The following is a 72,089-nucleotide window of genomic DNA, read 5'->3' on the forward strand; positions in this document are numbered from 1 at the left end:
CTTTTTACTCAAGCTAATTTGAACATGCGTCAAAGGCGATGGCTGGAACTGATCAAGGATTATGAACTTGAAGTGCAATATCATCCTGGTAAAGCGAATGTAGTTGCAGATGTGCTAAGTCGCAAAGCTCACTGTCATTGCATCTCAGCTATACCATTAAGCGAGTCTCTTTGCTTTGAAATGGAAAAGCTGAACTTGAGCATTGTACCACATTGGCCCATCTAGAACTCACTCCTACTCTTCGTGATCTAATCATCGCAGCACAAAAGGAAGATAAAGGAATAAAGGAAATTCAGAGAAGATTATCAGAAGGAGATTCGAAAGTAAATTGTTTCCACCAAGATAGTGAGAATGTGTTATGGTTTAAGAATCGATTAGTGGTGCCTAAGGATTTTGAGCTCAGAAAGCAAATTCTTGATGAAGCTCATACCTCCCGACTATCAATCCATCCTGGTAGCAACAAAATGTACCAAGACTTGAAACAACAATTTTGGTGGACTCGGATGACGAGAGAAATAGCCAAATATGTGTCCGAATGTGATATATGTTGAAGGGTTAAAGCTAGTCATCTCAGGCCGGCTGGAACTGTACAACCTTTGAGTATTCTTGAATGGAAGTGGGAAGATATTAGTATGGATTTTATAGTAGGGTTGCCTCGAACTCAAAAGGGTTATGATTCTATCTGGGTTATAGTAGATCGCCTCACCAAGGCGGCACATTTTCTCCCAGTAATGACAACCTACTTGACCAAGTAATATGCGGAGCTGTACATGAACCGCATACTCTCTTTGCATGGGGTGCCAAAGACCATCATATCGGATCGTGGGACTCAATTCATTGCTCGTTTTTGGGAGCAACTACATGCTAGCTTGGGAACCCGTCTTATTCGCAGCTCAGCCTATCACCCCCAAACAGATGGCCAAACAGAGAGAATCAATAAGATTTTAGAAGATATGCTCCGTGCTTGTGTCTTAGCCTATCCACAGAAATGGGATCAATGTTTGCCATTAGCTGAATTTTCTTATAATAATAGCTATCAAGAGAGCATCAAAATAGCAGCGTTCGAAGCACTATATAGTCGTTGCTGTCGAACAACCCTGAATTGGTCTGAAGTGGGAGAAAGAACTATCTTTAGACCCGACATGGTTCAAGAAGCCGAAGAACAAGTCCGTCTTATTCAAGAAAATTTGAAAATTGCACAGTCTCGGCAGAAGAGCTACGCTGATAAAAGGAGTAGTCCACTTGTATTTGAAGTCGATGACCACGTATATATGAAAGTCTCACCTTGGAAAGGCATGCAAAGATTTGGAGTAAAAGGAAAGTTAGCTCCCCGCTACATTGGTCCATATCCAATTGTCGAAAGATGCGGTCCTGTGGCTTACCGATTGGATCTTCCAGCAAATCTTTCTGCAATTCATAACATTTTCCATGTATCACAACTCAAAAATTGCCTTAGAGTTCCGACTGAAGCCATTGAAAGTGGCTCAATTCAGCTAGAATCTAATCTTACTTATCCTGAACGTCCAATCAAGATACTTGATCGCAAGGACCGTATTACTCGTCACACTACTATCAGGTTCTATAAGGTTCAATGGAGCAACCACTTGGAAGATGAGGCCACTTGGGAGCAAGAGGAATTTCTTAAGGCCAAATACCCTGATTTCCTAAGCACTCATCAAGGTACTTCGCACTTGAACCTTCTCGTCTTATATTTTCCATTATGCCTGAATCTCGGGACAAGATTACTTTAAGGGGGGAAAGCTGTAACACCCCGGTGTTAATTTTTTATGCTAATCATGTGTTTAGTTGCTAATCAGGGTTAATCACAGTCATTAGCGCTAATCGAGTTGCATAGTAACTCTCAACTTAGCTGAGTTCGAGCACGTTTTTCTCCTTAATCCAAGCTCCGAATCAACTTTCGCCCAAAACCAAAGTTGTAGATCTTTTTGTCCTCTACAACTTATATTTTGGCCAAATTTCAAGTGCCAATATGAAATTTGGAGATTTAGATGGTCAAAATTCACTCAAAATCATTGACTGTGTGTCACTGTGCTCGTACCACCGCCCATACCGCGACCGGCGACGCGCCGGCGACTCCACGCGTCGGCCGTCGACGAACCTCGCCCTCCGAGCTGCGTCGTCCTTATCCCCTCACGGGGCCTCATCCGTTTTCCCCTCCCGTTTCTTCTCCTCGAGCTCGGGACGAGCCAAGCCGAGCAAAGCCTCGCCGCCGGCGTTCGCTCCGGCCAAACCTCGCTGCCCCTTTTCCATTCCCCGCACCCCAACCCTCCTCGCCTCACCCCGCACCTCCTCCGCCTTTCCCCGAGCCCAGTCGACCCCTTTCCTCGGCCTTATCGGCCATCTGTGCCGCTGGCCGCCATTGCCGCTCCACCGAAGGTCCACCCCCTCCGTCGAGCCCCCTCTTCTGGCCTTCTTCCATCTAATCCGAGAGCACGGTGAGCATCCCGGTGACTCACTCATGCTCCCCGACCCTTTTCCTCTTCGATCCGGGCCGCCCGCGCCGCCGCCCCTGCCTTACACCGCCATCGCGGCCGCCCCCTGCATGGGACCGCGTGGCACCACCGCGCGCATCGGCGCCAGCTGGCTTCTCTGGCCGCGTGTCTGCCTCGCCCTGCCGGCGACAATGGCGCCGCCGCTCGCCTGGCTGCGCGCCGGCCGTGGCGCGCGCGAGCAGAGGAGGGGTTGGCCTGGGCCTCCCACTAGCGGGTGGGGCCTAGTTGTCAGCCCCTGTTTAGGGTTTAGAGTTTATCTAATTAGTGTTTAAAATAACTGAGAACTTTGAAAATTCCTAGATAATTCTAGAAAAATGCTAAAAAGGCAAAACCAGTTGCATTAGCTTTGTAATTTCACGTTCTATCTGATAGAACCATGAAAAGGGGAGTTTTGTTAATTTTGCTAGATTATTTTGCTGGTTCCTGTTTGAAATGATCGATGGACCAAGAGGGGGGGTGAATTGGGCCTTTTTCAATTTCTAAAACACAATAAAGCGACCTTAACCTATGCAATGCTAGTAAGGCACCAATTCACTAACCGAATAACTAAGCTACCTACACAAGCTATGAGAGATATAACGAGAAATAAAGCCTAGCGAGGTAGAGCTAAGTTATGATCTCTAAGTCAAGCACATGAATAAATTGCATGAAAGAAAATGCTTGAATAAAGAGAGTGGACAAGAGACGACCGGATTTTTTCCCGTGATATCGATGTGTTGGCACACACCCCTAATCCACGTTGTGACACTCACAAAGAGTTTTGTCACCTCCCATGTCACCGAGACGTGGGTGCTCACTAAGAGTCTCCGTTCACCATCCCGGCATGGTGGAGATCAAGCCACGTACAATCTTCTTCTCCGGGCTCCCACAATCCTTGGCAAGCTCCGCGAGAAAACACCTCGATCACCAAGATCGCCTAGGTGATGCCAATCACCAAGAGTAACAAGCTAGGGCCTTCACTTGAGCAAGAACCGATCACCAAGAACGGATGCACTCAAGCTTCTCTCTACTCAAGTCCTTAGCCTTGCTTCTTGAATGATTGAATGATCAATTTAATGGAAGATGAAGCTCAAGGTGGCTCTTGACTATAGTATGAGTGTATGGATGTTGCCTGTTGTCAAGAGTGGCAAAATGACCCATTGGAGGGGTATATATAGGCAGCTCACACGGATAGAGCCGTTGGAGAAAAAACTGCCAGAAAAGTCCGTAGCGCCGGTTAATCCGACGTCCCTCCAAAAGTCATCGTCGGTTCAACCGGTGAATGTAACTTGCCCATTTGAAAAACTAGCCGTTATTGTGAGGGCCTGATTGACCGACGACTCATCGGTTTAACCGGTGAGTGTGATTGTTCTGCTGATCAACTGAAATTTCACCTCACTGGACAACTGCACCGACGTTAACTCAAATCAAATCGTCGGTTTAACCGGTGAGTATAATCTTGAAATACCCTGGAAAAACCAACTCTCTGGACAACTACACCGACGTTAATTTTGAACATCATCGGTTAATCCGGTGTTAATACTGTCCAGACACTGATCACAGCGTTTAACCGATGTATAGAAAATGGTCAGCGTCGGTTAAACCGGTGTATTGAACTCTTTCTGTTTTTGCCTTTTTCTAATTTGAGTCTTGAATGAAAACCAAATATTCTTGAGATATGAGTTGAAAACCACTTATTTGAACTTCTAAGAACCTGAGTGACCATAGTGTGCATCCATTTTTGAAAGATCATGTCCATGCTCAAGTTACCTGGCCTTAACCCCTCTTAATAGTGCGACCTCTACAAAACTATAAAACCTATACTAATCTAAGTGTCCTTCTCAACCTTGTGACACTTAGTACTAGAAAGATCCTTAGTCTTGTTATAATCTTGAGTTGAATACCGAGATCGCCTTTTTGAATAATGAAATTGAGGGGCCTCTTTTGACATATGACCAAATGAGCGATAATGGTCTATTAAGCTGCACAAACTCATTAGTCACAATAATGGTTGTCATTAATCACCAAAACAAACCTTGAGGGCCTAGATGCTTACACTGTTTAAGAGCAATTAAAGACTGGAACTACATTTTTCTAGTTGGAATTGAGCTTGTTTTTGCTCAAATGCACCCCAGTCTTTCTTGTTGGAGACACTTCAGGCTAAAGATAAATTGGAGCTAAGATCCCATCTCAGTACTACACCATTCCTTTGGGCCGTAGTTTTGAGAGTGTTGTTTATCGGTTTTGTCTATACTTCTAGTTGCGAGTACTGCATTGCATTGCATCATTTCCTGAGTTTCATGCATAGCATATTTTTTTTATTTTTTATTCGTATAGACGCTGAAACCGAAGTCCCTACGAGCTGATTGCCGAGCCGGTCCAAGAACCTTCTGCAGGAGAACCGCAGCCAGGAGAAGTTGTTGATCAAGCTCCCGAAGAAGTCACTAACCCTGCTGACCTACAAGGCAAGCCCCGGAGCAAAACCTATATTTTCAGTATTCAATGTTATTATTTAAATATTGCGCATTAAGTTTTCTAGGAGTTGAATGAAACCTTAGTATACATGTTTCCCCCTATGTACCTATAAGTCTCTGCTAGTATACAGGCCCCGTTAGAAATGCTTTGCTAATTTGGAACCCGGTAGAAGCCGAGTGATTCCTGTCACTCGCGAGAGATAGGTCTTGTTACTTATGGAAAAGTTACTGGAGAATGAATAGTTGAGAAAAGAAAGGAATAATGGAGACCAGGCGGAAATGGATTGGGTTATGGATATGAAATGGATGGAAAGTAAGCCTCCGCCTGTGTCGATTGAGGACCGTACCGTTGTTGGCAGTGTTGATCAAGTTTAAACAGTACTAACCACATGCCGGAAGTAGGAGGTAGTCAAAACCGGTAAGCTCAGTACCATATGTGCATCGGTAGGCGGACTTGATACTGTCTTCACCAGTGGAGCTAGTATACAAACTCATGGCTGACCCTTCATTGGTATCGGTGGGGCTAGTAGTCTCGGGTTGCAAGGCAGTTCGGCTATTCGGTGTGCATATGTGAAGGGTTGCCACGTAGGGTCCGACGGGGCCTATATGTGACGTGTGTGTTAGGTCCACCTTGCAAGGTTAAATCGGATCGATTCACCGTGACTCGCGGATATGAGAATCTTGGTCACTTTGTCACATCGTAGTAAAGGATCAAATGAGAATAGAATTATGCGCATATGATTTACGACTGTGGTTTCCTGAAAAGATAAGATGATCAACCATGTGTGTATTAGCTGTTCAGGCAAATCTAGTGTTTTTTTTATCAAACTAATTGGAGCTAAAATATTGAAAGTAAGGATCCAGTACTAGTGTCTTTTCAGCAAAAGAACTCCAGAGCCAAAAGCCTTGCATATTTAGGAGTCGGCTAAGTATATACCAATAGTCGGGTAAGCCTTGCTGAGCATTAGAGTACTCAGGGTTTTGGTTGCAACCCTTCTGAGCAGGCTGTGTTCCGGAAGACTTTGAGGAGATTTGCGCATCTTGGATTGGTCAACCTCTACCTCCGGGTTGGTCGGTCGAGTGGGTTCCGTCTTCTCCGTGAAGTGCAGGCAGATGAGCCTCACATCAGAGGGCAAGATGTGAAGCTCGTCTTTTGTCATCGACGTTATCTACCGTATTGAATTTTCGAAGCTTGTTTCAAACTTGTTGTACTTTTCGCTGTGTTTGAACTCTGATGTTTGAAATGTAACCCTGGATTGTAAAACTTTATTGTGAATTATTTCGAAAGCCTGTGTTAACCTCTGTTGGTAAATTATTTTGAACTCTGATTTTGCTTGTAATCACCTGTGCTCGTCTTTTGGCGAGAGTTCCCGTGTAGTCGATCCTAGTTACAGCAGGCAGTCTGGGTGTACTGGTTGAGTGCAATAACTGAGGAATAAGCTTAAATGGTTGATTGGTGCACTTGATCGGTATTATTTGGACTGTTCTGTGACACCCCCCCCCCCCCCCGCCTCTCCCTCCCTCCCTCTATCTCCAATCACTCCCGCACCCTTGCTAGTGCAGCTCAGGGCCACCCGCCCGTGCGGCCGCGGGCGAGCTGTTAGCATCAGAGATAGCAGGGAATTGGGAGAAGGAAGAATCAGAGTAGAATCAGGGAAAAAGCAAAGGGGAACAAAGGAATTGGCGACGGGAGGATAGATTAACTTCAAGAAGGAGTAAGAGTTCATACAACTTGTTTCCCGATGCTCTCTCCTCCTCACACACGGTATTTAACCATTGCCTACAGGCTATTACATGGGCCAAACCCGATACGTGCACGCTGGCACCTTTCAACAAGTCCATTCGCTGCCGCTGAGTCTGACATTGGGCTTCCTCGTGCGACGGCCCATCACAGGCGCTACTGGTGCCGGAATGCTCACTACTACAGAATAGGCCTTTGTTCCAGGCCATTTGTCCCAGCAGCCTTTGGGCCCGGGATAATAGGTGGCTTTTGTCCCGGGTCCAACGGCTAGCCGGGCCAGCGGGGGGGACAGGGGCCTTTTGTCCCGGTTGGAGGCACCAACCGGGACAAAAGGCCCCCCTTTTGTCCCAGTTGGTGGCTCCAACCGGGACAAAACTCCTTGGCCCTCTTATCCCCTTCCCTCTGCCCCCGCCCGAGCCATTCAGCTCACTTGTTCTTGCTGTTCTTGGCTCGGGAGAGAGGAGTTCTTGCTCATTTCTTCACCACATTTATGAAGATCTTTGATTCCCCGTCCATCCATCGGCGCTAAAGGTTTGGGGCTTGTTTTTCTCTTCTTCCTTGGCTTGTATAGCTCATCTTATGCTTTAGAAATAGAGAAAATGTGTAGCTAGCTCATTTCTTGGACATTTAGATTGCATATGTAGGTGTGATTTTCTTTTAGATTTAGATGAGTATGTGGATAGTAGAAATTTTTAGAATGAGTGTAGACACTTCATGTGATGTACTTGTATATATGACCATATTGTGGATAGTTGATTTTTGTATTCATGAATTAATTAATGAAATGAGTATATTAGAATTTTTTGTATTATGAATGGATTATTTTGACACTCTAGTGATGTATTTATTCAGGCTCACATTGAAACCATCTAGAAGCTAAAAAAATCTTTATTTCGAAACAAGTATATGCCGTTAATCTCCATCCAATGGTGATGGCACTACCTTTCGGGGATACACGATGCGCTATAAGGATGTCGCGAATCAGCTGGTCGCATCACCAGCACTTCCGATTGATAAGAAGACAGCATTTGACGCAGTCAGCATGGCCGTTGTTGTACTGAGAGCATATCAACGAGCACACTACCTGTGCCAAGTGTTGTGCCTATTAATCGTAAATGTTGGTGCTGCGACTGGCCGATTGGTGACATCCTTGTACCGCACCGTGTCCCCCCGAAAGGCAGTGTCATCACCGCAGGGTTGAGGTTACTGACATATACATTTTTAGAAATAAAGGTTTTTTCTTCTTCTAGAGGGTTTCTGGATATTGAAAAGAGTGTACTCCTGGAACTGAAGGGTGTCAAAGTAAATTAGAAGTTATAGAGATTTCTTTCAATTAATTAGAGATTTCTTTCAATTAATGATACATTTCATCTTTTTTATATGATTTCATTGTTATTTGCAAGAGTTATTAATCTGATCATTGTAATTGTAATAGAAAATAATATTTGCATTATAATGCTAAGAATTTATAATTTTGTGGAAAATAAAGGTATTTTTCAGTAAAATATGGCTTCAGCAGCTGGAGGGAGTGGCGCCGGTGGGGGTGATCGTTGTCCTTCTGGAGAGAAGGGCACAACTCGAGTAGGTCATCGGTCCAAAAAACCTAGTGCTTTTCATAGGGCAGCGCTCCGTTATTTGGAAAAAGAATATAGAGAATGCATGGCAAGGGGCGAGGAACCTCCGTTTGATCTTGAGGATTTATTGCGGCGTTATGGTTCGTCACCACCAAACTCGTAGGTCTCTGCTCCGCCATCTTCTTCTACGCCAGCAAGAAATCCGTTAGAGCATTCTGCGTTCCAACGCAAGGATGGTTGAAAACCTATGTGTTGTTGTCCGAATTTTGATGTTTCATGTATAGTACTCCTTTGTTAAGTTCTGTAATGGATTAAGTACTCCTTTTAATTAATCAAGATGTATGATGGATATTGCAGATCTTTTAATTATTCATGTTATGTTACATTTAGTTTAATTTAGGTTTGATATATTTTATTTATTCGATACGTGTAAAGAATTCAAATTGATTTATTTAAAATGCAGATGGACCGGCAATGGATGTACAATGTTGACCGACGTTCGAAAGAATTTATTGATGGCCTGCATTATTTTTTGTCTGTGGCTGAGGCAAACAAGCAGAATGGTTTTATGTGCTGCACGTGTGTTCATTGCAACAATAACAAGGATTACTCATCTCCAAGAATCCTACACAGCCACATTTTCGCAAATGGTTTCATGGAGAAGTATGTTTGTTGGACGAAGCACGGAGAACAGGGGGTTACCATGGAAGACAATGAAGAAGAAGATTTTGACGACCACTTTCCAGGGAATGCTGGAATCGGTGCATTCGATGATGATATTCCCATGGAAGAGCCCGAAGTAGATGTAGCAGAAAATGATCCCCGCAACGATCTGGGGCAGGCATTGCACAATGTGCAGGCAGACTGTGAGAGTGAAACGGAGAGGTTGAAGTTCCAAAAATTGTTAGAGGGCCACCGTAAGTTGTTGTACCCAGATTGTCAAAATGGATTGAAGAAACTTGGCACCACCTTGGAGTTGCTGCAATGGAAGGCGACAAATGGTGTATCCGACAAGAGATTTGGTGAATTACTCAAACTTGTTAAAAAAAATGCTTCCTAAGGACAACGAATTGCCTACCACATCGTATGAAGCCAAACAACTTGTTTGCCCTTTAGGGTTGGAAGTGCAAAAGATACATGCATGCCCCAACGACTGCATCCTCTACCGAGGCGAGTACGAGAATTTGGATGTTTGTCCCGTATGCAGTGCATTGCGTTACAAGATTAGAAAAGATGATCCTGGAGATGTCGAGGGGGAGCCTCCCCGGAAGAGAGTTCTTGCGAAGGTCATGTGGTATTCGCCTATAATACCACGTTTGAAGCGTCTGTTTAGAAATAAAGATAATGCTAAGTTGATGCGATGGCACAAAGAGGAACGCAAGAAAGACTCGATGTTAAGACACCCCGCTGATGGGTCGCAGTGGAGAAAAATAGATAGAACGTACCCTGAATTTGATTTGGATGCGAGAAACATAAGGTTCGGTTTGAGTACGGATGGCATGAATCCTTTTGGTGAGATGAGCAGTGGTCATAGCACTTGGCCTGTGACTCTTTGTATGGACAATCTTCCACCATGACTCTGCATGAAACGAAAGTTCATCATGATGCCAGTGCTTATCCCGGGTCCAAAGCAGCCCGGAAATGACATTGATGTGTACCTCAGACCATTGGTCGAAGAACTCTTATTGCTCTAGGGCGATGAAGGTGTACGGATGTGGGATGAATACAAACAGAAAAACTTCAACCTACGAGCATTGTTGTTCATAACGATCAGTGACTGGCATGCTCTTAGTAACTTGTCAGGACATTCGAACAAGGGATACAAAGCATGCAGACACTGTTTAGATGATACCGATAATATATGGTTGACTCACTGTAAGAAGGTTGTATACATGGGTCATCGTCGGTTTCTTCCCATTAGGCATGCGGTACGAAAGAAGGGCAAGCATTTCAAATCATGTATATTTCTTGAACTACTTTGAGAATATTTCTCGATCTCGTCCATCTATAGGCAGTTAGTGATTTTTGTTATATGTTTTAGTCAAGATGGACCCGCGAATTCCGATCAAGTGCTCACAAATATGTGGATTATTTAGAGAATTTTTTTAAGGGTTTTATTTGTATTCAAATTTTATTTACGATGGACCCGCGACACACAGACGCGGAAGACGAACAGTTCCTGTTGAATATGATTGTCGAAGGTCAAGGAGATGTCCCTGAACAAGCTGATGATGGCAGCAATACCGACATATATTTGAATATGTCCGGTGATGGAATTGAGCCACTATCTATTCAGGATGATGCTGTTGGTGAACAAAGTGCTAATGTACATATCACGACTATACTTATTTGTAGTGAAAATCATATTTTCATCTGAATCTATATGAATACTATGAATGTTTTTTATAGCCATCTGGATCATCGTCGCAGCAGAAAAAGACGAAGCGAGGCCCGACAAAAAAACTGGAAGGGCGGTTCATTATAACGGAGATTGGTCCAGATGGCGAATCGATCGCTCCAGAAGCTGCCGCCAAAAAATTCATAAGACAATCCGAATGTATTGTCAGGGACCACATCCCGATCAGCTTCAGGCTCTAGAAAGCTTCCAATCCAAGCGAGGAACGAGATGCGGTACCCGAAAGAGAAAAAGAATGGTGCTGGCGGGAGCTTAAGAAAAACTTCACGGTTCCAGCTGAATCCGAAGAGATATGCAAGCGCTGGACCTTGAGTAAGATGGCCGAACAGCTGCAATCATTCAAGAAAATTTTGACGAAGAAATATATCAAGACCGGGACCACACTCGTATTTACCGGCGAGCTCGAAAAGCTCAGGGGTGATGAGGACATCGCTGCATCGGATGCGTACACGTTGAAGTCCGACTCGTCTTCAACTTGGACTTCATTTCCTTCTCGGATTCCAGAAACAGTCTGCACCAAAAACGACGCCACGGCCACATACGGAGTCCGTTTGAGGAGATCTTTATATGGTTGGAAAGATAATTTCATAACCTTTCTAACGCCACCAGATTCAGGTCCATATCTATTCGGAGTCGACGGGAATTCATGAAACAATTCGACATCCAGAATCTGGAAAGGTGCTGCGCCACCTATTTTGGGCCAATGGCCCGTGTATCGTGTCGGGCCTTCAGCCCAAGTTGTGGGCGCCCCTTCCCTGGTCGCCCCAACCCTAGGACGCCCTAGCTCTTCTATAAACTCAGTAGCCGCCGCCGCTTAGACTTGGGTTTTGTTTAGTCTTGAGTTTTCCTTTGAGGAACAGACATTGCATCGTTGTATCTGTGGCGACAAGTCCTTATACATTGATCCAGGGCCCCCGTTCTTGATCTCCTCCACTGTGTTGATTAGTCCTTTGGAATCGAGTTCTTGAACCCCACTTTGATTTTCGCTTCATTCACATCTGCAATTTCAGATTGCGTGTTTATCCTTTCTTGCTAGTGTTCTTCGATTCGCTTGCAGGAAAAGCCTTCTCGGCGAGGTCAATCAAGTTGTGCTTAGTTGATAACCAGCGGAGCGGTGGTGTAATGGTTGCAGGCTTCGAATTCGTGTCTGATTAGAAGTCGGATCGCCAACGTCACGTACTCCATCAATCGAATCTACCCTACCTCTCGGAAGATCGGGCCGCGTCTACATCAAGGGGTCACTGGGATGCATTTGTGGAATACAAGTCTTCAGAGCTTGGGCTTCAGAAGGTGCAGAAGGCCAAAGACAATGCCTCGAAGAAAGTGTACCATCACACTCTAGGCCAAGGAGGCTACAAGCTTGCAATACCCAAATGGGAGAAGATGGAGCATGATCTGCTTGACAGAGGCATCCAACCTGCGACCATGAACTGGCCTGACAGGTCAAGGACCTGGTTTTATGGTCACGGGGGAAGCTTGGACCCATTGACATGGGACTGCATCTATGGGCCAAAGATCCAGCTAGCAACCCAGAGACTATAGGAGGCCATACAAGCAGCGGATGAGGGAACATTCCAGCCGGATAGAGAGAGGGACGAGCTGACTTACGCCCTTGGGAATCCAGAGCATCCGGGCCGCACAAGAGGCAAAGGCATGGTTCCGTGGAAGTATGGGTTCAGGGATTACATTGAATCATATAGAAGCCGGCAAAGAAGAAAGAATGATGAGCGGGAGCACTTGCGAAGGCTAGAGGAACGGCTCATGTCACACGATCAAAGACTGGAGGAAGAGGTTCAACGCCAAGTGGCCATAGCAATGAGCCAGCAACAGCAAGCGCAAACGGTGCCTCCAGAGCCTAATGTCGCAGCCGATCATATGTCTCAGCGGAAAAGCAGCTGCGCTTCCACAGACGTCGCCGTCGAGCCAACGGGGATCCAGGCCGCAGTTGAAGCGATGGCCCCGCAGTGATTTCCAGTGGATGAGATCACCCAGCGGACACCTTGTGACCTGTAGACTGCCATTAAGAACTTAATGTTCACTGTTGCGTACGGTACCGCCATGCCAACCCAACCAGTAGACGTGTACCACGGGCAGCAAATTCCGACAAGATATACAAGAGTTGGCGTGGAGCAGGTGTGCCAGGGTTGGGAGACGCTCGAGCTTGATATTCCTGGAGGCGATGGGGAGAGGACACTAACAGAAGCCATTCATGCCTACATCATATGGGATAAGCGCTACATTGTCCTAAAGTCAGATGATCGAACAACAAGACCGGCATCTCAGCATGCCTCTCCAAGGCCATCATCTCCGCAAAACCCCCCAAGGGCGGAAGTGTCTCAGCAAGGTTCACCGGCACATTCTCCATCACCATCATCTCATGCGCCGATGAACACTCAAGCGTCACCGTCGCCTCCATGGTCACCCCCTCCGCCGCCGGCAAAGAAGCAGAAACAGCCGCCGGCAAAGAAGGTAGCTGCACCGGCTAAGGAGCCTCCAAAGAAGAAGGAAAATCAGAAGAAAAACAAGGAGGCTCCTATTAAACCCTGGGACATGAGCCTTGAAGAATGCGATCGGATAACTCAAGAAAGAGTTAAAGAGCACTTCAAGCCGAAGCCGGAGCCCGAGAAAGTGATAAATCCGGTAGATTTGAAATTTTTTAAGGGAATGTGCGAAGCAAATAAGAGAAAATTCATTCCGAGAGATCCCCCTTCAGACTACTAATGCACAATTATCAAAACTACTGAGAAAAAGAAGAGATAATCAAAGTCATCGTCGTCCGACGTTCCACAGCTCGGAGCCCAAAAGAAACAATCAATAGAGCCTCTCGTAGTGGGACAGACGACGCAACAACAAGACTTTGTTACATTTTTGAAAGAATCAAACCTGACGGCGGCTCAGATTGCAGGGGGAGAGATATTCCAAAGGCCGATGTGGTCGTCAAATGGACGTATGAGCTGGGCAAATCTCTTGTACCCCCCGAAGTAGTGTCCGTGCTTCCAACGCAAATGTATAAGCTGCACCAGCACTACATGCGTGTGATGGCCGATTGCATCTTCATGCAGGGCGCAAAGATTAAAGATGACGATTTCTTACAGGGGGAGGCCATTATATGAATAAACTGGGAAGAAATTTACCAACTATTCCATTAGGAGGACCTCGACATCTCTATGGTCGGCTTGTGGGTTCTGTAAGTATTTTACTCTCCTTACGTATTGTTTTGCATGATCTCAACATACTGATCCCTTGATTTATTCGGTATCATGTAGAATGGAGATACAAACTTGCAGGAGAAAGGGATACTCTCACCTCGGCTTCATCGACCCAATTACTTGTAATTGGAGGATTCTACGCGACACTTCCGATGAGCTATTCCAAAACTTGTTCAAGTACATAAGCGTTCATCACAACAAGCAAATGATATTGTTTCCTTACAACTTTACGTGAGTGATTCCTTCCGTCTAACTCTTTCTATTCTGTAATCGAATTGTTTAAACCTTAACTACCAAGAACTGCCTCCGTATAATCTTGCAGTGAACACTGGGTCCTAATTGTCATAATTCCCGAGAAGAGCCTACTCGTGGTTATGGACTCATTGAGGAGAAATCCAGAACAATACGAAAATCTTCTTAACATGATGAAAAAGTAATTCTACCACTACTCCGTCGATGACCGATAATTTGAATCACTTTGTTACTTGACTATAATTGTTCTAATCATGCACAGGATTTGGAAACAATTCGATAAAAATCATTCAGGCAAATTTGACAAGGAATTGAAGATCAAGACAGATTTTGCGGTACGCACTTGTATGATTCGTTGCACGATTCATTAATTTTATTATATATTCATGTAAATACATGATAATTTCTTCTCTCTTAAAGTGTATGAGGCAGAAACAAGGCACTAATTTATGCGCATACTATGTATGCGAGAACATCTATGGTCTGGTAGGTCCTCCAAGGGCCTGGATAGATTGGGAGGAGGAAGTAAGTAAACATTTTGTTAATATTTGAACTCATATTTTAATTAGTCGAAATTAATTATCCCCTTTTTCCATAGGTCGAGGAGATGCGCGATAAACTCATACCGGAGGAAAAGATTATGGCGATTCAAGAACAATTGTCCGGATTTATTGTTGAGCAAGTCCTCGATCCAAAAGACGAATTCTACTATGATGGACTATCTAATATTGACAATCGCAGCAAATATGATAATATATGCGTATATATGTAATTAAAAACAAATATACCTATGTAAATATATATGTGTGTGTATGTATTAAATTTCTATTTATGAGTATGTATGTATTATATATATAAGCACTCCAATAATATATATGTGTGTGTATATATATATGTATTAAATTTCTATTTATAAGTATGTATGTAGTGGCTGGTCCTGACATTCCCCCTCCGTTGAAATACCGCTTGACCCCAAGCAGGCGCGAAAGGAAAAGCTTGCTTCAAAGCCACCAGATCCTCCCAAGTGGCCATGTCCTCCGGCCAGTCAGACCACTTAATCAGGGCCTGCTGCACTGGCTGCACACCTCGAGTAACAAGTCGCCGCTGCAAAATAGACTCTGGCACTCGTGGATAATCAAGATTAGATGGGACAGAAGGGATGACCTTATCAGTTGAAGAAACTGCTTGTTTAAGCTGCGAGACATGAAACACTGGGTGGATGCTAGATGAACTTGGCAGCTCCAACTTGTAAGCGACCTGACCAACCTTGGCCAATACCTTGAATGGACCAAAATACTTGAACGCCAGTTTTTGGTTAGCACAGGGGGCTAGGGACGATTGCACATAGGGTTGCAGCTTGAGAAACACCATATCGCCCACCAAGAATTGTCGTTCAGATTGACCTTTATCTGCTTGTCTTTTCATGCGAAGCCTGGAATGGGTGAGATGCTGCTTAATAAGGGAATGCATAGTCTGTCTCTCCTGGAGCCAAGTACTGAGGTCGACAGAGCTGACTAAATCAACAGCAGATACACCAAAGTGGCGAGGAACATAACCATAGAGTGCCTCGAATGGAGAGCGACCGATGGCGGAATGTTGACTCGTGTTGTACCAAAACTCGGCTTGGGGAAGCCATTGGAGCCACTTAGTGGGACAAGCATTGACGAAACATATGAGAAATGTCTCCATAGTTTGATTTAGGCGCTCTATCTGGCCATCCGACTGTGGGTGGTAAGCTGATGACATTTGCAACTGTACATCGGCAAGAGAAAATAATTCCTTCCAAAACAAGCTGGTGAATACTCTGTCCTGGTCAGTAACAATAGCTGAAGGCAACCCATGCAACTTATACACCTGAGTCAGGAACACTTTAGCCACGCCTGCAGCAGTAAAGGGGTGGCGTGACGGAAGGAAGTGCCAATACTTGGTGAAATAGTCGATGACCACCAACACACAGTTCGCATTACCAGATTGTGGCAAGCCCTCCACGAAGTCCATGGACAACACTTGCCAGGCTGCAGATGGTACTGGAAGAGGCTGCAATAGACCCGGCAGCTTGGCCCTGTCCGGCTTGGCCTGCTGGCAAATGGTGCAAGATTTCACATAATTGGTGACAGCACTCTTAAGACCTTTCCAAGCAAAGAGTTTTTTGATCCTCAAATAAGTGACAGGAATTCCAGAATGCCCCCCAATGGCACTAGAGTGACAAGCAGATAGTAATTTCTGTTGCAAAGACAGATTTTGCCTAATCCAAATCCTGCCCTTAAACCGAAGAAGGCCATTGTGCAGGGAAAAATCTAGTACTGCCTTGTCATCCAACATCAACCTGGCAATAACTGAGGATGCATGATTGTCTTCCTGATAACCAGTAACCACCTCCTGAATCCATTGAGGGGTACAAGAGGTTAATGCCGCACACTCAGAGTCATGGGAGGATTTTCTAGACAATGCATCAGCAACTCTATTTTCTGTGCTTTTTTTGTAAATCACCTTGTACTGCAGCCCAAGCAATTTAGAGAATACCTTCTGTTGCCAGTGTGTGTGTAATCTATGCTCAGTTAATTGGGTGAGGCTCTTTTGATTAGTGTATATGATAAACTCATTGTGTTGCAAGTAAGACTGCCATTGCTGAATTGCCAACAAAATAGCCAAATACTCTTTCTCATAAGTGGACAACCCTTGGGATTTGGGGCCAAGTGCTTTGCTGATAAATGCCAATGGGTGACCGTCTTGCATGAGCACGGCACCAACCCCCAGCCCACTAGCATCTGTCTCAATAGAAAATGGCTTGGCAAAATTGGGAAGGGCCAACACAGGTGCCTGGCACAATGCCTGTTTAAGAGCATTAAAAGATTCCTCATGTATAGCAGTCCAAACAAACACTGTGTGTTTCTTAAGGAGATCAGTGAGAGGCTTGCATATAATACCAAAGTGCTTGACAAATTTCCTGTAATACCCTGCCGGCCCCAAGAATCCTCTGAGCTCTTTAACAGTAGCAGGAGGAGGCCAATTAGCTACTGCAGCAACTTTAGAAGGATCAGTACTGACACCTTTGACACTGATCACATGCCCCAAGTAACTGATTTCTTGTTGGGCAAAGGTACATTTGGACAGCTTGATCTTCCACTGGTCCTTGGCAAGCTTCAAACACCAATATGATATGCTTCTGGTGCTCCTCCCAAGATTTGCTATATATGAGAATATCATCAAAAAATACTAGGACAAATTTCCTCAAATATGGGGCCAAGGTAGAGTTCATTGCCTCTTGAAAGGTACCAGGGGCTCTAGTCAATCCAAAAGCCATGACCCGAAACTCAAACTGCCCACAATGTGTTTGAAAAACAGTTTTGAATTCCTCTCCAGGCTTGAGACGAATCTGATGAAAACCAGCTCGCAAATCCAGGGAAGAAAACCAACTTGCTTGTGAAAGCTCATCCAAAAACTCATCTATAATGGGCACAGGATATTTGCACTTGATAGTAATGGCATTGAGATGCCGATAATCCACACAAAATCTCCATGTGTTGTCCTTTTTCTTGACAAGAATTACCGAGGATGAAAATGGGTTGTTGCTCTTTTGTATAATGCCATTCTGCAGCATCTCTGTAATTTGTGCCTCAATTTCATTTTTCAGAGCCGGTGCATATCTGTAAGGTCACACTTGAACTGGTGCAGCCCTGGGAAGCAAGGGAATATAGCATGATCACAAGCCCTTATGGGGGGAAGGTCCACTGGTACCTCAAACAGTTCACCAAACTCCTCTAGAAGCTGTTGAATCTCAGGCGGCCAGGACACAAGAAATGCATTATCCAGCACTTGCAACTCCACTGAACAAACCTGAACAATGGTGCCTCAGGAGCAGCACCATGCAGCAAAATAGTGGAACCTCCATAAGGTAGAACCAGCCACTTAAGTTTCCAATCCACCTTCATTGGGCTAAACTGCTCGAGCCAGTCGATGCCCAAGATGATATCATAACTGGACAAAGGCAACACTCACAGGTCTGAAGAAAAACCATAGCCAGCCACTTCCCATCTAGCTTGAGGAAGATAGGTGCTGCAAGACAGCCGCTCACCATTAGCCACTTGTATAGACAAAATAGATGGCAAGGCTTGAACACCAGTTAACTGAGAAGCTAGAGATGCACTGAGAAAAGAATGTGAACTGCCCGAATCCACAAGAATATTCACAGGATGCTGCTGAAGAACACCATGCAAACATAAGGTCCTAGGAGCAGGAACCTCAGACACAGCAGCCACCGATAAAGTCATGAACAACTGATCTTGGGGTTGAAGTTCACCATCAGTGTGAGAGAGTACATCATCACCATTGAATATGTCTAATATTTCCTGGATCACATGAAGCTGAACTGAGTTGGAACAAGTATGATCCTTGGACCACTTGGCTGCGCATTTCTCACAGAGGCCCTTAGCCCATCTGAATCGGCGTAATACCTGCCATTTCTCCTCAACAGAGCTGCTATGAGGGGAATCAGAACCTTTCTTCCCTTCAGCTCCCAATGGAAACTTGTCCCCTTTGGATGGAGGTGCTGGCAGCGGGAATGCTTGCTTATAGCTTGGTTTTGAAGAATATCCAAGGTCAGCCTTCTTGAACTCCTTCCGCTTGCCAGGATCATACACTTCCTCCTGCAATTGCGCAAGAACAAAAGCAGTATCGAGGGAATTTGGGCACTGAAGCAAAATAGCAGAACAAAATTCCTCCCGTAACCCATCGACAAATTTCATGGTATAATAAAGAGGATCAGGATGACTCTCATAGGCTGCTAACTGATCTACTATGGCAGAAAATTTCTCAATGTAATCTAGCACTGGACCTGTCTGCTTAATATGAAGCAACTGCCGGATCAACAACTCATGCTGATCACGACCGAAACGGTCAAGTATGAGTTCAGAAAATTTTGACCAAGAACAGGTTCTAGTTTGTTTTTCAACAGATGGTAGCCAACGCTCTGCAGCATCAGTAAAGCCCATCACGCCCACACACGCCCACATGCTAGACTCTATGTCGAACATATCAAAATAATCTTTAGCTCGACGGATCCACAACTTAGGTTGCTGGCCGTCGAAGGCAGGGAAATTCATCTTAGGCAGTTTTCCAATAGAATAACCTCGAGACCCCATAGCAGTACCCCTCAAATCAAAGCGACTGGGCTGATGCGAATGGAAGGGAGCATGAGGCTCGGAGAACGTACCCTTGCCCGGGGGATGCACCACGGTCGTAACGACCCCATGGTCACCCTCCCGGAGGAACTGATCGACGCGGTGCCCGTTGGGCAATTCGGCGGCGCTGCTCGCAGCGGCCGGAAGTGGTAGGGCGATGAGCGGGGGCTCAGCACTTCTTGCCATCGCGGAGCGTGCGCTCCCAATGCTTGGTCAGCTTGCCGACTTCGAGGCGGATGTCGTTGACTGTGCCCTCGATGTCGGGCCACCACGCATCAAGCGATGCTGCTGTCTTCTCGATCGCGAGGATGCGCGCCTCCTGCGCCGACTCCACCTTCAGGAGCTGCTGCTCCCACTTGGTGTCGAGGTCGGTGAAGCGCTGGCCCAAACGCTCCTCGTGCTCGGAGAAGCGCTTCGCCAACTCGTCAAGGATCAGCTTGGTGTCGGGATTCATGGCGCCGTGGCGGCGCTGGAGCCGGGTGAAGTGGTCGTGGGTGGACTGGTGATCCAGATCGAGCGAATCCGCTCCAACCGGATCTGAGAGGTGGACAAGCAGGGGCTGCGATTCAGGGGATTCAGGAGAGAATAAGGAAGAGGAAATCCGAGGATCGGAGGAAGCTGATACCAGATGTTAGCATCAGAGATAGCAGATAATTGGGAGAAGGAAGAATCAGAGTAGAATCAGGGAAAAAGCAGAGGGGAACAAAGGAATTGGCGACGGGAGGACAGATTAACTTGGAGAAGGAGTAAGAGTTCATACAACTTGTTTCCTGATGCTCTCTCCTCCTCACACACGGTATTTAACCATGAGTAAAATACACCGTGGGTACATGAACTTGCAGTGCTGTGTCAAATAGGTCCATAAACTTAGAAACCGGACATCTAGCCCCTCGAACTTGCGAACCCGTTCACCCCAGGTCCAGTCCGGTTTTGCATGGCTTGCATGGCACTGTGCGCCCGCGATTTGCTACAGTAAACACGGATTTGCTACAATTACCGCGGTTTTGTTTTTTATTTTCTAATTTATTTCGGTTGAATCTTTGAAAAATCATAACTCTTCGATACGACATCGGATGAAGATGATTTTTATATGAAAATTGTAGCCCTCGACGAGATCTACAACTTTCTAGTTTTGAGTTTTTTCATTTGATGAAGTTAAGTTGCCCAAAAAAATTATACAAAAGTACAGCACCATAATAATCACGTACTTCTGCTTATCGCACTAGAAAATTAATATATTTTTCTATTTGTTGTCAAATGAAGACACTTGTATACTAAAATTTTAATATAAAAGATCTAGATTCTTAGAATTTTAAGTTTTTATATTTGAAGTTGTTAAAATGTCGATAAAATGTCGGCCACTTCCACCACCCCGTCGCACAACCGCTTCGACCACGGTTTCCTCAGCCGCGCGGTGGCGTGGGCGCCGGCAGTTGCCTGCCACGGGGAAGGGCAGGAAGTGGGCCTCGCAGCATCCGCAGCAGTGGAAGAACGTCAAGGCCACGGAGAGCAGCAGCTGCTCTTGCCTCCCTAGCTCCTGCAGGTCCAATCCACCGAGCGAACAACAGGTCAAGCCTTCCTCTCCACTCTAATCGAGATGCAAGCTACCAGCAGCTCCCTCAAGCCTCATCTCCAAATCAGAGCAGAGCAGGCGCGTCAGAGAGATTGGAGAGGGAGAGACAGAGACAGAGAGATGCAAGATACCAGCAGCTCCTTCAGTCCTCATCTCCAAATCAGAGCAGGCGCAGGGGAGAGAGATTGGGAGGGAGAGAAAAGGGAGTAAATGTTAGAAGATAAGATTACAGAGGGTGATTTGTGTAAATAGTTGCTAGCGTGGCACCAGGTGGCGTGCCACGTCAGCTTTGGCTGCTCGCGTGGCTTGTTTGGGATCTTGGGTGGACCACTTAATACAGTTTAGAGATCTAGATAGACGATTTGAGAGTTTAGAGACTTAGATGAAACTGCGGAACAAGTTTAGAGATCTGGAGTGCAATTTACTCTTGATACTATTTAGTAGTAGAGGGCAAACAATTTATTTTTTGCGAACAGATCCATGCCTAAATGACACTCTTTGGGAGTACGCATTTGCTTTCTACTCCCTACGTGTCAAATTATTAATTATTTTTTGGCTTTTTTATATTTACGCGCCTAGAAAACTTAAAAAGACAGATAATTTGGAATCGAGGAAGTAGTGACCCCTTTGGGGAAAAAAAAAGATAAATCAATCACCGACGAAAGCATATGGAGAGCAAAGAGTTTCATGTCAGTGTCAACACGGCATTTTCACTTCGGAGAGCCTGGAGCTAATTGCTCAGCTTGGCCGCGCGCGTTGACGATGCCCAATCAGACTTACCAATATAATAACAACAAATACTCACGAAATGAATTGAATGTGAACTCCGTGCGCCACCTTTGGTACAATCAACCAACGTCACCTCAGAAAATACACCAAAAATGGAACAAAATTAAACAGCTTGCTTAGCTGCTCGGTCACGGCAGATGGTGCAGGTCGGAGGGCCGCTCGATCCCGGCGGTGACGTTGAAGTACATGAACGCCGCCGCCCAGCGGCGGTTGTCCTTGAGCATGTGCACGGCGATGGTGTCCGGCCGGAAGTTGTCCATGAACCAGTTGAGGTCGTACATCCGGGGCTTGAGGCTGTACCGGTTCCTCCCCTTGCCGCCGATGTTGAGCCACTTGCCGACGAGCAGGTCCTCGGGCCCGTGCGTGTCGTTGTGGCGCAGGATCTCCTGGTTGCCGGACACCCACCGCGCCACGTCCCACGACACCACGTACCCCATCCCGTGCATGAACGGCATGGGGTCGTCGCCGACGGCGAAGCCGTGGCCGAGGTACACGTCGTCGCGGGGCTTGCCACGGAGCTCCTCGGCGAGCGCCGCCACGCGCAGGTACGTGTCGTCGTCGGTCTTCATCACGTAGTCGTAGGGCGCCGACGCGAAGAGGCGCGGCACGGCGGAGAGGTACGCGTGCGTCTTGCCGTCGTTCATGTTCTCGGCGCAGTCCAGCACCAGGATGTCGCCGTGCCGCCGGGCCTCCACCGCCACCAGCGCCGCCTCCACCGGGTCGGTCACGTTGCAGAACACGAAGCGGACGTCCACGCGCGCCACGCCGGGCGGCGGCGCCGGCTGCAGCGCGTAGGCCATCCGCACGATGTCCCGCCGCTCCCGCCGGCCCGGCATGGTCAGGACGCCGACGAGCAGGCTGAAATCCGCCTCCGCCGGCCGCGGCGGCGGCGCCGCCACGGCGCCCACCTTGCTCTCGGCGGCCCCCGACGAGACGGAGTACCCGTCGTCGGTGCCCGCGCCGCCGCAGAGCACGCCGAGGCCGTCGGAGCGGGCGTTGGAGGAGCCGAGGCTCGGGAGCACGAGCAGCACGGCGAGCAGGCCGAGCGGCACGATGAGGAGGTACGGCGTGCAGAGCGACGCGCCGTGGAGCGCGTGCGACGAGGTGCTCTTCATGGCTGGCGCCGGCGCTCGCGCGCGCGTTTGCTCCGTGAGAAATGGAGGAGGGACGAGAGTACGTGTCCCCGTCCCCGACCGCGGGGCGCCGGCTTATAAAGCGGCACCGCCGTGCTCCGCCGACTTGGCGACTAGTCGTGGCGAGGTGTTGGTTGAAACGTTCGTGCATGACGGGGGACACGGGAATTTGGCACATCCGCCACGCGACGGCGACAGCGTCGTGTTCCTGAATTTTTTTGTTATTAATTGGATGCCGTATTTTTCTGTGTTTTCTTTTTGAATGCGTGATAGGAGATGTTTCAACGCCCGGGGAACATGAGGTGGCAGTCTGGGGCGGCTTCGAACTCTATTAAAAATCACATATCGATTCGATCTGCGTCTCGTGGCCTTGGACTGACAGCTCGGGACTCAATAGAAAAACGGCCACAGGTCGAGAGCAATCATACACGCTCCGAGCAAGGATGAGAAGGGCGCTATCTAGAAGGTTGCAGCTTGCCTGTTTGCGTGATGGCAGCAGCTGGCAGGCAGAGGGAGGGAGGCCGCCGGCGGCAGGATTCTCTGTCGGTTACTGGCGACCTGATGGAGGGCGGCATGGAGCTCGCACCTTGGTTTGGTGGCGTCCATGGCATGCCTGCTTCATCATACATTCATACAGTATGATCGAAGCTGAGGTCTCACCAACCTAGCAATATAGTACGGCACGCCCGGCCATTGGCGGTTCAGGCTGATTGGCTCGTGGGGCCACCACGTTTTGTTTTGAACTAGCGAGCGTTCTCTGAGAAGTTGAGAAGAGAACAGTTAACAGGGCTGAACAGCATCCACTTGCAGCCCCAACGGATGCGTGTGGAAGGCGGGCACACGCAAGCCACTCTGCTGTCTGTAACAGCCCACGGGAGAGTGGGACGGCCAAATTCGGAGTTACTGTATAGCAGCTACTGTAGCGGCGCGAATTTAGTCCCGTACTGGAAGTTGAGTTGAGTCCAGACCAGCTTAAATACCAGGCCCAGGGTAGTTGAATAACTCCGGTTGCAACTTTTGCGCGAAGCGAGGACGAAAGCGCAAGAGAGTTATTTAGCAAGTGTGAGTCGGGTCGTTACAGTGGTATCAGAGCCGACTCTCGCGGTTTCACGCCACATACGGGCATAAGTGCGCGGGCATGAGCACGGGCGCGTGGTCGCAGATGCCACCGGCATGTGGGCGGGCGCGTGTGCGCCGGCACTGGACGCACGGACGTGGCACAGGGACCGTTGGCACTGGATGCACGGACGTGGTATATGGGACCGTTAGCACTAGACGTATGGGACGTGGCCAAGAGAGTAGATCTTGGTGGTATTTAGGTTGGTCTGGTACTCGACGGGGACGTCGAGTCCTAAGGGGGGACCTAAGGGGGGATGATTGTAACAGCCCACGGGAGAGTGGGCCGGGCCAAATTCGGAGTTGCTGTGTAGCAGCTACTGGCCCAGGGTAGTTGAATAACTCCGGTTGCAACCTTTTGCGCGAAGCGAGGACGAAAGCGCAAGAGAGTTATTTAGTAGGTGTGATTTACTCAACGTGCAGAGTAGATCTTAGCCGTTACCCGGGTCGGGTCGTTACACTGTCATGCGTATTCTCCCCAAGGGACTGATAGTGATGCTGTATACTAGTATACTTGTAGGAGTTTTGTATACCACAATTATACTGCAGTGATAAAACGTTACAAGGCCTGCGTCAAGCAGTATGCATTATATTGTAGAATACAAAAGGATCGTACATTCCACGGAGCATACCTAACACCACTTGTCGTTCTCAGGACAACAGAGACAAGACTTGCGACGCTCTCTTCGAAGCTCCATGGCGTGTCGAAGAATCAGCGGCAACGAAGGATGTCACGTCACGGGGCCAATCGATGGAGCACGGCGCAGAAATAAAGAAGCTTCCGAATTGAGAGCGACGCACGAGACGGTTCCGACGTGCACGGCGTTCTCCTGTCCTGAGCGCGTCAACGAACTCGCCGTCGTCGGCCCACATGACACGACACGTCTCGACGCAGATGCTCATGCAGTCATGCTCCCCCACTACTCCCCCCATGGTCCATCCGTGCCCCGCACAACTTGTGTGCACGAACACTCACCAAACAATTAACAATTGGGTGTGCGAATGAATTATTATTAATTAACACGAAAAGGAAAGAATCGAGGTTGTTGCTGCAGGTCGATGGATCACGGGAGGTGGTGCAGGTCGGAGGGCCGCTCGATCCCGGCGGTGACGTTGAAGTACCTGGACGCCGCCGCCCACCGGCGGTTGTCCTTGAGCATGTGCACGGCGACGGTGTCCGGCCGGAAGTTGTCCATGTCCCAGTTGAGGTCGTACATCCGGGGCTTGAGGTCGTAGCGGTTCCTCCCCCTGCCGGCGAGGTTGAGCCACTTGCCGACCATGAGGTCCTCGGGGCCCAGCGTGTCGTTGCGCGCCAGGATCTCGTCGGCGCCGGCCACCCAGCTCGCGACGTCCCACGACACCACGTACCCCATGCCGTGCATGAACGGCATCGGCTGCCCGCCCATGGCGTAGCCGTAGCCCAGGTACACGTCCTCGCGGGGCTTGCCCCGGAGCTCGTCGGCGAGCGCCGCCACCCGCAGGTACGTGTCGTCGTCGGTCTTCATCACGTAGTCGTAGGGCGCCGCCGCGAAGAGCCGCGGCGCCGAGGAGAGGTACGCGTACGTCTTGCCGTCGTTCATGTTCTCGGCGCAGTCCAGCACCACGACGTCGCCGTGCCGCCGGGCCTCCACCGCCACCAGCGCCGCGTCCACGGGGTCGGTCACGCTGCAGAACACGAAGCGGACGTCCACGCGCGCGCGCGCCGCCGGCGGCTGCAGCGCGTAGGCCATCCGCACGATGTCCCGGCGCTCACGCCGGTTCGGCATGGTGAGGACGCTGATCAGCAGGCTGAAGTCGGGCTCCGGCGGCGGCGAAGCCGGCGCGGCGCGCGCAGAGGGCGCCGAGGCCGTCGGAGCCGGCGCGGGACGGAGGGCGGACCACGAAGACGAGGAGGATGATCGCGAGCGGGGCGAGGAGGAGGTAGGAGGTGGGCGTGGGCGGCTTCATCGTGGTCGCTGGTCGGGGGTGACGAGACGGGAGCGCGCGCGCGGGCGAGCCGGTGCCGCTTGGCTCAAATAGAAAGTCGTTGCGATCCCCATTCGAGTCTGTGTTAAAGAAATCGCGGAACCGTTTGGCAAGAGGATTTAGCCCGTGTTTAGTTTCAGCGTAAACATTTTTTGGGTTGGAATCTTGCTAATTTAAAGTACTAAATGAAGTTTATTTACAAAACTTTTTGCACAGATGGGTTTATGGAGTGGGAACTAAACAGAGCCTTAATCTGGGCTTCTGGCATTCGAATTGAAGCCGTGTTTGGTTTTTTTGGGCACGTTTCTCGAGAAGAGAATCTCGCATGCATGGAGTACTAAATGTAGTCTATTTGCAAAATCTTTTCAGGGATGGGTGTAACTTTTCGCGATGAAACTAGTGACGGTAATTAATTGATGATTTGCTATAGTGATACTAAAGTAACCATCCTTTAATCACGCGGTCAAAGGCCTCGTTAGATTCGTCTAAATTAACCATCCTTTAATCACGCGGTCAAAGGCTTCATTTGATACTCTAAATTAGCGGTCAAAAGTGCTACAGTATTTCCGCGAAATCTAACCAAACACGGCCGAAGAAGAATGGGTTGATCGAGACGTACCACCACCAAGAAGTTTTTTTAAGAAGAAGAAGAAGAAGCAAGTAGCTAGTGTCAGAGTTAGCGCCCGATGAGGCAGCCAGGCAGGCATGCTGCGTGTAGCACACGAGCAGTCGCTCGAAACGATGCCCTGATTCAGAACGGGCAACATCCTGGATAGTTCACGCGACGGGAATCTTCGTACGACGTGGGGTGTTTCTAAATCATTTTTATGGATCTCTCAATGATTCCTTTGGATTCATCACGTTGAGATTAGGCTTGTTCCAACGGTTCCTGACCACGTAGCGGGAGCTTTAGGGGGAACCGTTGGAGGGAATTCCCCCCAAGCTCCCCCTATATACGTATATATGGGGGGAGTTGAAACTCTCCTCGTATATAGGGTGAGTTTCAACTCCCCCTATATTTTAATCACACCGTTTTTTCACGATATTAATCCTGTTTGGGCCTCGTAATATGATGATAATGTGTATTATGACAGTACAAATATTGTATGATTTTTTTAAATTTAAAAACGATAAATAAATAGTTAGTTGATGAGTGATAGTATATAGAGGGAATAGATATGGGGGAATGGTTGGAGAGAATGAGTTATAGGGGGAGGAATTTTTTGGAGGGAGATAGTAAAATATAGTAAATAGTACGTTTAGGGGGAGTTGGAGAGGGGGAATGATTGGAGATAGCCTTAGGTCAATGTTACTGACATTACTTCCAGAGAAGTACGTATAATCACACGGATAACTGAGGCTCAGGAGTATAGTACTCCATCAATTCCGGAGTAGTTGATAAATACTCCTCGCTTTCTAAATTATAGGTACACATAGTAAAATTTATGTATTTAGACGTACCGTATGATAAAATTATAAACTTAGAAAATCAAAATGACCAGTAGCTTAGAATGGATGGAGTACTAGTATAGATTCATATGCAGCTATGCTAACGATGTTGACGTGAATATTGAAGGTTTTCATTCTTTCTTTTAGAGTTGTTTTGTTTATATTTTTGAAATCCTTATTTAAGGTTTAAATACTAAGAATTTCTGTAACTCTCGGCTATATATATCCAGCCTGTGGATACGGAGGCGGTTTATCCTTTTATCTAAAAGTGCTGACCACTCTAACAGTAGCAGGCAATTGAAGCGTACTAGACAAGAACTGGAATTTGCACTGACGCATCCTTGTGCAAGAGCAAGGCTGTCGCTGTTGCAATAATACGTACATCGGAAGGTCAAAGAGATCCGGCCAAGAGCACAGCCTGACAGCGGCGCAACGTGACCCAACCGGACGACCAGCACCGATCGCACATGCTCTGTCAGAGAAACGAGAAGACAGAGCCTCTCTCTGTATCTGCCTACCGTGCAGTGTTCGCTGCTCGATGACGAGAAATGTTTGTTCAAAAGATTTTCTCCCCCCACCCAAAAAAAATGAAAGAAAGAAAGAAGAAGAAATGTTCAGAAGAATTCCGGCGCCCTTGTGAGCCGAGTCAGGCGTGTCCCAGCGCGGAGAGCGAGCGGGGCTCCCGACCCGTGATATTTCGGCGTCACCCGCGCCATCGGGCTTCTGCAGAGACGGACGTGATCGTTGCCGCTGAACGCTGACCCTGAGACCGGCGAAAGGCACGCATCACGGGGGCATCTATTCATCACCCTCTGCGATTGAATTTCATTCAATCGAGAGGCCGAGCGCCTCCGCCGCCGACCGCCTCTCCCGGCTCCGGCGGCCTCCGCCGCCGCCTTCGACCGCTGCCACCGCTAACCGAGATCGCATCCCCGCCCTCCCCGGCATCACGCCCCAGCCCGGGACCTGGCCTGACCGCTGGCGCCCACCACCCCGGCCGGCGGCGTCCCCGTCGCCGCCGGGCTTCCCTACCCCCCTCCCCACTCTTCTAAGGCCGCCGGTGGCCTGCGCCGCCCCAAGCCCCGGCTACCCCGGACCATAAGGTCCGCCGCCGCTCTCCACCACCCCGGCCGCCGGCGACCTCGCCGGCAGCCGCTCCCCCCACCAACCATCCCTCGCCGCCCACCCCCTCCCCCTCCTGTAGCTCGCAACCGCCGCCGCCCAAGCCCCTACCCCGAAGTCCGGCCGCCGCGCTCGCCGAGGAAGAAGCACAGTAGCAGCAGCGCCTTCTGCGATAGCACGCATCGCACCCGCGCGCGATAAATAGACGCCGCGACCCATCACCCACCTGAACTGATCCCCGATCGATGGTACGAGAGAGACACCCTAGCTCAGCAGCTGAGGTAGCTCCAAATCTAGCCGCCGGTGCTCCTGCAGCGTGCTGCCAGCCAGGCACTGCACCTTCCCGTGGTCGACGGAGTCCAAACTTGCAGGTGAATTTCCTTGCCCAGCACAGCACAGACGCCCTTCCCCTTCTGCCGTTCATCTTGTCTCGAAATCCATTTTTTTTAACAAACAAAACAAAACGCTGAGCTTCCCGATTAAGCAACTTAATAGGTCCGCCGGTCGTGGCGCGGACGTCATGCTGGAATTTACACGCGCGACTGGCGACTCCATCCAAGGAAAAAGGGCGGCGGGCTGGCGATCTTCCTCGAGTCCCCACGCGTTTCCGGGAGCACGCGGCTGCACGGGCGTTGAGTTGAACTCGGGGAGACGGAGGACGCGGTAAACCAACCGTCCGGCCGGATCTCACCGGGCCGCCGTGCTCCCGTGTAACCGCCGGCTAAGGTAGTGAGGTGACACCGGTCATCCGAACCTAAGACGAGAACCAGACGAGCTCCAGCTCGCGGGTCTCGGTCGCAGCCACACGCGGGCCGGGGACTCTTTCCATGCCTTGCTTTTTCGTCAGGTCGGGACCAAGAAGGCCGCTAGTGGGTAGGGTTGAAAACGGTCGGAAACGGTAATTATTCGGTAATCAGTTTTTTGGTCGTTTTTCTTTGATTGCGAATAAATAGGATATAGAATCTTGTATACAAATTTGTATTCTTGTTTTGAGCATTGAGCTTGTAAAGATTCAAAAAAGGTAAACCTCAAATTCATCCTATATTTTCTCAAATGATAGATATAAAATTCGGTATGGATTCGGAAACAAATTCGGTATGTTTTTCACTTTTTTTTGTTGTAGGGAGCAAATAATGCATAAAATAATTTATGCAGAATTTTATTCTTATTTGTAATAATGTGCTTGATAATATAAGAAATGATCACCATCCAATTTTATACATATCTATTTTAAAATATTAAATTTGTTCGAACAGTTCAGATTACCGTTTTCAACCCTACTAGTGGGCGCGCATTCGTTGCTACTGTTACCGACGAATGCGCGTCAGAGGATTCAAGTGGTGCACGTGCACAACTAATAGCTAGCAGCGAATATTGATATCTTCCCACGTATGCCTCTCACCACCATCCACTGTTTCTCCTTTCCAGTGTCTACCTTCTGTTGTATTTTATTTACTACGCATGTTGCACATCTTTATTATGTTTTCCCTTTCCCTTTCGGGACAGTGGGTACGAGGGAGATGAAACGGGTGGGGGAAATGTTTTACATACATATGAATGTCGAAGTATATGTTATTCTTGTATAATTGTAAGTACTAAATCAAATAACAAAAACACTATACCTTACGTTGTAATCTCTTTTCATACAAATGGCACTAACAAAAAATCAATAGTTTAGAAAAGCATTGGTCAAATAAAAAAAACTCTTGTTATAAATTTTGGCAGATGCAGTAACAGATACCGCATAGACACATATAAATATGCACCTTCGTACAAAAGCAAGACTAATGGAGATAAATCAAAAGCAAAGAGTCCACAGCTACACCTGCAAAAAATATTACGACACCAAATAAGTACTTGAAAACAATAGAATTTCAAGTCTTTTGAAAAAATAGACTTAGAATTTAAGTTTCTTAATTGTATATCCAAAACTTCAAACATCTCTCGCAGGACGCAGGCTCAAAACAAGTGGCTAGGTTGGAGCAGCCAGCCAAGCAGCTCCACCCAGCCCCAAATTGGCTTCTCCCACCAGCCAAACAGGGCAAGATATCTTTTAAGTTACATATCTAAGCCTTTACAGCTGAAAAATAAAGGAGTTTCAAAATTATGTATTCAAAACATTATAGTATCTAGCTATCAGTTCACATACTAAAAATCTTTTGTACTAGGAATTGAAAACTTTCATGTTACAAATCAAAACTTTTGTATCTAGGATTATAAAACTTTTATATTATAATATTAAATACTTTACACATATCAAAACCTTAGCTATCTGAAATTTAAAAAGAAACTTTCAAATTGTATATTTAGAACTTTGTAGTGGGTGTATGGAACTTTAAACCTTTGTATTTCCAAACTGCACACACCAAATTTGGGAACTTTCTACTAGCATGTGCACATTATAAACTTTGTACTCTCAAATCCAAACCATTGTGTTGCTAATAGAATAACTTTGAAACTATGTATAGAAAACCTTTTAATTTCTAAGCCATCCCAACTATATACTTGAGAAGTGTACTGTGGTCCTACTAACATATTTTCAAACTTTCTACACCGGAGTCTGCAACTTTGTAAATCCAAAACTTTGTACACTAAATTTCAGAACTTTATACAGTTAAATTTAAAAATCTATACTACTAGATATGAAACTTTATACATGAATATTTGAAATCTTTTACAAATAGATATAGAACCTTTTACATAAAACTTTCTATTGAAATAAAAAATTAACACTAAATTCAATAACTTTGGACTTTCAACTCAAGATCTTTGAAAAAAAAACACTTGTCAAAAAATATTTTAGTAAAACAAACTCTGAACTTTGCAGCCCAAATTAGAAAACTTTCTACTAGTATGTTATAAACTTTTTACTCTTCAAAAAAATATGGAACTTTGTGAATGAATATTTAAAAATTTGTACTTTTTGATTTAATACTTCATAATTAAAAAACTTTGCATTCCCATATTGAGAACTTTGTCCTAACCTATCATAAACTTTATATCCCTAGGTTCTAAAACTTTATCTGAAAAAATGTTAGAATCGTGAACAGAAGAACAAATTTAGCATCTAATTTTAGAGACTTCATACCAGTGTATTTTGAAACAGACGGAGCATTGGAATGGCGAAATAGAAACTCGTTAGAATGGATGACACCGGGGCTGAAACTGCCATGATCCTTGCGCCGCCGAGCTCGCCTAGCCACTAGAGAGAATTTTGCGCGAGGGAAGAAGATGGAATGGGAACGAGATGCAAGCGGATGCTAGGTGGCTGTTCGGGAGACGAAACAGATGCAAAATGAAAAGGGGGGAAAAGAAATCGAAATGGACCTGTACAGCTCATCGCACGACTAGATGCGCTTTGGTTTTTGTTCACGTGAGTGGTCTCTCTAAGTGACACGCGTCCGTTCGTTGCTAGGCTGTTGCAACGAACGAGCGCCGTCTAAGGATTTCGCCGGATACGGCCGCAGGCATCGTCGTCGTCCATTCCGTTCCGCACGCAGACCGCTCGATTCCACCGCAAGTCCGCAACCCACCACGCAGAAACAGACCTACTGCTCGCGAATCGCGACAGGTGTGGCGGACTGTCTGGTGGGCACATCACCTGCGCGGCGCGGCGCGCACGGCGGGCCGCGGCCACGGCCGAAATGACGCGGATACTTAACTGGATATCGCGTGGGCGTGGCAGTCGGGGTCCGGCCTCCGGCGAGAGCAGGCTGTCCAGCTCGGCTCGAACTGAACTGCCTGCTTGCCGTTGGGACGTCAAATCAGGGGGGCTGCTGCTGGATTTGGATGGCTCAGCTCGGCCTCGCCTCGGCACCTGCTGCGACTTGCGAGCTGTGCCGATCAGCGGAGTGCGGAGACCGGACAGCGGGGGATCCGAGCCTGCAACTTCCGTTTGCTCTGGCCCTCTACGGGGGGTGTGCTACTAGGCATCTGCTCGCGCTGTCGAAACCTGCCACTCACCCGTTCGCACGAACGGGCGCACCAAAGGTGGGAACTGGAAATCCTTGTGTGTGCTACCAAACGCATCAGTACATCATTCTACGATTGGTGGACTGTAGGCTAGCTGCTGCTGCTGCTGCTGACCGTCTAGTTTGCGACGGAACTGTCCGTGGAATCGTGTGATACACCCTGCTCTCTGGCAAGCTATGTCTTTTCTTTTTTCTTCTTCTTTAGGACAGGAGCAACCGAGCAAGCAATCACACTAGCTCAGTATATCTTGAAACTTCAACATAAAACGCAAATAAAACGTTCGGCCCAGGTCGAAAACGCGGCAGCCTAATTTGGGCTGAAGCCCACGAGTCCACGACGCCTGGACTGCGGAGAGGGGAAAAAAAAATCAACCACACCCATCCGCGCCACAACCTAAGCCGAAAATTCCTCGTTTCCCACCAGAAATCCCAAGCCCTCACAGGGTTAAAAAAAACCAACCGGAACCGGTCTGAAAATCGCGATTAACGATCAAACCGGTCCAAATTTAAAATTCAAATTTGAATTCAAAAAAATAAAAAAATCTAAAAAAATTCCTAAAAATACTTCAAGTTGTGACGAATTTAATGGTGTCAAATTTTTTAAAATATTCGTTCATTTAGTATACTTTGCGGGCATTTAAATTTAAACAAAAAAGCGTGTATACAAAAAATATACAAATACAATGTAAAACATGTTATACATTGTATTAATGTAAAAGTAGTACAAAAGAGGATTGGAGGATTCATTTAGGCTAAAACATGTTATACAAAAATTCAAATTTTAAACTAAAGTCGGTTTTTTTGTTTAACGGATCGGTTTCCACTCAAACCGGACCGGTTTACTGGTCAAATCGGTCGGCTAACCGGTGAAAACTGATTGAACTGACGTCTATAATTTGAAATTTAAATTTAACCAATTTTTATCGGTTTCCGATCAAACTAGACCGGTAAACCGGAACCGGGCGGCGGCGGTTTGACCTCACCGGTCGGTAAAAAAAAAACCCGAGCCCTCCACGCAATTTCCATCCACCGCGCGCCCACCGCCAAACCGGCGAAACCCCACGCCCTCTCATCGATCCACCCTCCCGCTCCTCCACCAATAGGAGCCCAGGCCGCCCCATCCGACGGCTCGCGTCCCCCCTCGCGCCCCTCACGCGGATCGCTCCCCATCCGACGCCTCCCTGCTCTTCTTCCGCCTCTATATTAGCGCTCCCCCACCCGTCCCCATCCACTCCATCCAATTCACAAGCTCCCCCACCAGAAAACAACAATCCCCAATTTCCTTCGTGCTCGCGGCGGCGGCGATGTCGGGGCGCGGCAAGGGCGGCAAGGGGCTGGGCAAGGGCGGCGCCAAGCGCCACCGCAAGGTGCTCCGCGACAACATCCAGGGGATCACCAAGCCGGCGATCCGGCGGCTGGCCCGGAGGGGCGGCGTGAAGCGCATCTCGGGGCTCATCTACGAGGAGACCCGCGGCGTGCTCAAGATCTTCCTCGAGAACGTCATCCGCGACGCCGTCACCTACACCGAGCACGCCAGGCGCAAGACCGTCACCGCCATGGACGTCGTCTACGCGCTCAAGCGCCAGGGACGCACCCTCTACGGCTTCGGCGGCTAGGCCCTGGCTCCGGTGCGCCCCCGTCTGAGGCGCGGTTCCTGGATTGGTGCCGTGTGTGGTTAGGGATGAGGGTTCGTTGTCAAGGGATTGGCTGTGTTGGCTTTCTGAATGTAGTCTGTCTTTGTGCCGTGAAGAAATGCGGACTGCCTATATTGTACGAGGATTGAACATGCCTGCAGCAAAGAAATGGTCGAGTTTCAAATGCTGTGCTTCTGACTGAATCTTATCCTGAAGAAAGTAACACGTTCAGTAATCGGCATGGCTTTCTGGATGAATTTCGGATGTGACCGTGTGAAAATGCCACCCGTTGAATCACAATGCAGAGGGACTTGTATTTTCGTGTGCTGGCGGTTCTGTTGTTTGTTTCAGCGCTCATGTTCAGACAACTTTTGTGTAGTGCAGCTGTTACTGTTCGTCTCTGATAACTCTTGCTGTTGATCTTGTATCATGAGAAAACTTGCATTATCTGCTATCATAAAGCAGTCCCGCTATTTGCAGCGAGTTAGTGAAAAGGCCTTCGAGCTACGGTGCGCAGTTGTCAAGGGGGAGAAACAGAATTCTGAATTTCAGATGATCTAATCTTGCAGAGAGAAGATTATACCAAAACTGCCTTCGAGCCTTCCGCATGATGAAAAATTGATTCTGTAGCAAGCCCACTTGACCCGTTGTGTACTGTATGGGCCCCTGACCCCACGTTTGGGCCTAGGGGGGCGGTTTTTTCTTTTTTTATATTTAAAAATAAAAAATTTTAAAAAATATATGCCAGTTTAGAAATATTTCAAAAATAGGTGTCTGTCGCCTCCCCACGGGGTGACAGGGGTCGCCCATCCACGGGGCGACATGACCTCGTTGTAAAAAAAATTTACAGATAGATCCTAGGGTGAGGAGCCTCGGCTAACAGGCGACAGGGGGGCGTCGCCCCGCAAGCGGGCGACAGGCTGACGGCTGACGGTGCGCTGGCCCGGCACGCAGCGGCCGACGCGGGGCAAGAACGTGCGTCCGGTCGATCAATTTCTGCACAGCACAGAAGTGCGGGCCCGGGCGCGAGCACGGCTCCAGCTTTTTCACTCGGGAGCGACCGGCGCGCAGTGGCGCATAGCAGCATTAATGCATTATTCCTTTTTTTATTCCATCCGAAGCAAGGACACGTCTCATCCTTATTAGCGTGCAGGGCGGCTGCGGACCTGCTCGTCGCTCTGTTTTATGTGTGCACATATTTGCTCATCGCTTTTAATCTCTGTATGACATTGAGGTCGTGTTTAGTTTTTTACATGTAAAATTTTTGCATTCGAATCTTATTAATTTGAAGTAATAAATGAAGTTTATTTACAAAACTTTTTGCATGCATGGGCTGTAAATCGCGAGACGAATCTAATGAGCCTACTTAATCTATGATTTGCAACAGTGATGCTACAGTAACCATCCGCTAATTATGAATTAACCATAGATTAATTAGCATCATTAGATTCGTCTAACGATTTACAACCCATCTATGCAAAAAGTTTTGTAAATAGACTTCATTTAGTACTTCAAATTAGCGAGATTCCAACGCAAAATTTTTACATGTAAAAAACTAAACACGGTCTCAATGTCATACATAGATTAAAAGCGATGAGCAGATATGTGCACACATAAAACAGAGCGACGAGCAGGTCCGCAGCCGCCCTGCACGCTAATAAGGATGAGACGTGTCCTTGCTTCGGATGGAATAAAAAAAGGAATAATGCATTAATGCTGCTATGCGCCACTGCGCGCCGGTCGCTCCCGAGTGAAAAAGCTGGAGCTGTGCGCGCGCCCGGGCTCGCACTTCTGTGCTGTGCAGAAATTGATCGAGCGGACGCACGTTCTTGCCCCGCGTCGGCCGCTGCGTGCCGGGCCAGCGCACCGTCAGCCGTCAGCCTGTCGCCCGCTGGGGGGCGACCGGTCCCCCACGCAAGGCTCCTCACCCCAGGGATTTATCTGTAAAATTTTTTTACAAATAGGTCATGTCGCCCCGTGGATTGGCGACACCGGGCAACAGGCACCTATTTTTGAAATATTCTCAAACCGGCATATATTTTTGAATTTTTTTTATTTTTAAATATAAAAAAGAAAAAATCATATGCCCACATACTGGTTTACAACGCTGAATTGCTCACCTTCTGTTTGAGTTGAAGCATGGAATAGAACGTTTTTTTTTAAACGAATGGAACAGAACGTTTGTGTTGAACAGCATTCTTTTTCAGTACAAGGTGCCACAAACACACATAGACATTCCGATTCGCCCAGATATGTAGCTGAGATGGAATAATGATGTACAAATAAAGGAATCCCTGAACCAAAAATACACATCAGTAGCAAGTAGTAATATTTCTTTTCCATTTTCCAAGTGCACAGATTGAATCGTTATTTCGAGGCGCAAACAGTACATTTTTTCTGGAAGAAACGCTGCCAGTGGCCATAACATCTTGTTTATATAGTAGCACATGACCCTCCATGACATGTGGAAATGGAATAGACGAAAGTCTGCGGCGATTATGGCAGGTGATACAGGTTGGACGGCGCGATTCCGGCGGTGACGTTGAAGTACCTGAACACCGCCGCCCACCGGCGGTTGTCCTTGAGCCTGTGCACGGCGACGGTGTCGAGCCAGAAGTTGTCGACGTCCCAGTGGACGTCGTACATCCTGGGCTTGAGGTTGTACCGGTTCTTCCCCCGGCCGCCGGCGTTGAGCCACTTGCCGAGGAGGCGGTCCTCGTGGCCGCGCGTGCCGTTGCTCCGCGGGATGTCCTCGTTGCCGGACACCCACTCCGCGACGTCCCACGACACGAGGTACCCCATGCCGTGCATGAACGGCGCGGGGTCGTCGCCGACGGGGAAGCCGCGGCCGAGGTACAGGTCGCGGCGGGGCTTGCCCCGGAGCTCCTCCACGAGCGCCGCCACGCGCAGGTACGTGTCGTCGTCGGCCTTCATCACGTAGTCGTAGGGCGCCGGCGCGAAGAGGCGCGGCACCGAGGAGAGGTACGCGTACGTCTTGCCGTCGTTCATGTTCTCGGCGCAGTCCAGCACCACGACGTCGCCGTGCCGCCTGATTTCCACCGCCACCAGCGCCGCGTCCACGGGGTCGGTCACGTTGCAGAACACGAAGCGGACGTCCACGCGCGCCCGCGCGGCCGGCGGCTGCAGCGCGTAGGCCATCCGCACGATGTCCCGCCGCTCCCGCCGGCTCGGCACGGTGAGGACGCCGATCAGCAGGCTGAGCTCGGGCTCCAGGTCCTGCGGCGGTGCGACGGCGACGACGTTGGTGGTGGTGCTGGGACGGCGGCCGCAAAGGGCGCCGGGCCGCCCGTCGGAGCCGAGTTGGGGAGTGCGGTGGGACGGGAGCACGAAAACGAGGAGGAGGAGGAGCGCAAGAGGGGCGCCGAGGAGGAGGCAGGAGGACGGGCGCGCCTTCATCGTGCTCGTTGTGGACTCGTGGGTGCTAGGGAAAGTTCAACTGAAGCGCGCGCTCGTGCAAGCGGGTGCATGCAACGAGTTGTTCAAAAAGCATCTGGTGTCCGTTGCCCCAGCAGTAGATTTTTCTTTTGGGACAACAAAAATCTCCAAATCTGCTATGAATATCACACGTTATCTAAAAGATATTACTAAAGATAATAAGAGCCATGCATGTTATCTCTTCCATGTTAATGTTAGTTCCACATCGCATGCGTGCGGTTGCATATGCGGAATCATGTCTTAGAGCTATTCATCGACTTTTCGGCACGGTACTTGAACACTGTAGAGTTGCTTGTCTAGCGTCTCCTTCGGAGTTGTACAGTGTCCTACTCTCCTACTCATCCCATGCTTGATTGCTAGCCCGAGCGTCCGGGCATTCAGGCCGTGTTTAGATATGTATCCGTAAATTTTTTGAAAAGGAATCTTATTATTTAGAAGTAAAGTTTTATAAAATTTATTATTTTATTATTTGACCAACAAACAGAGTCTCCATATTCGCTCTCAAGGTCTAAAAATTCCCACATTAATCGAAGAAAATAAGAAAAATTAAAATTACCCACCACTGCCATTATGATAAAAATTGACCCAAAATACCCCTGTGTTTGACTAAATATAGCCCACCACGCCATTATAAAAAAATTAATCGAATATTTAACATAGTAATGAGACTCCAAACAACTAGCGTTGGGTAAGCTAGGAGATTCTTAAAAATTACGATCATAATTTTTAATTCATTTTTTCTATGAGTATAAACATTGATAAAAGAAATTCTGCACAAGCTTCAGAAAAAATTTTTGCACACTGCCATTACAATAAAAATCAGTCCAAAATACCATTGTGTTTGACTAAATATAGCCCATCATGCCATTATAAAGAAACCAATCCAATATATAACATAGTAACGAGACTCCAAACAACTAGGTTGGGTAAGCTAGGAGATTCTTAAAAATTACTACCATAATTTTTTATTTATTTTTTCTACAGGCATAAACATTGATAAAAAATTCCGAACAAACTTTAGAAAAATATTTGTACACCACAACACCATGCTGGAAAAAGTAGAAAAGTTGTAGCCTCACAGTTTACTGAGAAATATTATCATTTTAGTTGAATAATTGTAATATTATTTTTAGCATACAATCGAAACATGTACAGACAAAGTTAATATGTATTCTATTTACTAACATTTCAGTCAAAAGTCATGTTGAAACTAATAAATTACGCTTTAAAACTAGAAACAACCTTATGTCAACCATTGTTTATCATAATGTCTTAGTCAAATTAGTTGCAGCATATTTGAATTGATTAAATGAGTACCCAAGGCTAAGAGAGAAACAAAATAGATGCACTATATCCATATTCCATTATAAGGGGGATAAGAAAAAAAATAAGAAAAAAAAGAAAAGGAAAATGAGAAAAAGGAAAGGCCATAAGCCAGCGCCGATACGGAGTGGACGACGCGGAGGAGTGAAGTGTGGAGGAACTATTATTGGATTAGGAGCAACAACAAAGAAATAAATGGTTGGGGGTGAATAGAATTCACACGCTCTATCGATTCTACGAATTAAGCTGGGAACGAGAGAGTAAGCCTCTCCTTTTTGTCTCTCCACTTGAGCAACTAAGGTAACAGCAAATAAGAAGCAGCAGTATCAGCAGGTGAGTTCCAGAAAGACGCCAAGAAGCTGCCGCAAACCATTGACTTAGAATCCATATTAAATAAATAAAACATTACGCTCCAACATTAATTATAACACATAAACCTAAAAAATTGTGGCAGCCCCGCCCGACATAAACCGGCTTAAGTGCGCTAACCATCACCAAACGACAATCAGGGTTAACACGCACTTAAAACGGAGCAATCCGGCAGTGCTGTCGGGTAAAATCCCGATAAAACCACTTGAACCTGGATCGAACAAAGCAGCATAACTCACACGAAGGTGAGTCCAGAGATTACAACACCTCACAATATATTACACCACAGAGTTTAACATAAAAACAGAATTACAAACCAAGTTCCAAAATTAACAAAGTACCTTTCAAACCAAGGTAACAGAAGTTCACCAGAGTCCTTTATTTTAGCGGAAAGTAAACACGAGAACTATCGACGATACGGATGTCTCGAGAAAGCCCGATACAAGACATCACTTGTTCTTGTCATCATTGGCCGGGGACGCATCCCACTCCACGGACCAACCAGGCGGAAGAGTACAAGGCCAGGTCAAACTGGCAAACATATCCTCAAAGGTTTCACCTGAAACAAAATATCGCCACAAGCAAGGCTGAGTATTCTAATACTCAGCAAGGCTTACCCGACTGAGGGTATACTTAACCATTTATCTAGACATGCAAGGCTTTTGGCTTGAGGGGTTTGTTTTGCCGAAAAGCAATAAAGAGTGGATCCTTAATTGCAGGTTTTAGCTTTCAGGTTCTAGTTCAATTAACCATTCTAAGTGAGCATCTATCCAACAACATACATGGTGAACAAAACTTATCTTTCATCAATCAAACATATTCATCATCATCATCAAGTTCCACTTCTTACTCTATGTGGCAAAAGAGTTAAGCAGTCCCATTATCCGTGAGAGGCGGACGATTCGAATCGAATTTGTTAACCTTGCAAGGCAGACCTAAACACACGTCACGTGGTTACTCCCAGAGTCACACGTGCAACATTTCCCCTTTCTTTCCGGGTTGTGGATCAGGGTCACCGTCCTCGACTACAGAGTACGACGACTCTGTACCCGCATGTGCGCGCATGAGAAACGACGTTCAAAGAAGGTGAGGGAGAAGTCCACTCGCCGGGCCAATCAGGTACTTAAGCTTACCGATTACCATATTCTCGGTATGTGTTTAGTACATTCAAACGCTTAACTACCACTACCACACACTGCGGCCTTATCACATTTCACTAAACAGACGGGACATCCCAAGTACCACAGTCCCGCCCGTAGGCCTTATAGTTGTAGCAGGTAGTAAACATCCAACTCCTATAATTCTCGCAAGTGACAGGAAATCACTCGACTTCTACCGAAACATTAGCATAGCCAACTAGCGACCTACACATACTAGTGTTCAAACATCGGTACCTAGGATTATGCAACTAAGGTTCCAGTAAACTCCTGTAAACTTAAATGCACAAATAGATAGGAACAATAATAAGTTGCATAAATTTAAAATAATAGGACATGCTCCGGGGCTTGCCTTCCTGGGCGTAGCTGGATCTGGGCTCTTCCGAACTCGGGTTCGGGTCTTGCGCATCTTCAGTTAGATTAACTTGAGCTTCGCGCTGCTCACTCTCGGACTCGGGCACCAGCTCGTAAGTTCCGTCAGCGAGAGTAGTAGTATCTATATGAGATGCAATGCACATGAGTAAGTCGTTGCGATGGTAGGAATTTATGAATTCTTTCACAATAACGGTGTAACGCAAACAAAACCCAAAGTTAAAGAGTGAAACACTTTCATTCATATTTTACTGGGCAATCGTTTATAGAGTAGCAACTCAACATATCTAACTACACAAGACATCATGATCAATAGCTCAAGAAAGCTATACTAATCTTCTAAACAAGTGGGAGTAATCTCCTATAGCAATTAAATCATGGTTGGTTAATAACTTAACAACTCAGCACACATACAGTATTAAATTCAACAAAAATTACTACAAACAGAAAGTAAACAGGACTAGCTATCCTGCAAAACTCATCCTAAATCTTGTAGCCAAATATCCAGAACAAATTATGCAATCAGACAATTCCTAGAACAAGATTGAATTATACAGGTTATACTAGAGTAGAAAACAATTTCAAACTTTAACAATAGTTCTAAAAGGGATGAATTAGCTACTGTGATTTTTTCAGGATTTATTAACCACACAAAAAAATAGGAGAAAATAAACAAAACATACATCAGTTTAACAAGATTAATTTTTAGACCCTGTTCTAGTCATGAACTGGGGCTCAAACTCCATGGACAATCTAAATTATTCAAAATGAACAATCAGAAATATTTTCATGATTTATTATCAACATAAACTATTTATCATAATTAAAGTCTACTAAACAAGCATTAAAACAAAGAAATAGCTACACAAATCTATAAATAATTAAATTTGGACAGTAGTGTTCATCTAGTATTGTAAGTACACAGAAAAAGTTTCATACATATATCTCAGTCAGAACATCCAGAAATAAAAAGCAAAGTGTTTTACTAGATCTAGCCAAGACTAGGGTTTCATCTAGTTACAAAGGTCAACTGGTGCTCAAATTTTTACACAACACTAAGCATGGCATGTACTACCTACCAGCCAAAAATCAACTATAGATTATAAGTAGAACTCCTAGAACAATTATAGTCTTTGAAATATAATCTTTTTCCTAGATTAAAATACAAACAGAAAATAAACATGTGCATGTAATGAAAGTTGTAGATCTTGTTGCAAGGATTCCAAAACATTTGGATTTACATTTTTATGATTTTTCTATGAATTTATATCGAATTTACAAGTTTGCTGGTTTGGAAAACAAAAAGAAAAAGAAAGAACTTTTTGCGCAGAGGCCCCTGGAAGAAGTTTTCTTCTCGCGGATAGGCCCCTGGCCGGAGTTGGAAGCAGGGGAGCGGCGGGCGGCGGGATTCCGGCGTGGGGGCTCACCGGGGGCGTGGGGAAAGTGGGGGAAAAGTGTCACGGCGTCGAGAGGAACCCAAGGGTGGGCTCGGATGGACGCGGGACGGCTGGAGGCGGCGGCTCCGCGGAGCAGGAGCTCCGGCGGCGGCGTTTGGCGGCGGCGGCGGCGGTCCGGTGGTCCGGGGCGGCGGCGAGCGGGTCGGGGAGCACCGGTGGAGGCCAAGGGAGCTAGCTGCGGGGGTTGTTGGGCACGAGGGAGGGCGGAGGAGTGAGCTCCGCGGCGAGCTAGGGGGCGGCGGCGACCATGGTGGCGGCGGCGGCCGTTCCAGGCGCAAGGGGCGTGCGGGGCTTGGCTCCCAAGCTCGGGCGCGACGATGAGAAGGTCAAGGACGGCTCTAGGCTTGCTGGAGAGGTCTAGGCGGTCAAGGACACGAGGCGAGACGAGGCACGGTCGGCCGGACCGTCACAGCGTCGCCGTGGCGCTTCGGCGGCGGTCCTCGGCGTGCGCGCACGGGGTGGCGCCGCGTGGCGAGGCCGAGCGGGTTGGGTGGGTTCGGTTCGGGGCGAACCCGGTGCCGGGGAGGTGGCCTGGCCGGGCGAGCGGCGCGCGGCGTGAGGCCGGCGGCCCTGGTCGGCCGGCAGAACAGGGGAGGAGAGGGAGAGCAGAGAGAGAAAAGAGAGAGAGAGAAAAAAAAAATTGATTCAAAATTGATTTTTTCTCAAAAATTCCTTTTGAAACATGGAAAACCTTGAATACGAAAGTTGTAGGGAATTTCAATTTCTATATTTTTCGTTTCAGGCACCAACTTGTTTGAGCTATGAATCAAAAATCATTTTCAAATCACGTTTGGTAAAACTTGAATTTATTCAACATTTCATGTGACCTTCTTTACTTGGGATTTAATTTTTCATGCCCAAAAATCTAACATCACCTATAAAGGATATTGATGCATTTTATTTTGCATTTTATGGTGAGTATGAAAAATTACACTACTACCCTAGATCAGATGTATCCCACCCAAAGCACAAGCACACACACATACACACATTTATTTAACGCGACGCTTCTAGGTTAGGGGTACATGATTTGGTGTTAACGACCCTGGTTTGACTAATTAAACACCTGGGGTGTTACAAAAATACTCAAAAAATTTCTAGTGTAAAAAATAATACTTCCTCCAAATAAATAATAATCTGTTTGCCATTGACGCAATCGTCAAAACACAACTTTGAGTACTATTAAAAAATTTACACGTTAGTGAAACTAAATATTTTTTAATCAACGTATACAACAATAAACTTAGAACTATCTAAAAATGGTATCCAATTCAAACCTAGAAGGAGTATGAAAATAAAATCAAATTATTGATCCTCAAAATAGCTTTAATAGATCTTGATTTTCGTCATCAAAAAATTGCTTTATGAAAGCCGATTAAAAAAGAGTAATCTTAAATATACTTACACCTAGCCACACAAATAATAAATATAAATAATTAAATAATTTAAAATATAACATTATAGATGATAACATCTAGGCGCGCAAATGCGCGGGTGGTCTTCCTAGTTTTTTTGTACAAATGGGTTGTAAATCGCGAGAAGAATCTAATGAGCCTAATTAATTCGCCATTAGTATATGTTCACTGTAGCAATTTAATGTCTAGTCATGGTTTAATTAAGTTCATCAGATTTGTCTCGTGATTTACAATCTATTTATATAATGCAATTTTTTTCGACAATGGCAAATCTTTTTAAATTTTAAAGTTTGGATCTAAACAAGCCCTCAGCCGTCGTGCTCGTTCATTCTTGCTGATCCTGAATAATGCCACACGAACTGATGGCACTTGGATTCCAATCGAGCATCGAACCTAGCCTGTGCCCCTGTACGCTCCGATCCCAGCTTGTTTGCCTTCCGGTAGGTTCGAAACGGTGACGCTCGGCAGGACCCCCTTCGTTTCCAGTTCCAAGCTGGGTGTGCGCGGACAGACTGATAATTAATGATGTCGCGCTGAAGCGTAGCTATCTGCCTCCTTTGAGCTAGTACACTAGTACTGCTTCCAAGTTTCCAACTGAAAACGAGTTGACAATGCTTTACTGCTTTGGCGCTAGCTCAGGGCCGTGTGCCCGTGTCACAGTGTGATTTGCGGGCCGCCGCTCCGAACTTGAAAGCTGAGGTTGGGCCAAGGCACCGTCCACGATTTGCGCGAAACCATGGGAGAGGGGAATAGCTGGGAAGGATAGCATCATGCCCGTCATGCATGTTTTCCCATTTTCTATTATTTGATTTACATTTTCTTACTAGTGGAGATGTACGCTAGAATATTAGGACAAATCAGAATACTTTGTATTTCAGAACCAATAAAGTATACAATAATATTGGACTTCCATAAATACATGCAAGATCAACACACCAACAACGGAAAATCCAAAGCAAACTAACCAGAGTAGTGAACATACCAATTTTTTCCACGATATCTAATAACAGGGTTAATTAATGGGCCGCGAGCAAGTTGGGCTTAAAGCAGGAATCAAGGAAGGCTTGTGAATCGGCTCCTGCGTGAGCATTTGGGCCACATGGACCATGTATCCTTAGATTTAATTCAGTTTGATTAGAGATAGAGTCTGATATGTACACATTAGTTTAGATTATTTTCCAAGTCTTCGGACTATAAATATGTACCCTATGATGTAAATAGACCTTGTGCATCAGATAGAGTCTGATATGTACACATTAGTTGAAAAATTTTCTCACCTAAATTAAACATACCTTACCTCTCACGCTAGACCCATCTATCTATTCAGATAAAGAAGAGGTGGGAGGGAGTGCAGATCCATAAAAAAAAGACTGTTAGGAGATGTTTCTGCCAAGAAAAAAACTAAATTTTTTCTCACCGACGGCTCGCTTACCCGCCCGCCGGTACCCGCTCGTCATCAATCCGAAGCACCTCGGAGGCGTCTGGGTTATCGGCGAGGGTGGAGGCAAGGCCGCGCAGCAGGTCCGCTCGTCCGCGGTCATGTCTTCAGCAGGTCTCTGGAGCCACGCCAATAGCCAGGCAGATTTCTGCGTCCGACGAGCGGCTAGATTTTTCTAGTCTCCTCTGCTTCATCTATAAGCGTCGGTGTCCCAAGGAGAAGCTTCCAAATTCCATGGGGTTGCGTTCTTGGAGCTTGCGCTCGTGTGTGTTGTGAACTGGAGGGGGATTTGAGTGCCTGGTGGCCGGTGCCAGAGCTCGCGTCCTTGCAAGCGAGCTCCGCCGCCATGGCGCACCCCGTGCGGGCCGGCGGAGCGGGCACGGGTGGCCGAGGCAGAGCCCCCACTGGCGGCGGCGCACCCCGGTCCCCGCGCAGACAGCGGAGCAGCCAAGAAAGAAGGCACAGACGGCGGTGACGACAGCTCGGCGCGGCCAGGGGCGAAGCTTCCTCTTGCCGGGTCGTGGCATGGGCATGGCGTGGTCTTGGCTGCCATGGCCTCCGGCCATTGGAAGTCCTGTTTGGTCTGTAGCACATTTGTATAAATTTTGACTAATAATTAGAAATATTAAATGAAAATAATTTGTAAAACTAATTCCACAACCTTCTGCTACTTCGCGAGAAGTTTCTTCAATAAAATTTTTGACCGTATAATTAGAGGACAATTACTGTAGCCAACTACGGATTTTTTTGGTGCATTAGATTCGTCATGCAAAGTTACACCCATCTATAAAAATTTTTTATAAATAGACTTCATTTAAGTCTCCATACATAAAAGATTCCGTGGATTGCTGTTTATAGCATAGATGAACAGAAACTTCGGGTGGCACGTACATCGACGGAGAGTGGCCCGCGCATGGCAGAGAATGCTGGTCGGGGAAAACGGGATGACCGACGCGTGGCACGCATCGCGATGGCCGAACGAATCTACAGGTCGAGCGGAGCAGAGCTGGATGGATTCAATTTGTCCAGGTGGCGAATTGAGCGAGTTTGGAGTCATTTTTGTCAGGCTGTGTTTAGTTCCGTTCAAAAAATTTTTGCAAAGAAATTTTATTAATTTGAAGTATTAAATAAAGTCTATTTATAAAATTTTTTTATAGATGGGTTGTAAATCGCGAGACGAATCTAATGATGTTAATTAATCTATGATTAATCTATAATTAACGGATGATTACTGTAGTATCACTGTTGCAAATTATGGATTAAGTAGGCTCATTAGATTCGTCTCGCGATTTACAGCCCATCCATGCAAAAAAAATTTGTAAATAAACTTCATTTAGTACTCCATGTATGTGTCGAAACATTTGATGTGATGTATTTTTTATGTTTACATGGTTTACAGGGTCGGATCTAAACAGGACCTCGCAATTTCATGTGGAGGCATTTCAATCGACCAACATAAAAGTTGAAGAGCCGTCGGGGCAGCTTGGGGAGCTCCCTCCGCTCATCGACGGCCGGGTTCCAACGACGAGGGGTTCCTCCCAACGAGCACGCAAGACGCGGAGCTTGGGACGAACTTGGAGGCCGACCCGAGGTTGCAGGCCAAGCCGAGCATCAATCCCGCAGCTCCGTCAGAGCATCACGACCATCTGCGTGCATCCAGTCCAATCCATCGATCGAGATGCAGCAGCAAGAAGTCAATTTTCAATCGGACGGACCGGGAAGGAGAAGAGGCTAGGACTGAAGCAGGGGAGGAAGCTTTGCCTCCTTGTATGACGAGTCGGGGGCGTTGATTTGGCTCAAAAAAAAAAAGAGAGGGCCTCATTGGGTTCTTGGTGTTCGAGTGGATGAAGATTTAGCGTCACGATAGTTCACACCAATGTAACACTGGAGCTTGAGTGGATTCGATTTATTTACCTATGCAGCAACAAGTTACTTATCATGCATTTCCATTTGTACCTAAAAACAAAAGTTGAGCTGCATTTGTTATTGTTCATACCTGTTGGTAGATATTCTTGCTCAGGCTAAATTTATTCCTAGCTACTAATCTTGTGAGGTAGCTACTATCAGTTTTAGAAAGATAATTTTTAGGCATGCTTTTTCCATATACAAGATACAAGATATTTTTTGTATGCTTTTTAATCGAAGTGATATTTTTGGTTGAGGTTATCTATTATGCAATGTACAAAGCCCGCTATTAGCTTTTTAGGAGACCTACCGCTACGCTATACAACATTTGTCCGCTATGTCCGCTAAAGGGGGTTTTACAGGATTTAGTGGTAATAAATGTCCGCTAAAGATTTATTCAAAAGAAATAAAGAATTAATATAACTAGAATGGATCATAGACAAAGCAGTAGAGGCACAGTTGGACAGTCAAGATATGTGTTGAGTCTATTTTTAGAGTGTTAGACCAATAATTCTTCTAAATTTGTATGTAATTATTGATTATTTTATTATTCCGCTAAATGATTTAGCTTCCGCTATAGTTTTCGCTATAGCTCTTTTAGCTTTTTGGAAAGACTGCCGCTAAATATCTTAGCCCGCTATTTCTTACATTGCTATTATGGCTTATTCTTTTGCTCTGTATATGCCTAGCAATGCTATAAGCAACGTGATATTGAAATCTCAAGCTATGTGGAAAATATGTTGATTAAATATTTGATACTACTACATGTATTCTACAAATATAACACATGTAATCAGTAGTTTGTTTTAGCATGTGTGTGCCGCACGTACCTCTTTGCTAGTAGCTCCAAAACAAACCAACTATTCCGTTAACAAAAGGAAAAGATGCTACCACCCAGCCCAGCCCAGCCCATAACCTCGGTAGAAGGTTTCCCTTTCACAACAAACTGACGGGCCACAGGCAAACGGGCGGCCCATCATCCATCACCGCCGAACCCAAAATTATTTTCCTTTTCCCATCACCCAGAAAGCAAAAGTTTTCCGCGCGCGATCGACTTCCCCCGCACGTACCTTCGAAAAGGCTAAAATCCCCAAAACACCCGCCCCGCCCCACGATTCGGAGGCTTTTACATATATACCATTACAAAAGATGGTCTCGACGTCCATACCACTAAAAAGTTTGGTGACACCTCTATAACATCGCGTTTTTTTTTATTTTGACGTCTATACCATTCCATCCACCATCCGTTAGAAGTTAACAGATCTAGGACTCTGACATGTGGGCCTAACCTAGTAAAATGACCATTTTACCCTTGCATCAAACCCTATCCTCCCAACTCATTCTCATGGGCACCACATCCACACATCGCATGCGCACAACCTCCACATCCCAGGCCGCCGCCGCCCCCGTCCCATGCCGCCGCCGCCGGTGAGGCCGCCGACCCCGCCCCTCCCCTCCCCTTCGGATTCGCCTCGCCGCGGGGTGGCCCGCGCATTGGGGGCGCGTGCGCGGGGGCCTACGCGGCCTCCGGATTCACCTTGCCGCGGGGCCTGCGCGGCCTCTGCGGGGGCCTGCGCGGGGGCATTCCCTCGCGTAGGAGCCTGCACGGGGGCCGCACGTTGGGGGCGCCGCCCTGCCCTCCCCTGGTACGCCTGTAGAAGCCGCCGCCCCTGGCCGCGTGGGGCCGCTGCGGAGTGGGCCGCGTGGGGCCGCGTCCAGCAGAGGAGCCGCGTGCAGCAGACGAGTACGAGAGGCAGAGGAGTACGGGAAGACAGCTATAACCTTGACATTGAAGTTATCACAAGGTCACCTGATGGTATTGGAGAAATTTGTGCTAAGGAGCGTTCTACCACAAGCTACAGGTTTGTAGTCAACTTAATTGAGAGGACTTGCACATGCAGAGCTTGGCAAGGGTCAGGAATACCCTGCAAACATTCTATTGCATACATCACTTCAATTCCTGGTGCTATCTTAGAGGACTATGTGCATGAGTACTACTCAGTTGACAAATTCACAGCTGCATATCAAGGTTCTGTCCCTAGTATTCCTGACAAATCCTGCTGGCCCAAAGCCACACATGGTTTCTTCATGCATCCTTCATTGCTCAAGTCAACTGCAGAAAGGCACAAGAACAAGATGAAATCAGCTATGGAGGGAGGTAGTGGTAGCAAAGAAACTGGCAAGAGGAGACATAAGTGCCCAATATGCAAAGAGTTAGGGCACCACTGGTACAAATGTAACAATGAGAATTCAGAAGATATAGCTGCAATGGAGCTTGAGAGGTAAACTCCATGGATATTACTACCATATGCGTTTGCCTTTAGACATCTATATCAAATCTTTTTTTCAGAGGTCCACCAAAGAAACAGCTCAAGAAGAAAGCATCTGCTTGTACCACAGAGAGTAGCATTATTGTGGCCACTCCTGCATCAGGAATGGTCTGCCCACACAATGAGGCAGTGGCTAATGCTACACACAAGAAAGGGAAGAGAAAATCATCTTCATCATCATCAGATGTCAAGAAAAAGAAGAAGACAACAACCACTACTTCAACAAGTACTGCCAGCAGGTATGGTCTTGTTCTGTTCTCACTTTTCAATACTTTTTAATTTACAACTCACTGATAGTCATTTCTTGCTTTCACACAAGATCTGGAACTGGATCCAATGATCCTGTGCCTCTCCAAGTTCTGCCTCCTGTTCTGCATGCTACCTCAGCACATACAACGCTCACACCAATGAAGAAATGTGGTGTCACGAAGAAGCTAACACCAAAAAGGGCGCTAGTTCAGGTTGACAGCCCAGCTGCAAATACTAGAAGTAAGAAGAAATTGAAGCTTGAATAAAATATGATTAATGCGTGTTATTTTGTTCTGTAATATTATGCAATGGAGTTGTATTTAAGACACTTTAGTTTCGATGACCAGTCCTTTTGTGGAGATGGAAACCAGTATCTTAGGTGCTTAAATGTTGGTGCAATGAACAAATACTTTGTGATGTTATTTATTACTGTGAATTGTTCCTCTGATGTAGACAAATATAATGTTGTGTTGTTGTCCACATGAATGGTTCTGATGCTGTCTAAATGATGGACAAAAAATATATTTTTATTTGTGCTGTCCAAATATAATTTATTTGTGCAAGAATTAAAAAAAATATCGTATTACAAAGCATATTACATTTCTGCGTGGAGTGCCATGGAGTGGCATGGAGGACAAAAAAATTTGGTCATGTACTCAAACGTTGGAAGCAAAATAGAATGGCAAAGAGGGTAAATCATTTTTTGGACACCTAAGGGCATCATGGATTTTTTACAGCTCTGTTAGCATCCGTTAGCATCCAATCTATCCATAATGGTACAGACATCAAAACAAAAAAATGCGATATTATAGAGGTGTCACCAAGCTTTTTAATGATATGGATGTCGGTGCCATCTTTTATAATGGTATACATGTAAAGCCTCCACCGCGCTCCCACCCCTCCACCAATAGGAGTCGACCGTCGCCATCCAACGGCTCCCACCACCTCTCCCCAGGGTTCACTAAACCGGTGGGAACCGGTCCGGTTTGACCGGTTACCGGTCAAACCGGTTCGGCCCGGTACCAAACCGGCCTAAATTCAAAATTCAAATTTGAATTCAAAAAATAAAAAATTCTCAAAAACTTTCTAAAAATACTTCAAGGTGCGACGAATCTAATGGTGTCAATTTTTCTCAAAAATTCATTCATTTAGTATAGTTTGCGGGGATTTGAAGTTAAACAAAAAAACGTGCATATAAAAATATACAAATATAATGTAAAAGTAGTACAAAAGAGGGTTGGAGGGTTCATTTAGGCTAAAATATGTTATACAAACATTTATTTAGTATACTTTGCGGGCATTTGAATTTAAATCAATTTTTTTTTGAATTTGGCCGGTTACCAGTCAAACCGACCAGTAAACCGGTCAAACCGACCGGTAAGCCGGTCCGAACCGATTGCACGGCGGCTTTTGAATTCAAATTTGAATTTGACCGGTTTCTGGCCAAACCGGACCTGTATACCGGAACCAGACTCCGCCGGTTTGGTCGGACCGGTCGGTAAGTTAAACCCTGGCTCTCCCACTGCTAACACGTATCGATCCCCGTCCGACGCCTCCCAGATCCTCTCCCACCTCTATATCAGGCTATCGGCCTCCCCCACCCGTCCCCATCCAACTCTGCCAGATTCCAAGCCCCCGTGCCCCCAAAAAATCCCCCAATTCCGGCGAGCGCGAGGAGGAGACCGAGGCGGCGGCGGCGGCGATGTCGGGGCGGGGCAAGGGCGGCAAGGGGCTGGGCAAGGGCGGTGCCAAGCGCCACCGCAAGGTGCTCCGCGACAACATCCAGGGCATCACCAAGCCGGCGATCCGACGGCTGGCCCGGAGGGGCGGCGTGAAGCGCATCTCGGGGCTCATCTACGAGGAGACCCGCGGCGTGCTCAAGATCTTCCTCGAGAACGTCATCCGCGACGCCGTCACCTACACCGAGCACGCCAGGCGCAAGACCGTCACCGCCATGGACGTCGTCTACGCGCCAGGGCCGCACCCTCTATGGCTTCGGCGGCTAGGCGCCAGCGCCGGCGCGCCTCCTGCGGGGCGCGGCGTCCGCGGGCGCATCGTGGATGGGGTGCTGTCTGTGATTAGGGGATGCCTCGTTGTTAAGTTACTTCGATGGCTTGTGTCGCTGTTATGGGTTATGGAGCTTCTGGTTGTAGCCCGTCCGAACATTTGCAGTTGAAGAAATGCCAGTACTAGTTATCCCGTTCTAGAGCTGAACTTGCTAGGGATCCCTGTTCGAATTGTTGGTGACGAACTGCTAGTAATCTTGTTGTCTGGAGTGCAAGTACTTTGTGGCAATTGTTGTTTCAGGCTGAATCCACTTCTGAATATAAGTGCGAGTAGTTTCTTGGTTTTGTTGCAAATGTTGCATTGTTTTCGGTCTGGTTCCTGTTTTGAATATAAGTGGGAAAAAGTTTACTTAACCCCCTGAACTATCAGTGGTAGTCTACTTCACCCCCAACTTAAAACCGTCTATTTTACCACCCAAACTATCCAAAACCGGTCAAATAACCCCCTCAGGCGGTTTCGGACTGCGGTTTTGCTACAATAACATGATTTTATCTTTATCTTTTTAAATTATTTCCACTAAATCTTTGAAAAATCATAGTAAATCACAAAAAAATCATAAAATAAAAAATCTAATTTTGTTGGACTCCACATGAGTAGATCTACACAGTGAGCATATAATATGGTATAGTTTTGTACAAATTTTTTGATGTAGCTTTAGATCTATACTTTTCTGTAATTAATTGGAATAATTCATATGTGCAGCTTCTATGGTCCAATTGGGGTAAAATTTTATGGTAGAAAAATTATTGTATGCTTGAACTGTAGTAAAAAATTCATACTCATTCGATCAATTATAAATTAGTTATAGATTTAATAGTTTTGGAGCATAGATTTAACGAGCATAAAAATAAATAAATCTATAACTAGATTATACATGGTCCAATGAGTATGAAATTTTTATTACAGTTCAAGCATACCATAATTTTCTTACCATAAAAATTTCACTCCAATTGGACCATAGAAGCTGCACATATGAATTATTCCAATTAATTATAGAAAAATATATATATCTAAAGCTACATCAAAAATTGTATACAAAATTATACTATATTATATGCTCACTGTGTAGATATACTCATGTAGAGTCCAACAAAATTAGATTTTTTATTTTACGATTTTTCTGTGATTTACTATGATTTTTCAAAGATTTAGTGGAAATAAATAAAAAAGGAAAAATAAAATCGTGTTACTGTAGCAAACCGCCAACCGCCTAAGGGGTTTATTTGTCCGGTTTTGGATAATTTGGGCGGCAAAGTAGATAGTTTTAAAGTTGAGGGTGAAGTAGACTACCACTGATAGTTCAGGGGATTAAATAGATTTTTTTCCAATATAAGCGCATCTGGCACCTTGTTTAAAAATGGGCCAACCTGGGAGAATCGGATGCCACTTTTTATTGAATTTATCTTCCAAATTCTTATACCAAATTCCCTGGTGCCGTGGTTACTTATTCTATTCGCTGCATCCAGACAACAGTGTTTTTCTCTCACACCAAACCAGCACCCGCCAATAATTACTAGCTAGTTATCAGTACTTTTCTATAAAAAAACAGCACCAGCCACAGCACAGCGAACAGAGTTACTAGTGCTAAAGTCAATCGGTATTCCACTCTTCCTGCCTGTGCTCTGGTCGTACTGTATTCCGTGTTTCAGTTCTCACGGTTTGTTGCGGCTGTTTTCTTCAGATAGCTCTTGCTATTTATCTTGTAGAATAAGGGACGGGGAAAAACTTACTTGGCATGGAGTTCCAGAATGCTAGGCCGGAAAATTGAATTCTGGGTTTTAGATCATCTTGCAGATGCTTCACCTAGATGCCTGCAAGACTGCATTTCCATATTCACCATACAGGCAGGATGCTCGAATTTCCGGCTGGAAGTCTCAACTCTTGTTGCAAATGTGCATGCTGCCCTGTTTAGTTCCCAAAAAAATTTGTACAGTAACCATCACATCGAATTTTCGAACACATGCATGGAATATTAAATGCATTTGAAAAAATAACTAATTACACAGTCTAACTGATTAGCAGCAAATGAATCTTTTAAACCTAATTAGTTCATGATTGGACATTATTTATTAAATAACAACGAAAGTGCTACAGTGTCAAAACCCAAACATTTTCGCGAACTAAACAGGGAATGTAGAGTTGTAAAAATCCAATGTGAATTTGTTGGTTCGCCTTTCAAGTCACAAGTGTACTGATGAAAGAAATCCTATTTATAGTTGCAAAAATCGGTTGCGAATTTGTTAGCCTTTCAAGTTTCAACTCACAAGCGCACTGATGAAAGAAAGAAGAGAAAATTAAAAATAAAATAAAATAAAAATAAAATGACAATCCAAATCGTTTCATATAAGTTCATTCATCAGGATAATTATCCAATCAATAGTACGAGCATTAGCATATTCAGCATCCAGGCAGGCCGCTCGAATTTCCGGCTGGAAGTCTCACCTCTTGTTGCAAATGGTATACTGAAAAATGGATTAAGTTTAGGTTCAGAGTTCAGACACCCTGAACATGCAGTGCAAAGGCTCCGTTCTGAAAGCCGAATAATGTTGGGTTCCAAAATCCAATGTGAATTTGTTAGTTGACCTTTCAAATCACAAGTGTACTGATGAAAGAAACCCGATTTATAGTTGGAAAAAATGATGAAAGAAAGAAGAGAAAACCAAAAGCAAACGGTATTCCACTCTTCCTGCCTGTGCTTTGGTTGTACTGCACTCCGAGGGTGTTTGGTTGTTAGCCACACTTTGCCACACCTAAGCTTAGATAAGTTTGACTAAGTTGGTAGGTGTTTGGTTGGTAACTAAGTTTAGGAAAGATTCTTTTTAGGCTCTGAGGGACCGAAACTAGCGACCAGAGGGGGGGGGGGGGGGTGAATGGGAGCCGATCAAAATTTCTTCGAAATTTGAAACATTGGCCTATGTCCCAAAATCACCGCAAACTCTCGAACCTATGTCAGCGAGAATAGCTATGGACAAGCTATCTCGAAGCAGAAGACCCAGGTCGCAGCGCGGAAGCAAAAGCGAGATAAACTTCTTAAATCCCAGCACAGCACACACAGACCGGTCTGACCGGTGTACTGGACCGGTCTGACCGGTCGGGCAGTTCAAATCCTGACTGACCGGTCACGCCCACCGGTCTGACCGGTGTCGTCCAGAAAAACCCGTAAACAAACCTTCAAACCACGAATCTCGAGCAAACAAAGTTCAAATCCAACCAAACTTGGAGGAAAGCTTCGTAACTACCCCGTGAACCTATCCCCAAAAGATCTCACTCAAAAGATTCACGGATCGAGAGAAATCGAGGAAAGATCAAAGAAGATTGGGGTTTTCTCAAGAACACAAAATCGCCAATTCATGAGAACCTATGATTCCAGGGAGTTTGGCACTAGGCTATATGCATAGGAATCGTTCCAAAGAGTTCATCAAATCACGAAATCAAGGGTTGGTCTCCTCCAAGCAAGAAACACACCAAAAGAGGAGAATTGAACCCAAAACGCAAGAGAGAAGGGGAGGACGAGATGCTCAGCACACACAAGTGACTCGCAAACAAATTTCATCCATTAATTCACCGAGGAATTCACCTATACAACAGCTAGAGTCATCCGCCCATCATCCACCCTCTAGATCGGAGAGATTAGCTATAATCTAACTCTCTTTGCGTTGGAGTCCTTGGCCCTAACCTAGAGTAGGGGCAGGGAGAAGAAAAAACGAAGAGGAAACAAAAGACTCAAGAGACTCAACCAGCCACGGGCTGGTGGGGGGTATTTATAACCGGCTGCTGCGGCCAGACCGGCCAGACCGGTCCAGGGGACCGGTCAGACCGGCTGGACCGGTCAGACCGGTCGGGTCAGCAGCACCCCGCTGTACAGCCTCGATCGACGGCGGAGCTTCTTTCTTCGACTCGACGTCTTTGCTGCGATGCCGCCACGTCGACGAAGATCCGGTCCGCAGTTTTGGAGGGTCCGCGAAACCCGGGTAGGTGGCCGGTTTTGAGAAAACCGCCAAAACCTCACGCGCGGGAAGATTCCCGCCTCCACGCCGTGGCCCTAGACGCCGTTCCCGCCTCGGCCTCCTGACGGCTCTAGACGCCGCCCGACGCCCGTCACCTCCTCGCCCGCAGCGAGGCCCTAGACGCCGTCGACGCCCGTCACCTCCGTCAGTCCCGAGACCGACGTCCGTGCCTCCACGACTTGGCGTCTTCAACCGCCTTCCGTCTCCTTGGTTTTGTGGCGCAAACCAAGAAACCCGCCTTCCATCGCCGCTTGCGCCCTCGATCTAGGAGTGGACGCCACAGCTGCCACCCGGCCTGAGCTCCTCCACGGCAGCTCTCCGTCGACACTCGACGCCCGTGTACCTGCAATCAAAAGACCAAGCGCACGATCACACCGCACGGTTGACAATTCACTCATCACAAGCAGGATAGAGTACTCAACATTCCTCAATCTCCCCCTTGATGAGTGCATTGTCAACACACCACCTGAAAATAGAGAAGTGATAAAATAGAAGCAAAAAATGAAGAACTCAAGCAAGTGACAAAAAGCTCAGAAAGGCAAGACCAGTCACTTACTCATGCATAGATCGATCCCCTAAGACAAGGGCAGCAGCTCGACGCAATCGATCAAAAGCCAAAACATGACTCCTCAAAGACAGAGGTAACGCTCGACGCAGTCATGCTGGAAGAGGAGGGGAGACGAGGAAACCAGGAGCCAAGACCAAAGCAGAAACTCCCCAAGTAAAGCTTTTCCCTCTCACAAGTGCAACTCTCCCAAAATGATGCACTCTCAAATCCCTGTGCCCAACAAGTTTTTCAAAAAAAAAAAGAATCAAACAAGTCTCCCCTTGTTCGATCACTTCTCCCAAAATTCTCCCCCTTGTTGGCACATACACACATCAAGCCTCAAAAAGACCTAAAGCTCCCCCTGAAGCTGAAACTCTCCCTGAACAGATGCTATGCAATGAATGCAATGCAGGAGGTGTAAGTGAAAGCATTCAGGGATACAAAGATATGAGCAACATCTAGTCACAAGCACGTGTGCATCCATAAATAAGACCTGCATCTAGCTCAACAGGGTATATCAAATCAGTCTAGAGCTAGGAAAGTTCAGTTTAGGAGAAATAAAAGCATCACCCATGATCTAGCACTAACAAGTAGGGAATGGAAAACAGTGCTAATCAAACTCATACAGATGAGCCAAACTCAGCCAAAACATGTTGCAAACATTCATTCTTCAATCAAATTTATCTCAAGCAAATGTTAGTGCCTGGGGTTGAAAGCTTGTCATGCTTCACTTAGCAACGAGGCAAAGCCTATGCCAAAATACAATCAGAAGCTTAAAGCACTTGTTTCAGTCATGCACAGCCTTGCCCGGGTTCTCACAAGTGCAAAGTGAGCCATCCCGAAAGCTCGATCAGTGCAACAAGCAATCCCACCTGGATCTTTTCAATCCGTTTCAAGAACAGTTCAAGCAATTTTATCAGATTTAGATCATTTCAAGTATGAATTGCTGAACGAAAAGATACACTAGCATGAATAAGATAGCAAAGCATATCAACACGCACTAACATGCTAGTAGCCAAGACAGGGTGATCATGTTTTCAGATTTTCAAATCAAAATAGCTTAACTCAGATGATGTCATATACACAGTGGAGTAAGTTATACATGATCAAATTTATCAACTCACACTAGCAGGCACTAGAAGATCATAGCAATGTATACAAGAATGCTAGTGCAAGTGAAGCGATGCAAAATGCAAACATGTATAATGCATATGCACATTGCAACTACCAAACCTAGAAAACAAAGAGAAGAGCAAACAAGACCTACAAAACTAACCAAAAAAAAGTCAGCGCTCAAAAGGGGTAACAAACCCCAAGCTCCCCTCGCAAGCGAGCAAAAGTGTACTGCTCTAGCGGTTTGGTGAGGATATATGCGGTTTGCCTCTCTGAAGGGACATGGATCAAGTCTATGTGGCCTCTCTCATGATTGTCTCGCAGGAAATGGAACCAGATATCCATATGTTTGGTTCTTGAGTGTAGGACAAGATTCTTTGCAATGCTAATGGCTGACTTGTTATCTATGAAAATGGGAACCCTATCATAACTCAGTCCATAATCCTGCAAGTTTTGTCTCATCCAGAGGATCTGGGAGCAACAGCTAGCAGCGGAACATACTCAGCTTCTGTGGAAGAAAGCGCTACGCTAGCCTGCTTGCGAGAGGACCAAGACACCAAAGATGTACCGAAAAATTGACAAGTGTCGCATGTCGACTTGCGATCCAACCGACACCCACCGAAATCGGCATTAGAAAAGCCCACCAAAACCAGAGAAGAATCCGCAGAATACCAAAGACCAAATTCTGGGGTGAACTTTAGATACCTGAAGATGCGTTTCACCACCTACCTGAGGGAGGTGCGCGGTGGTAGCACGCACAGAGGCCGACCCCGAACTGAATATCCGGCCGGGTCGCCGTCAGGTACAGGAGCGAGCCGATCATGCTCCTGTACTCCTTCTGTTCTACCGCCTCGCCGTCCAAGTCCTCATCAAGTGCCGTCGAAGTGCTGATCGGAGTCGGCTGAGGAGACAAGTCACTCATGTCGAACTTCCGCAGCAAGTCCCTGGTGTACTTGGCTTGATGGACGAACGTGCCCTGAGGAGTTTGCTTTTTCTGTAGCCCGAGGAAGAACTGTAGCTCACCCATCATGCTCATCTCGAACTCCCTGGACATCTGCTCAGAAAACTTGGAGACAAGAGCGTGAGAAGAGCGACCAAAGATAATATCATCCACGTATATCTGAACTAATAGAAAGTCATTACCAGACCGCATGAGAAATAAAGTTTTATCCACACATCCCATTTTAAAACCCTGAGCCAGCAAAAAGGTTTTCAATCTATCATACCAAGCTCTGAGGGCCTGTTTCAAACCGTAAAGTGCTTTTTGAAGTTTATAAACACAGTTTGGAAACTTGGGATTTTCGAAATCAGGGGGTTGCTTCACATAAACCTCTTCTTCGATAAAACCATTCAAAAATGCAGATTTGATGTCCATTTGGAAAACTTTAAAACCCTTGGAAGCAGCAAATGCAAGAAAGATTCGAATAGCTTCCAAACGAGCAACAGGGGCAAAAGTCTCCTCAAAATCAATACCCTCTTTTTGGCAAAACCCCTGGGCAACAAGATGAGCCTTATTTCTAAAAACCAAACCATCCTCACCCTACTTGTTTTTGAAAACCCACTTCGTTCCGATGGGATTACAAGCAGGTGGAGGCTCGACTAAAACCCAAACTTGGTTTCTTTCAAAATTTTCAAGTTCCTCATGCATGACATTGACCCAATTAGAATCAGAAAGAGCGTGTCCAATATCCTTGGGCTCAAAAGAGGTAACAAATGCTGAATGAGCAAAGCCAGCGATACTTATTACCTTGGACCTGGTGACTCGCTCGTTGAGATCACCTAGCATCTGTTGAGGTGGATGACGATGCTGAATTCGTCGCGGTGCTTCCCTTGTCGAAGTCGCCTCCTCCTCAACCAAATCTGGTGTCTCCTCAGGTGCAGCTGGTGAAGCCTGAGTGTAGGATCAAGAACACCGACTAGAGGGGGGGTGAATAGGCGGTTTAAAATCTAAAACCAATAACACTAGAGAAATTTAATTAGTAACAAAGGAAAGCCCTATGTCATGCTATTACTATCTCTAGATGGATTTGCAACCTAGGGTGACAAGACTCAAATCAAGCTCTAGTAAAGTAAATTGCTCAAAGTAAAAGCAAGTATTAAAGAGAGCAAGAGAAGTAACCAAGCAAGACACAAGAAATTATCCCGTGGTGTCGATGACTTGCCGGTCACCCCTAATCCACGTTGAGGTGGATTCCAAGAATCAACCGCTCCTCTATCAAGAACATCTTGATCTTGAGCCGGCTTGAATCAAAGAACCGCTCCACACCTCGATTCCACTAGAGTTGCTCTTCACCACTCCGGTGAGGTGAGCACAAAACCTCTCACAACCGAAATCGGGGCTCCTCAACAATCTCCTTGGAGGTGCTCCACGAAATCTACTTCTCCAAGCCGTCTAGGGAGCGACAACTCCCAAGAGTAACAAGTTGATGACGCTTGCTTGAAGTTTCCCTAATGCCACAAAGCTCAAACTCTTGATGCAATGCACTAGGAAGCTCTCACACTCTCAAAAATGCAATCTCTAAGCAAGTGTGTGTGAGAGAGGGATGCCTTAGCTCTAATGTGTCAAGAATGTTATCCAAATGGCCAAGAGAGTCACCCAATGGCCGGGCATTGGGTATATATAGACATCCCTTCAAAAACTAGCCGTTACACTCTTTTCTGCGAAGTCGCGGACCGTCCGCGGTTCAAAAACCGGACTGTCCGCCGTTATAAACCAGTGAGTCAGAGTGCATTTAATGCGTGTCAGAACTAGCCGTTAAGCCCTGGCGGACTGTCCGCGCCCCAGTGGCGGACCGTCCGCAGTTAAGAGTTCCAACATACCAGAGACTAACAACGTCTCTGGAACAACTTTGAGATTAGCCTGCGGACCGTCCGCGCCTCAGGAGCGGACCGTCCGCAGTTTAACTTTTCAGCCCAAACCAGAGAAACAACCTCTCTGGTACAAGATTGAAATTAGCCGGCGGACCGTCCGCGCACCATGGCCGGACTGTCCGCCGTTCAACTTTGAAGCCCACACCAGTTAGACACCCTTTCTGGTACAAAATTGAAATACAGTGGCAGACCGTCCGCCCACCTGGGCCGGACTGTCCGCCAGCCCACCAGAGCCTCTGCAAGCTCTCTGGAACGGTAGCGGACTGTCCGCCCCTCTGGGTCGGACTGTCCGCCAACCCACCAGAGCCTCTGCAAGCTCTCTGGAACGGGCGCGGACTGTCCGCCCATCAGGCGCGGACATGTCCGCCGTTACTCAGTCAGCTCTCGAATTTAGTCTATTTCAAATCTTTTTAAAACGCCGTTAGCCCTCATGCATGCAACTAGAAATTTTGAGCAAAATGGCACTAAGACCCGTCAAGCATGAGTACACAACCCTTCTTGATAGTACGCCTATCTATCCAACAAATCCGGTCACTTTTCATCCACTAAACGCCTTGTGACCGGTAAAACGCAAAAGCCCTATTTTATACCTTTGCCTTGAGTCCGAGCTTTGCTTATCATCTCCAAAACTCCATACGTTCACAACCAAATCTCTTTCACTCGTGGATCAACCTATACTCATTATCTCAAATGAAATCGTTAATCCACAAACCGTTGTCATTAATTACCAAAACTCGAATTAGAGGCCTAGATGCTTTCACTGAGTCACCTCCTCGATCGGCCCCCGTGAAGTAGACGTAGTCGGAACGGGGCCGTCATCGTCGTCCGAGCTCGTGGCGGAGGCAACTGGGTCCACAGCACGCGTGGTAGCCTCAGCCTCGCCCTCCGCAGCTTCTTCCTCCTCATCTTCAAAGATGGAGGTGCCGAGCTCATCATCTCCTGCAACTTCAAAGACAGAAGAATTGCACGGTGCAGTCTGGTCGAAAGTGACTTCACAAGTCCCTCTGACGATGTTAGTATCAATAATCAGCACACGGTACGCTCTAGAATGAGAAGCATAACCGAGAAAAATGCCGTCAGACGAGCAAGACTCAAACTTATCAAGATTTCCATCTTTCAGCATAAAGCACCGACAACCGAAAACTCTGAGATGGTCAACACGGGGCTGGCGTCCAAACCGCAACTCATAAGAAGTCCTGTGCATGAAAGCACGCAAGAAAATGCGGTTGGACACGTAACAAGCGGTGTTAACCACCTCAGCACAGTATTTGCGAGGAGTCCTATGCTTATCGAGCATCGTCCTCGCCATCTCAACTAGCATCCGATTCTTCCGCTCTACAACTCCATTCTGCTGTGGAGTGTAAGGAGAAGAATACTGGTGTTCAAGCCCTTGATCACTGCAAAAGGCGTCAAAACGAGCGTTTTTGAATTCTGTGTCATTATCACTGCGAATCGCTCGCATGGCCTAGGGTAGCTCGTTTTTCAACCTCAAGATCAAGTCTCGAACAAACTCGAAAGCCTCATCCTTGGTTCTCATGAAAAAGACCCAAGAATAGCGAGAAAAGTCGTCCACAATCACAAGAACGTACCACTTCCCACCAACAGACATCACCCGAGAAGGACCTACTGTGTCCATGTGTAGCAATTCTCCAGGATGAGCGGTCATCACCTGATTAACAGGCGGATGAGAAGCAGCAATCATCTTCCCATGACGACACGGATGGCAAACAAGGTCCTTTTCAAACTTCAATTTGGGCAATCCTCGGATTAGGCCAAGTGAGTTCAGTCTCGACAACAAATCGAAACTCAAATGTCCAAGTCTCCTATGCCACTTCCATAAATCAGAAGAAGGACCAGCCAACAAGCAATGAGAAGGGCCAAAAGGAGTTCCAGAGAAGTCAACAAAGAAAACCCGATCACGAGGTGTAATCCGGCAAACCAAATCTCCCCTGGAATCCAAAACACGCGAACAGCCCTCCTTGAAGCGAACCTCAAATCCCTCATCGAGAAGGTTCGAAACCAACGCAACCTCTCTCAGGGTAAAGCGATCAGAAACTCGAACAGCGCCAAGTCCACGTACCTTTCCTCTTCTATTATCCCCGAACACAATGTACTCCTTTGAGCGCATCGGGGTGCGGCTGGAGAACCATTTGTCATTCCCGGTCATATGGCGCGAACAACCGGAGTCCATGATCCACCTGTTCTCCAAGCCTCCGACCTGCACATCAGTAGTGAGACAAAGGGTGAGCAAATGTCTCAACACTGGGGTTAGCAAAGTGAGAAGCAAACCAGTGTCGAGCCATTTACTATACAGAAGGGTTAGCAAAACCAGACAAAGCGTATCCCTCGTCCCAGTCTACCGCGTGACTGACGAACACCACCGTGAGGAAGGCGTGGAGCGTCGAAACCTCCTCCAAAGCCTCGGTCCCGTGGTCCATAGCCGTACTGAAAACGACCAGGAGCACGACCGGCAAAGCGACCACCCGCTGGAGCATGGTAACCACCACCGTCTCCCTGACCTCCACCTACACGGCACGCCCTAGCATATTGCCTACCACCACGCCGAGAAGGACCATGCACCCGAGCAGAGTACATGTCCACGTTCCGTCTCTCCTGCTCTCGCCTCACAGCCCGCTTCCTTCTGAAGCAAAACTCCTCCAGGTGACCTTACCTGTCACAGTACTCGCAGTGGTACCTCACCTCACGCTTGGGAGGTGGAGGTCTAGCCTGCGGACGGGGGAGGAGCAGCCCCCTTCTTCTGGGCAACCTGGGCTACGGCAGCAGGGAGCATGTCGAGGGGATTCCTCAGTTCATTGGTCTTTGAAACCCAAACCTGCTTCTGCGGAGGTGCTTTTGGTGGTTCCTTAAGCACACCATCCGCGGGGTCAACAAGCGAAGGCTGCGTGCTCGTGCTAGCAGTGTTTCCAGCAGCCTTGCCAATCTTACCATACAACCTGTCAAAGTCTGAATTCGTGTATGTGTAACCGACCCCAAACCCATCACCACGCTTGAACTGCTTAATCATCATGCCCAACTGCGGCTCACTCCTAGAAACCCAACTCAGAATCGCCCTAAGATAGGTATTCTCATTCTCCAAGTTGGCTTTCTCTACCGCAAGACTATCCAGATCAGCGATCAAACCAGGGCAAACAGAGCAGTCAATAGGTGGGCTAGACTCTACGACCTTAGTCTTCCCAAAAGACTTGATCAAATCGTTCTTCTCACCTAGCTCCGACCTAAGCGTGAGACAAAGCTTACAAGCACCAAACAAAACTGGCCTAGACTTCATCTCCTCTAGCTCGCACACAATAGTAGCAAACTTGGACTGCAACGAAGCTAGATCAGACTTAAAGATAGGACACTCATCACATTCAAGCACATCGCTAACAACAGGACCGTCCTTAACCAGTTCTAGTTCATGCTTGGCCTTAGCGAGCTCACGAGACACGTCAGCAAGTGAAGTCTTAGCAACATCTAAGTTCGTGATGTTCTCATCATGCTTGGCACGGAGAACAACAAGTTCATTCATGTGAGATATGCAGCCAGCGCACTCATCCTCACTACATTTCTCCCTAGCACAAGCTAGCTCAGCTCTAAGCTTTCTACGCTCTCTAGCTGCTTCCTTAAGCAGCTTTTTCTGGTTGTCGAGAGCGGCGTAAATCCTCAAAACGTGAGTCAAGAGCTGCTATATCTGAATGTAAACTATCATGAAACCCCTGCATCTGAGTCATCATAGGCTGGAACATCTGCTGCTGCATGTTCTGAAAGTTAAGGTTCATTTGACTCTGCATCTGATTAGCCAACCCCGCAATCTGAGAGGACATGCTCTCCTGCATGGATGCAAAGTATGGCTGAAAGTAGCCAGCTGGAGGGGCCCACTGCTGCTGTGCTGGAGGATGCAGTGGTGGCATGGCATGCTGAGCTGCAGCTGCTCCCATATGAGCATCATCATCACTATCATCTTGCCCTTGTGCTTCGGCATCCACATCATCTCCAGGGAAGGGAGTCAAAGGCCTCAAGAGAAAAGCATTGTCATTCTTGAAAGGCCTGAAAGGAGTGTGCTTGCTTTCACATAACCCTCTGAAGCTAGTCTTGACCTTGATGATGGACATAATGTATGGAGCAAAGTACAAGTTCATCTCCATGTTAAGCCTCAAGTCTGCAAGCTGATCCATGATAAGAGCAATGACATTGATTCTATTTCCATTCATGATATGAGATATCACATTCCAATAGTGCCCTCTAACCTTGTCCTTGTTGCCACTCTTAGGCATGAATGTGACTCTGACAATTTTATTGATCACTGCAGGATGATGCCTCAGACCCTGCGTACCCCCAAAAGTTCTAGCAATTCCAAGATGTGCAGGTTCATAGAACATGGGGTAGTCATTCTCATCTAGTGGGTTTTCTAACACAACATTCATACTGTGCTCACTATTGATGAGATTATAATCTAATTGATTTGCCTCAGCAAATTGTGCAAATGTAGCACCATAGGTTCTTTTGCCAGTTGTCCACCTAAATGTTTCCTCAACCATGTTTATCTGTAGAGTGGCATAGAACTGGCGTATCACTGTTTCATTCCAATCACACCTATGCTGCAGAAAATTAGCTATCCCCATTTGCTGAAATCTATCCACTAGATCAGACATGACTTGATGTTGTCTCATATAGCCTAGGTCAATGGTCTGATGTTTGAATACATTTTTCTTAACTAGATGACCAAAGTAAACATCTTTTTGTACCTCGGTTTTGAAGAAGAGAATGTTGGTGTCACGAGGCAAGCTGAACTGATCCACTGCTCTTGCATTTGCATAGCTTTCTGCAGTCCACTGTCGGCTAGGTAGATCTAGCCCCATCAAATCTGTAACATCATTGTCAACCCCCTCAGTATCTTCCTCTGAAGACTCATCACCAATATCTCCCACTGAAGATGCAGCAGCCATCTCACTAACATTTGGAGCATAGTCCACATCATCCGAGTCATCACTGGCCCTTTGTCTCTTGGAAGTCATTGCCTTCTTAATTTTTGAAGCAGTGGCCTTGATGATCTTCCGGGGTGGCCTGAGATCAAGATTTAACCATAAGAACAATTACTAAAGTCATAGAATCAATCCTTAATGATATAACTCAATTCAGTACTGATCTGAAAAATCCGATACTAGCGGACCGTCCGCACTTCTGAACGCGGACCGTCCGCGGTTCATGAATTACCACGGCGGACCGTCCGCGTCCAGCAGGCGGACTGTCCGCGACCCATCTGTTCTGCGCATGAACACAAAATCGCTCTCATCTTTGATTCATCCACATTTTGAGTTTTGATTCAAATCAACCAACCAAATTTTAACTCTAGCAACTCCTCATCACTAGGAATAAGATCCCCCAAGTATTTGCACGAATCCATGGTCAAAAAATAGATCGGAGCATCTAACCCTAACTCTTTCCAATAAAGAAATCCAAGAACAAGAGTTAGGGATTCATTGAAATACCGAGAGGACATGATGCACTATCTTGAGAAGAGTCCGGGGATGTGCTCGGACCGTCCGGGAACAACTCCAAAAGGGCTTGACCTTGTCGCCTTCCCCACGTGCTTGAGAGAGAAAGAGAGAGACACTTTTGGAGTATGTGTTCGGTTTGGTGGGGGAGGTGAGGGGGGACACCTCTTATAAATCAAGTCTGGCCGACCCCACCTTTCTGTCCATTCGCGGACTGTCCGCGATATACCGGCGGACCGTCCGCCTTTGAATCTTTACACTGCAGCCCGACTGACACTGCCTCTGTTGAATTCTGCACAGCCTCTGGTGAACAAGTCCCATGAACGGCGGACTGTCCGCCCCTTACCCGCGGACCGTCCGCGCTACCAAAAATCTGACAAGTCTGAATTCTGCCAATTTTCTCAATTTCAACTCCAATTTGGGATCATTGCTCATATAAAAATCCAAAAATCTCAAATATTGCATGAAAACCTTCAAATGACTTATATGAGCAAGTTTCAACAAAAATTCAAAAATAAATCGAGTAGAATCATGAAAACTCATAAATGGCTCAAAAATACCTCAAAAAATCATAAAAATGAAACAAGAAGTGCATGAAAGAACTATAAGCCACATGTGCTAGTTTTCAAGCCACATTTGAGAAGTCAATGATATTTAACTCATTTCTTAACTTGCAAAACCGAGATTCATCCAAGGGCTTGGTAAAGATATCGGCTAATTGATCATCCGTGCCAATACCATCAATCTTGATATCACCCTTGTTCACATGATCTCTAAGAAAATGATGGCGGATATCAATATGCTTGGTTCTTGAATGTTGAACCGGATTAGAGGTAATCTTCACGGCACTTTCATTATCACATAACAAGAGAATTTCATCAAATTTCACAACATAATCTAGAAGAGTTTGCTTCATCCATAACAATTGAGCACAACAACTTCCGGCCGAGATATATTCCGCTTCGGCGGTTGAAAGAGCCACGGAATTTTGCTTCTTTGATGACCATGATACAAGAGATCTTCCAAGAAATTGACAACCACCGGAAGTGCTCTTCCTATCAACCTTGCACCCCGCATAATCCGAATCCGAGAATCCAACCAAATCAAAATGAGCACCCTTGGGATACCACAAACCAATATTAGGAGAATATTTCAAGTATCTCAAGATCCTTTTGACGGCGGTCAAATGACATTCTCTAGGTGCGGCTTGAAATCGTGCACACATGCAAACACTAAACATGATGTCGGGCCTAGATGCGGTCAAATAAAGCAAACTACCAATCATAGAACGATAAAGCTTTTGGTCAACCGGGTTACCTCCCTCATCTAGGTCGAGATGCCCATTGGTGGCCATAGGAGTCTTGATTGGTTTTGCATCTTCCATACCAAATTTCTTCAAAATATCCTTTACATATTTTGATTGACACACAAAGGTGCCTTCCTTGAGTTGCTTGATTTGAAGTCCAAGAAAGAAACTCAATTCACCAATCATGGACATCTCAAATTCCCTAGACATCATTTCACCAAATTCCTCACAAAAACTTGGGTTAGTTGAACCAAAGATAATATCATCAACATAAATTTGACAAACAAACAAATCTTTACCAATATCTTTAGTGAACAAAGTAGTGTCAACCTTACCAATTTTGAAGCCCTTAGAGATAAGAAAATCCCTCAATCTTTCATACCAAGCTCGTGGAGCTTGCTTAAGACCATAAAGAGCTTTAGAGAGCTTGTATACATGATTTGACTTCTTGGGATCTTCAAAACCGGGAGGTTGCTCAACAAAAACAAGTTCACTAATTTTGCCATTCAAGAAGGCAATTTTCACGTCCATTTGAAAAAGTTTTATGTTGTGAGAGCAAGCATAAGCTAATAAAATTCTAATAGCTTCTAATCTAGCAACGGGAGCAAAAGTTTCACCGAAATCCAAACCTTCGACTTGAGTGAAGCCTTGAGCGACCAATCTTGCCTTGTTTCTCACAACCATTCAATCTTCATTTTGCTTGTTTCTAAAGACCCATTTAGTACCAATAACATTATAATTCTTGGGCCTCTCAACTAAATCCCAAACTTGATTCCGGGTGAAATTATTTAATTCTTCATGCATAGCATTCACCCAATCCGGATCTCTCAATGCTTCATCTACACAGTTAGGTTCAAGAAAAGATACAAAAGAATAATGTTCACAAAATGAAGCAATGCGAGATCGAGTTTGGACACCCTTACTAATATCACCCATGATTTGATCCACCGGATGATCCTTTGCAAGAACATGATGAATTCTTTGAGGAGCAATGGGTTCTTGAGTTGATGGAGAAGGTGCACTAGATGAACCAACTTGATCTTGTACTTGAGAATCATCATTACTTGAATCTTGTACAATTTGTTGTGCTTGATCATTTGAGATAGAGGTTGAAGGATTAACTCTTGTAGAGATAGAAGGACCATCTTCATCTTCATCTTCTTCTCTTGGTCTAACATCACCAATTGACATGTTTTTCATTGCATTTCTCAAACCATCACTTCTCACATCATCAAGATTTTCTTGTTCTTTATGTGAACCATTTGTTTCATCAAACTCAACATCATATGCTTCTTCAACAATGCCATGTGTTTTGTTGTAGACGCGATAAGCCTTGCTATTAGATGAATATCTAAGAAGAAAGCCCTCATCACATTTGCTTTCAAACTTTGATAACCGAGTTCCCTTCTTGAGAATATAGCACTTGCAACCAAACACTCTAAAATATGATATATTTGGCTTCCTTCCAATGAGCAAATCATATGGGGTCTTGTTATGAAATCTATGGCAATACAATCTATTTGAGGCATGACAAGCCGTGTTGATTGCTTCGGCCCAAAAGCTATCCGAAACATTGTACTCGGAGAGCATTGATCTTGCCATATCAATCAAGGTTCTATTTTTCCTTTCAACAAGACCATTTTGTTCCGGAGTGTACTTGGTTGAGAATTCATGCTTGATTCCTTTCACATCACACCATTACTCAACTCTTGTGTTTCTAAACTCACTTCCATTGTCACTCCTTACTTTCTTCACCTTGAGCTCAAATTCATTTTCGGCCCTTGTAAAGAATTTCTTGAATGTGTCATATGTATCGGCCTTGTCATGAAGAAAGAAAACCCATGTATATCTTGAGTAATCATCCACTACCACAAGACAATAGCAATTTCCACCAATACTTCTATATGTTGTAGGACCAAATAAATCCATATGCAATAATTCCAATGGTCTCTTGGTTGACATGACACTCTTAGTGGGATGAGTATTTGCAACTTGCTTTCCGGCTTGGCATGCACTACAAAGCTTATCTTTATCAAATTTCACATTCTTCAAGCCAACTACTAAATCATGCTTCAAAAGTCGGTTGAGTTGTTTCATGCCAACATGACCAAGCCTTCTATGCCATAACCAACCCAAAGATGATTGAGTGAATAAGCAAGTGGACAAATTTGCCTCTTTAGTTGCAAAATCCACAAGATATACATCCTCATGTCTAAATCCCGTAAAGATGTGATCTTTTCCATCCAAGCTAGTCACTACAACATCATCTTTAGTGAAACTACACTTATATCCAAAATCACAAAGTTGAGCGACCGCTAAGAGATTAAACTTGAGAGAATCAACCAACAATACATTTGAAAGAGAATGATTGTTTGAGATAGGAATTGTACCAACTCCTTTGACTTTGCCCCGGCTATTGTCACCAAAGATGATGTCACTATAGCCACCAACATTCTCATCTAGAGAGGAAAACATCATAAGATCTCCGGTCATGTGTTGAGTGCATCCACTATCAATCACCCAATGTCTTCCTCCGGACTTGTAATTCACCTACAAAGAGAAAGTAACTCTTTTAGGTACCCAAACTTTCTTGGGTCCTTGAATGTTAGTGACCAAGACTTTTGGCACCCAAATGACTTTCTTGTTGGTGCAATTCTTCTCAACATGGCCAACCTTCTTGCATTTTTCACAATATGGCTTGCCACTACTCTTCACAAAGGTAGTTTTGGTTTGCACAAAAGCCTTCTTCCCTTTCTTAGGAATATATCCAAACCCTTGCTTGTTCAAGGTGAACTTTTGGCTTGCCCAACAATGATTAAACTTTGCTCTACTATCATAGCATTTTCTCAAATCATTAGTCAAGCAAGTAACCTCTTTCTTTAACAAATCATTTTCCATAATGAGAGATTTATTGCAAGATGAGTTATCAATTTTAGTGCACAAAGAACTAGTAGAGCTAGAGCCACAAGATTTATCATCAATTAAATCACAACTAACACCAATGCTCAATGTTGCTTTTCTTTCATGACTAAGCAAGGTATTGTGAGCTTCCTCAATCTTCTCATGAGTTTCTTTGAGATTCTCATGAGAAGTCTTTTGCTCCTCATAGGAATCTTGAAGAGAAGTAAACTTCAACTTCAAGTCCCTCAACTTAGCCTTTTCCTTTGTCATGAATTCATCGGCATCATTAAGCATTTCAACAAGATCATCATATGAAAGTTCATCAAGTTCATCATCTTGTTGTACCTTTGCACCACCCTTTGCCATAAGACAATGTGGTGTAGAGAAGAGTGATAGAGCCTACTTGATGGCGATCCCGGCAACTCCCTTGGATGGCTTGTCATCATCATCATCATCATCATCATCATCATCGGAGCTTGCATCGGAATCCCATTCAACAAAATACGCTTGGCCATTCTTCTTCTTCTTGATGAACTTCTTCTTCTTCTTTTCATCATTTTTCTTGTCCTTTTTCTTGTTTGGACAATTGACAATGATATGACATACTTCACCACAATTGAAGCAAGTCTTGTCCACAAAAAGATTTTTTCTTGATGATTGGCCTCTCTTGCCAAAGCTCTTCTTGCTCATCATTCTATTGAATCTCTTGACAAAGAGAGCCATCTCCTCATCCGATTCTTCTTCTTGGCATCCACTTTCTTCTTCATTTTTGCTATCTTGAGCTTTGAATGCCACACTTTTCTTTTTCATATCAATTTCTCCACCATGAGCTTCATCTTGAGATTTCTTGAACATGTCATGGGTGAGAATTTCCCCCAATATTTGTGTGGGAGTTGCGGTCTTCATATTTGTCCTTACAAGTAAGGTCACAATTGTGTCATATCTTTCCGGAAGACATCTAAGAAACTTGTGGTTGAAATCCCCATCCGGTACCTCAAATCCAAGTCCCTTGAGGTCATTTACAATGTCATTTAGCCGGTTGAACATCTCGGCTATGCTCTCATCCTTCTTCATGGTGAATTCACTAAAATTTCCTTTAAGCAAATATAGCTTGGCCTCCTTCACCGTTGATGTACCCTCATGAATTTCCATGAGCTTCTTCCATATGTCATTTGCATTTGTGAGGCTCTTGACTCTATTAAATTCATTTACATCAAGAGCACTAAAGAGCACATTAACCCCTTGATCATTTAGTGTCTCATTTTCCTCATCTAGGGGTGTCAAACTCTTTGGGTCCAAAATGACATATCCATCATTTACTACTCTCCATAGCTTTCTACTCATGGCTTTGAGATGAGCCGACATCCTAGTCTTCCAATAATCATAATTGTTCCCATCAAAGAACGGTGGCTTCCCAACATGAATCCCATGATCACTAGTCATTGTTCTACTCCAAGATGGTTAAATCCTTAATTAATGGAGTACTTAGCTCTGGTACCACTTGTAGGATCAAGAACACCGACTAGAGGGGGGGTGAATAGGCGGTTTAAAATCTAAAACCAATAACACTAGAGAAATTTAATTAGTAACAAAGGAAAGCCCTATGTCATGCTATTACTATCTCTAGATGGGTTTGCAACCTAGGGTGACAAGACTCAAATCAAGCTCTAGTAAAGTAAATTGCTCAAAGTAAAAGCAAGTATTAAAGAGAGCAAGAGAAGTAACCAAGCAAGACACAAGAAATTATCCCGTGGTGTCGATGACTTGCCGGTCACCCCTAATCCACGTTGAGGTGGATTCCAAGAATCAACCGCTCCTCTATCAAGAACCTCTTGATCTTGAGCCGGCTTGAATCAAAGAACCGCTCCACACCTCGATTCCACTAGAGTTGCTCTTCACCACTCCGGTGAGGTGAGCACAAAACCTCTCACAACCGAAATCGGGGCTCCTCAACAATCTCCTTGGAGGTGCTCCACGAAATCTACTTCTCCAAGCCGTCTAGGGAGCGGCAACTCCCAAGAGTAACAAGTTGATGACGCTTGCTTGAAGTTTCCCTAATGCCACAAAGCTCAAACTCTTGATGCAATGCACTAGGAAGCTCTCACACTCTCAAAAATACAATCTCTAAGCAAGTGTGTGTGAGAGAGGGATGCCTTAGCTCTAATGTGTCAAGAATGTTATCCAAATGGCCAAGAGAGTCACCCAATGGCCGGGCATTGGG

At 46.1% G+C, this 72,089-nt stretch overlaps 3 protein-coding genes and 2 pseudogenes across 3 annotated transcripts; 2 read left to right on the top strand and 3 right to left on the bottom strand.

Annotated features, from left to right (window-relative positions):
- Positions 1-21,601: 21,601 nt before the first annotated feature.
- LOC120679508 (beta-1,3-galactosyltransferase 6-like) lies at positions 21,602-25,785 on the bottom strand. Its single transcript, XM_039961122.1, has one exon. It carries the CDS (start codon positions 22,813-22,815, stop codon positions 21,829-21,831), a length of 987 nt encoding a protein of 328 aa, XP_039817056.1. The 5' UTR covers positions 22,816-25,785; the 3' UTR covers positions 21,602-21,828.
- LOC120679518 lies at positions 24,519-25,981 on the bottom strand (annotated as a pseudogene).
- Positions 25,982-33,692: 7,711 nt separating this feature from the next.
- On the top strand, positions 33,693-34,347 carry LOC120679529 (histone H4). The gene has a single exon (XM_039961138.1). The coding sequence runs from the start codon at positions 33,761-33,763 to the stop codon at positions 34,070-34,072; it is 312 nt and encodes a 103-aa protein (XP_039817072.1). The 5' UTR covers positions 33,693-33,760; the 3' UTR covers positions 34,073-34,347.
- Positions 34,348-36,517: 2,170 nt separating this feature from the next.
- LOC120695360 (beta-1,3-galactosyltransferase pvg3-like) lies at positions 36,518-37,507 on the bottom strand. Its single transcript, XM_039978634.1, has one exon. The coding sequence runs from the start codon at positions 37,505-37,507 to the stop codon at positions 36,587-36,589; it is 921 nt and encodes a 306-aa protein (XP_039834568.1). The 3' UTR covers positions 36,518-36,586.
- A 13,619-nt stretch (positions 37,508-51,126) lies between these two features.
- LOC120679537 lies at positions 51,127-51,705 on the top strand (annotated as a pseudogene).
- Positions 51,706-72,089: the final 20,384 nt, after the last annotated feature.

This window comes from Panicum virgatum, chromosome 2K (genome assembly GCF_016808335.1).
Source record: "Panicum virgatum strain AP13 chromosome 2K, P.virgatum_v5, whole genome shotgun sequence".
NCBI classification, from domain to species: Eukaryota; Viridiplantae; Streptophyta; class Magnoliopsida; order Poales; family Poaceae; genus Panicum; species Panicum virgatum.

What these genes read in the sequence shown, in the direction of transcription:
- LOC120695360 (XM_039978634.1), bottom strand. Translation starts at nt 37,507, where the DNA reads ATGAAGGCGCGCCCGTCCTCCTGCCTCCTCCTCGGCGCCCCTCTTGCG.
- LOC120679508 (XM_039961122.1), bottom strand. Translation starts at nt 22,815, where the DNA reads ATGAAGAGCACCTCGTCGCACGCGCTCCACGGCGCGTCGCTCTGCACG.
- LOC120679529 (XM_039961138.1), top strand. Translation starts at nt 33,761, where the DNA reads ATGTCGGGGCGCGGCAAGGGCGGCAAGGGGCTGGGCAAGGGCGGCGCC.